Here is a 72,089-nt window from a genome sequence, read left to right as displayed (position 1 = left end):
GAGGCGGGTGCTTCCAAATCCTGCAGATGTGTTTTTGGGGAGAAGCAAAATCGGTGAGGGGTGAAGGACGCTTGCGTGAAGCCCCGGAACCGGCCAACATCTGGCAGGGGAGCCCCGTGTTTCCCCCTCATGTGGGCCCGATAGTCACGTGCCCTGCGCAGGCGGGCCGTGACATTTATGAACGTGCTTGGCCAAAGCATACATTGTTTTACAACGGGTTTTTGAATATATCCTTATGAAATGTTGTATTTTGCTATAACCGCTATTTCCTTTAAATTGCATACATATTATGCCATGATGATGATTAGATAAATATGCATGTCAGCTTCTCAAACCCTGCATAAACATGGTTACCGTTATGTTCGATCCGGTAAGATTACGTATGATTACTTACTGAGCCGTGTAGCTCATATCCGTTCATTTACTTTTTCTTTCAGATCCTCATCACTGATAGCTGCCAGAGACACGTTAATTTGGTATCAGGGCTTCTTTCTTTTGGGGTAAAGCAAGTATACTATTATGTACATAAACTACATAGAAGCTCTGTATTTGGGTACTGACCAGCAGGTTATACTAAGAATGCTTTCACATGAAAAGATTCGGTTGGTTTGACTACCCTGTTACCCAGGTATGAGGCTGCGTGCTATTATGGGCGGTAGTCGGCAATAGCACGGCCGTGTCACGGATCCGGGTCCGGGGCGTGACAAAATTAACTTATCTAAAATTAATTCAATAAAGTAATTAGGATTTTTAACACAATCCAAAGGTTCGAATGTAGAATCCATGCTAGACGGCTTCTGTCTAGATGACTATACCCCTATAAAATTAATATCACTGGATTAGGAAAGAAATAAAATATAAGAAAGGGATAAAGGACAAGGCCAAAATGGTGTGCAGCATCATAATACTGAATGGCAATCTATAAGATCAGCAATATGGGTTTGATCCGAGCGGTTCATTTTGAGCTTCATCTGATTACCATACCTCTGCTCAAAGGCTTACTGTAAGAACATTTTTACATGCGCATTGACCTCAACACAAATAAGTGCTTAGCTACCAATGAAATATCTGATATCATAGAGCAGCAGATTGAGATGTTATATTAGTCAAATGCTTGCAATACTTCATTACCTGGATGGCTGTTTGCCAACATATACAAATAGTAACCAGGCACAAGCATTTCCTTCTAGATTTCCTTTTATATTAGCACTATACGAGCACAGTTCTCTTTGCCTATGCTAGCATATTTTGTGCCACTACATTCAGAGAAGAGATGCACCATTTTATACTGCTCAAAAGTTGCTAAGGTTGGGCTGTTGGTGATGAGGACCTGGTGGTCAGTGATGGTCTCATCTTCACAATCTGTTCTTGGTCAACACCCATTTTCTTTGCGGACATTCCAGCTTCGAAGAAACGCCTGACAGCATTCTCCATGTAGGCTATCCCTTCCCTAACATTCATTTGCTTCAGTATTTTCTCTTCGAAACTGGTAAGGAGATGATCGCCATTCAGCACTGATGCAAGTTGCATAAGTTCCCCTTGAAATTCACTCAACTTGGCATCCTCATTGGCTTCACCACTCCTGATCTTCACCGGAGTTGGAAGTTGCGCTGCATCGATCACAAGTAACAACAATTAAGGTATCCACTATGGCAAAAGAAAGAAAAGAGACACATTGGAGACATACATCAAATCAGGCATTTGCCCTGATTAGATTAGATTTGAAAACCAGCAGAAGCTATACTAACGGCAAGGTTAAGAGGGATTTGGCAACCCTATGCTTATGGTTTGTTTAGACTAAGTGCATATAGTGAATATATTCAGAATTTTGGAAGTTCATCAGGTTATATGAAACATCTTACTTTGGGTAACTATAATCTTCCAAATTGTAATAGGACTTGAAGCTTATTTCAAAAATAAAGGACTTTCAAGCCCAATAGAATACGATAGTGCAAGGCATGATGTTAGAGCATATATGTGCAATAATGAAGTTAGGTGTCAGGGGACCGAGAGGAAAAACAAAAAATTATTGCAATGGATAAAATAAAAACCTATTCTTGCACCAATCACAGTGCACAAGGCATGTATTCTAATGGATAAAGACTAAGGATCATTAAAAGGAGCGCATGAACAAAATAACTGCAGTCTGTTTCCTTTTCTTTTCTTTTCTTTTTCTTTATTTTCAAGAAGAAGATGACAGGAAAGGCTCATCGATATTCATCGACATCATTAATCATGGTGGTGGTGGGACTCAAACCAAGTCACCGGTACCCTACAACCAGTGACTTGACCAACTCAGAATTGGCACCCTTGCTGCAGTCTGGATCCTCAAATGTAAAGAATTCTTATTCCATCCAGCAAAGTACCAAGTCTTAAAATGCACAGCACTTACTACATAAACTGGAGCTAAATTGCAGAGTCTGTGTAGCATATCAGGCCTACACTAGCTTGGACACCATGGTAGCTAGCCACTAAAGAGTATCACTAAAGAGTATCAAGTTAAACAGAAACTGATTAGTTTTTTCTTATCATATTGGGCTCAAAAAACTCGAGTATTTAACATAATTCGCATTCATCCAGACATGGCTTCCCCACCAGAAATTAGGTAGAGCATCAAATAATAACATTTTCAATGGTCCAATTTTGAGCTATTAAACAAAGGACAACATCAAGGTCTTTCTAGTAAAATGCAATTAAGTCTATCTGTAGAAAATAAAAACCCACTAGACTGGCTTATTTTATCATATAGGCCAACTCAGTGCATGTGCCGAGCTTTAAGTCTAGATATCACATGCATAAAACTTTCAATTTCTCAAACAATTTAGATTACAGTTTGATTTCCATGCTCCAACTAGCATTATGATTGATATGATAGGAGCTGTAAGCAAAAAGCTTACCTGGGCAGTCAGTTCTGGGTTCTGTCCTACTTAGCACGATGCCTTCAAAGGTGCCAGCCCATGCATCCCTCTTAGTCAGGTATGGAGAGGGGAGATCAAAAATTTTCTTTACAGTTGCAGGTATGGATGAATGCTCATACTCTGAAGTTGGAGATGGCACACCACTGGGACCATGAATGACTGCATCCATCGGATGAAAGGATCATTGCTCCAATAACTTAGATTCATGATATCTGTGATTGAATCAATGCTTGCCAGTATACTTACCAGTGCCCTTGTCGATCCAAGGAGAGACCATAACGGTCGGCACCCTAACTCCCAAGCGGTCAAATGTGAAGTCAAAGGGGTCAGGGCCGACGATCCCATCAGGGCTGGGGACACCCCTGACAGGCGTTGGGACATGATCAAAGAAGCCACCATGCTCATCATACGTGATGATTAAAAGAGTTTGGTTCCACTGAGGGCTGGAGCGAAGGGTCTCGTACACCTCCTTGACAAACATCTGGCCCTGGTAGACATCATGAGATGGGTGATCGTCGTTGGCAGGCTTGGACTTGGAATCCAAGTACCGCTGTTCGATGACAGCATAATTGGGGAGAGAGCCTTTGCTGGCTTGGTCCTTGAACTTGAGGTCATAGGAGTGGAAATGGGTGAGGTACTTGAGCTTCCGAAGGTTACGATAGAAGAGGGTGGCAGGAATGTTCTGGTAGTAGATGCCAAAAGACAGTCCTGCATCATAAATATTCTCGAATATTGTCCTCTGTGGGTATCCCTTCGCTAGCATACTGCAAACACATTGTTGCATCTTTAAGATTATGGCTGTCATACCAGGAAAAACAAAGCAGCATGTCCTGAAACTTTCAAGTGATCTTCAAAAATATAACTTACAAATTGCAGGAACATATGAGGAAACGCTGAGCAGAAAATTACTGTTCTATGAGGATTCTAAACACACGTAATCCTGTTTCACACGTAACAGCTTGCGAATTTTCCAAAAGAATTCTGATCAGCTTCCCAGATGGATTTTTTGTATGCAAGTTATTGCATTTCTACATTGATGCAGCAGGATGTGTATTTTCTGGTTCAAAATGTTACTTCAATTTCCCTCTCTCTCCTTTTATTTTATCTTGGAGAAAGTTTTGGGGGAGGGGGGGGAGGTCAGAATAGATTTTAACTGGCAGAGTTGCTAATAAAACCTCTATTAGCATATTTGAACCTTGTTTTTCATAAATATATTCAAATCTGATCAAGATGCCCTTCAAAAAGAAAACAATAGAATTCTGAGTATCCCAATAAGGTTATTTAAGATCAATCTAGTTAATTATAATAATCTTATTAAAGTTTGGTGGTAATTACCAATCCATCACAAGTAATCAGCCTGAGTTCAGTCCAATGTTTGTATAAGAAGGCCAGAGCAGGACTAAACTACTCAATGTGATTGTGATACTACATATTGAGTGATGCCAATAAGAATATCCCTACAGGCAAAGCCAGATGAATTTTTTACTCTCTGGTGTGGTGTCTGCTCATTGGAGTCATTTGTATGTGGTTTGCAGCTGAGTAGGTGAACGCCTGAACCTCTCTATGGATCACAGTATCTTGCCTAGGGGGAAGAACAAGGAATAATCTCTTGCGAACATTAAAAGGATATCTATAAAAACATATTGTAACACCTAATTGTGAACTGCTAATCCTACTTTTTTCGAGCAAAATATTTAACTGCTAAGTTTTCCTTAATAAATAAACAACAGACACAAGGCACGGCCAAAGCAAAACTGCCATATGAGATATTAGACTGCAAGCAGGTCAGACAAAGAAACTTCCAGATAAGACTTTGAAAGATCATAATATGTACTCTGAAAAGATAGAAATGTTTACCCAAAAATCTGATTGTATTCCATACCAACAATGAAGCAGTAGCCTATCCCAATTAAGATCAAGAAGTTAGTTATCTGATGGGTGATCACATCTCTTTTCAGTGACTTCACAGAAACAGACCTTCATAGCACATACTAAAGGTTTTCACAATAATTATTTGGGTCCGAGGAAGTTGAGGATCATTTTTTGGGTGAGAAGGGACTCCTTCAAGAGATGTGAAACTTTGAAGTCACATGCCTAGCTGTTTCCATTGTACAAGTCCACCAAAGCATGTAAGGTTTGTTTGGCTGTGAAGGAAACTGTCTTTCAAAAAAGATAATTTCAAAATTAAATTAGCTTAGAATGATCTTTTCACGGATAACCAGCAAAGTCACTCCCATCGACCAGTTCGTGATGTAGCCAAAGCCAGAGGTATATATATATATATATATATATATATATATATATATATATATATATATATATATATATATTCTTTAAGCTCCTCAATCTCTACCATATGTAACATTAGTTTTCCTCTCTTTTTAGTACAGTTACATTATACGTGGGATTCACCTCAAAATGTCTGAACAGGTTCATAGTAGATGGGCCTGACTCAAAAATTTTAGAACATTGGTAGAACTAGAACTTGAAGCATGTAATCAAAATTTGTTCTTTCTTTCATATATACTTGACGCTTTGCTGGATGTACTGTAATAAGTTCACCACTGAGATTCAAGATAACAAGCATTTGTGCACCCATGTTTAGCCCATCAAGCTCCATGTCAAAAAAAACTCCAGTTCATCTTTATGCTTGATGCATCATAGCAAATGTATTACTCAGAGATACCATATTTGCAGGGCAAGAAACCAAAACTTCACCAAGAATCTAGTCAGCAAGTATTAAGATAAGAGTTATGCCTACAATTCAACCTAGAATTATTATGGTTTCTCCAAATTGAATAAGTACTATTTTTCTAATAGTAGATACTAATGAGCCATTGTAGAAGTCCACCAAGGCATGTAAGGTTTGTTTGGCTGTCCAGCCCAACTAGTTGGCAACAGCTAGAGCAGGTGTATACACATCTATCATATAAGGGTGAAAGGTCAGCTCCAAAGCCACAGATAAAACTTAACAGTCCAAAGACTTCTTTGATTAAGCCCTCAAAAGAGCTTTAACTTTAGGACATAACATCCATGAACTGATACCCTAGTGGCTTTACATCTTGGAGACACCCTTCACATGTTTCCAAAATAAAACTTCAAAATTTTATCAAGCCTTGAGGACCTATGAGCAAGAGGGAAATTTCACTTCGAGGTAGATTTACCTCGATGCTTGCTATCAAATGCATAGTAAGTTCCAATAAATCACCTGGATCTACCCAAATAAGAACCATAAGGTGTAGTTTCAAAATATTTTTCGTTCTGCACCCGATCGCGTGATGAGCAAGCATTAAGATACAAGCAATCATGCTGCCACTCATGCAATATAACAAACTTAATGTCACATGGAATTAAGCACAATGAACATGCCACAAGGTCATAATTCGTTTAAGATGATTCGGTCATACGAAAGAACAATTCACTGTGCAACATGTCTGCTATGGATGGTTTGGTCGACTTCAACTCAAACAGATGATCTGAAATCTTGGTATGGTTTTGACGAACAGTAATATCAGCATCGAAAGAACCGATAATTTGACAAAAAAAACAAAAAACAAAATTCAAACTGTTGTTTTATAAAGACGACATGACCTCAAACAATATTAAACATAAAAATGACCAACTACTGCAAGACCACAAAAAGATATAAAAAATCCTTTAAAAAAGATACCTGACAACTTTGACTCAGCTAACACATCTCAGAGCACCCAATATCCATGTGAGAACCTATAGGAAATAAAAGAACTGATGACACACACAGTTCAGAAATTTAAGTCAAGTTTTGTAGGACCATAGCCCACCAAAGCCCTCCCATACCAAACACCGTTCAACTCCCATCATTCCCCTCAAATTTATTAAGCAAAAAGCATAGGGACAGTCACCCTTCCCAATACCCTGTATATCTGATTGACAAAGTTAACAGCTACCGTGCTGCTCCGGTTTCATCAAAACGTCTCAATAACTGCTTTATCTCATTATAACAGAGCCCCACCAAAACCGTTACAATAGTCATAACAGCTATGTGAAATTTTGAATTATTTATATTAAAATAATAATTGTTATAATTAAAATTTATCATACGGTACAGAATTTTTTTGATATACTGAGTATCGATATATCGTCTGTATCGGATACCGGCACTGAATCGATACTCGGATGGCATACCAGGTTAAAATAGTCATTATAGTGATAATAAGTAAAAATAACGGAAAAACAATGGTATTGCTATCCAAATTACTTTCACTCAAATAACTGTCATTATTTAATTATCCATTATTAATATGAACAACGTAGCGGGCTCTTCAAGAACTGTAACAGCAGCCGTTATAGCACTCTAACGACGGGGATTTCAACAAACGGAACAGAATTAATAACCCAGATAACTCCATGGAAGCCTCGGAGTCAGATCTCTCTGCCGACATCACGGGCAGTTGTCGGTTTTTCCTTTCTGTCTTTTTGTCCCATTGGAGAAAGATGGCCCCCGCATTTAGCGACAAAGAGGTCTGGACTCCTCCAGCCCATGACCACCGACGCCGAAACCGCCCGGCGCTTGGGATCGCCAAGACGCCGACTACTTGCGCTCACCACCAATTCCAATTTTTTTCCATTTTAATTAAATAAAACAAAAAATATTTTCCGAATCCTAATCTTATGTAGCCGATTGTTTTTCTATCTATTATTTCGAAAAATGGAAGCTAAAAAAAGGGGGGGAAGGAAATGGAGAGGTTGTGGGGGACGTGCCTGGCGATGTTGCTGGTGGCGCCGTGGGAGGTGGCGGAGTGGACGTAGAGCCGGTTCGGCTGGGTCGAGGACGGGACCGACGCGAACCACCGGTCGAACACGGCGAATTCCTCCACCAGTGCCTTGTAAACCGACACCATCTCCGGCCTGAACCCGTTCATCACGCTCTCCGTCATGTTGGCCGACATGGACCGGGCCTGCTGCACGAACCCGTTCATCGGCGGCGGCGCCGCTGACGTGTCGTTGGACCCGAAGATCTGCTCCCGGATCGCCTGAAACGAGTGGCCCGGGTCCGGGTCCACGAAGTGGGCCCCGTCGTCGAAGAAGACCCGGGGGGAGGCCGGGTCGGAGGTGGAGATCGGATTCCATTCTGAACCGGTTACTCCGTTGATCTCCGGGTTGAGCCGCTTCATCCACCCGAGCATGTGGTCGAAGGACCGGTTCTCCATTACGAGGACCACCACCGTCTTTATTGGACCTGCGGCCGAGGCCGGCGGCGCTCCGCCGGAGAGAAGGAGTAGGAGGAGGAGGAGGAGAGAGAGCCATGGGAGGGGGCGATGGGACCTCCTCCATTTCGATAACTCCATTCTTTTGCTGCTTATGGAAGCGCTGCGCGCGCGCGAGAGAGGGAGAAGAGAGAGAGAGGCGTATGGAGACTACGAGGAGATGTCCCGTGCCGCCTGCTTTTATTTGCGGCATCTCGCTCCTTCTTTCGCCTTATCTGTTATTGGGGCTTTAATGCTTTATGGAGTGGACAGGTCGATGTCATTAATTAATTACCTGTTAAAGAAATTTATCATAAAAAACTGCTCATGTTTGGGTTCAGACTTCAGAGTATTATATTCATATGCAGTCCTTCATTTGACTGTTATTTTACGCTCAGTCCTTAGACAGTTCACACTTTAATGGTAGTTACTTACATTAGTAATTATGTGTTTCATATGTAATTAGAAGATCAAAAACGTAAAATAAATCAAGGATCAAATGTAAATATTTTATTTAAGGTCTTGTTGTGGCTTATGATCCACAATGAACTCCTCAATGTAGATGACACTGGGGAAGGGTCAAGCATGTCTAATGTCTAACGTATGGGTGAGCTGAGACGCAATGGATTCAGCATGGATTCCATATCAAAGCATGATTTGGATCAGTGAGACCTTGGTGGAGGATCAGCCAATGGCAACGAGGGAAGAACTCTCGAATTTCTTTGTAGAAGCAATCTTCTTGCCCGAAGATCCTTCACGATTCTCGGTGAGCATTTCCAACTGAACTCTAAATTTTGGTTTGATTTCAGCTGATCATTAGTATTCTGAATCACCATTTTTTTGATATTATTTTCATGATATTTATTTGGCTCTTTTTACGCACGTGTGTGGCTTTGTATCATTTTATTTTCTTCATTAAAATGCTGAAGACCTTATCACCATTTGTTAAAAAGAAAATTAAAAATCACATAAAATAACAACCATTCAGGTGGCTAATGCTGATTATACCAGCAATAGAATTTTTTTCATGTACACCAAACAGTTTGGGTCTTAATATAATAAAATCGGCATTGGATATGCCGTGTTTATTAACTATTCTAGTTGGATGTTTCAGCCGATTTATCCGGTGGGGCCTACCGTTTGGTAGTGCGTCGAGTCTTATCAAACGGCCAAAAAGGGGAGCGTAGAGAGTGCGCTACCCCACAAGCCCAACAATGGATATTGGACCATGCAAAATATCCCAATCATTTTGAAACGTGTTCCCACTACCCAAAACTCTGTTGCATTAGAAGACCATACTTTCACATCATCAGCAAAACTAGTTTTGTATGATTGGACAGTCCGGAGCCATTAATCTACTCCACCATGCCCTGCTTCAAAATATAAGATGCATGTAGACATGCCGTTGCGTGACATTCTTCTTCTGATGATATTGACTGCAGGGAGATCCCTTGCAAGCCACAATCTGATATGAAAAAGAAATCCTACACAAATTTAGCTGAATTAATGAGACTTCAGAGAATATGCCGGCATCAATATGCATAGTAGGTTTTCGCTGTTGTTTTTATAAATATTGCACAGGCATTGGCCATATGTAAGTAGGGCCGGCCTAAGGCCCCGGCTAAAGAAGGCTCACTGCAGAAATTTTTTCAAAAATAAAGTAAAAAAAAGATTTTTCTTAATAAGTTCATTTAGGTCGGCCTACTGTAAGAAATGCCTTAAAAATAAAATAAAAGGAGAAAAAATTAGTAAGGCCGCCCTCGGCCTCTAAATGCATTGGGCCATTTCTGTACGTAAGTATGGAGAATTAAATTTTAGAGGCTGTTGGGTATCTAAGCTAGTTTACATGGCATTGGGGAATGGAGAAGAAACCAAAAGGTTAGGAAACTACCTTGGTTTCTGCTAATATGGTGCGGCGAGTTTTGGATGCGGAGACATATAAGAAGCTAGTTTACTGAAGAGTTTCAGAACTTGCAATGAAATGGAATGTGGGATGCTTGGGAATCATAAAAGTTGCTCCCTCCGACACCTGTTGCAAAAGTACAAGCGTAGGGGTGGTAATGCATAAAAAGCAGCACCATAGATTTGTTCAGATACCGCGTATCCCCGTTCACATGGGGCACCCTTTGCCCCGACGGAGACAGTCTCCGGCGGCGATTCCTTTCAGACCTTCCAGTCCATTAAAAGCATATTTGGTTCAGAAAAATTAAACTATAAAATAAAAATAAAAATAAATAATTTTATTTCAAATATTTTATTGGATATAGTTCTATTCCTATTTTAATTTCAAAAGAAATGGGGATGGCTCAATTTTTCAAAATTTAATTTTTATTCTTTTCTAATATTCAAATTTTATTTCGATTCAAATTCCAATTCCAACCACGAACTAAACATATTGAGGTATATAGCCAATTAGCTATTCTAATTTATATTCTAATTCATTCCAATTCCGAATCGGATCGTAAAGTAAATGCCCCCAAATATCTATATTATAAAAAACAAAAATCAAATCCACTATTTTGATTGATTAGAGGAGTTTCTACTTCTCGGTCTTTAATAGCATATAAGCTACGTGTCAGAAATATTGAGTATATGGCTGCATGCATCTCAAGGTAGTTTGGATAGAAATTATGGCCAATCATGATTTTAAAGTATTCATTATTTTTTATTCATAAAAAAAGGATTTTTTTTAATTATAATGCTTATATTATTAATCTCACGAAGCAATTTTTGAAATTTTAAATATTAAAATAATTATTGAAATGATGATTATCATAACATTACTATAACGAGAATAACAGATAATAACAGAAAACAAATGATATTATTTTTTCTTATTTTTTATTAGATAGAAGATATTAACTAGTGTTCTCTTCCAATGCAAATTGGCTATAAACTTACAGTGTCTATGATGAGCAAAAATAATTCCTATATGCTAAAAATTGATTGAGCAAAACTAAATGTTTATCCAAAAAGTCTCATTACTAGCTAACAATGTAATATTAATTTTAACAAGCAAATCTCCTATAATATACCACGCTAACTCCTGAGTGATTGTCTGTTGGATCCATTTCAAACATGCATGGTCATATAAGAAAACAATAACACATAAGCATAGAAAAGGGGGGGAAAAAATCTTATCTTAGAAAAACCAGTGTTTGAAAAATACGGAAAAGTAAATATAATGATCTTTTCTCAAAAAAATTCCTTTCGTCTTCTAAAGACCAACATCTTGACAATGCTACTAGCATCAAAACTATTTATGTTATTTTATTTTTTTATTTCTTTTAAAATACTTGGACTCCGAAGTCTCAACTAAATAGGAAAACGATAACTGAGGAAGAATAAAATGATACATACATATGTATGTGTGGTGCGGACACCAGTGCCAGGTCAGCCGGTCGCCACAGGATCCAACCAGCTCAGCGGGTTCCAGCCGATTCAGCCAGCCTGATTTTATTTTAGATTGATTTATTTTATGTTGATTGGGTTTATTTGCATATTGTCATTTGGGTTTATTTGCATATTGTCATTTTAGGAGCTTTTTGAAATTATTTTATTTGTAGGGGTTTATTTGTTATTTTGTGACCCTATATATATGGGTCCATCCTCATGTTTAGGTTTTTAATGAATTAATGAATGAAAAATTGGTCTTCTTCTTCCTCCTCCTCTTCTCCTCTTCCCTTCTTCTTCCCCTCTTCCTCTCCTCTTTCTCTCTGTATTTCAATCCGTACTTCCGTCCTGCATCAGCTTTGGTATCAGAGCAGGGCTGACTTTGCCTCTGTTGCTGAAGTCGAAGGATCCGGTTTATGGACGGACCCCCGCCGATTCCTTTTCGGCCTTTTCCTCACCTGTATTTTGCTAGATCATTTGCACCGCAAATGCCGGAACGCACGGAAGGTCGTCGCACGGCACGCACCCCGAAGAAGAAGGGTCACTCCATTTCTTCCTTATTCTCTTCCCTATTCATCACCTCACCCGCTGTGAAGAAAAAAAGAAGTGAAACCCTCCCGTCGGTCGGCTGCTACCCGGCGTCGATCCACAGAGCTCCTTCGCAAGACGCCGTCGCCGCCTTCATTTCCCTCCGCCGCTGCCTCCGACGCTCTCACCCTTTCTTGGCCGTCCTCCTCTGTCGGATCTCACGCAGAGAAGGAAGGCTCGGTCGCCGGAAACCCCCAAGGCAGCCCGGGAGGCAAATAAGCCGGCCTCCTATCACTGTGAAAGCATCATCCACCGCCACCGTTTCGCCGCGCCGCCGATTTACCTTTGATCGCCGCCGATTCGCCTTCGGTCGCCGCCGTGCTTCCCGGAGGTCTCGAAAGCATTTTGCTGCCACCGACCGTGGCCGGATCCAAGTGAAGGACGTCGCCGCCCCGATCACTGCTGCACCAGCACCCTCTTCCGCCGGCGCAACACCTCCCCGCAACCACCGCCGCAAAATCAGGCGAGATCCGGCGGAAGCGAGCGGACGGTTGAAGGTTGAAGATGATCTACAGAACGGGTAAGGTCTGCACCCGTTAGCCCGTTAACCCATTATCCATTAACCCGAGTCATTTCAAAAAAAAAAAAAAAAAATTGCGGGTCGGACTGTCCTAGTGGGTTGGGTCTGTTAACCCGATAACCCGACAACCCGACTTGAGGTAAAAAAAAAAAAAAAACTGGTTGACGCACGTGACGCGTAAGTCGCGCACGTGCGGGAGGTTTCCTCCTTCCTTTTTTATTTTCCCGATTCCCTGGTTTCGTTTTCTTCTTCTCTTCCGACCACCGTCCCCCGTCAACCCCACACTGTTTCCTCTCCGCCGTCAACACCTCCGCCCACCGCCACCGCTGCCGCCGTCAATTCTTCCGCGTCACCACATCTCCCGTCTCTTTCCTCTACCATAGTTGTGTCACTCCGCCGGCATTCATCGGCCCGGCCGAGTCCACCACCACCACCGTTTTCCGCCCTCCCACCACCGTCAACTTCGGCCTTCCACTGCTGTCAGCGCTCCCCGCTCGCTCACCACCGCCGCTGCCACGCCTGCTGCTGCACCCCTGCGCTGCGCGCTGCCCCTGCACCTCTTTACTGCCGCTCGCCGCTGCTAAGTTGCTGCTGCACCGCCGCGCCGCCGGGTTGCTCTCACCGCCGCGCCGCCGCGTTGCCGTCGCCGCCGTCGACTGCTGCACCACCACTGTCGGCTCTGACAGTCATCACCGCAGACCGCTCCAACCGTCCTGCATCAGCTCCTCCCTGCCAACAGTTGCTCCGACCACCACCACCGGACCCTGCAACGCCGTGACCTTCTTCCCAGCATCACCTCAGCTGGAACATCTTCGGCAAGCACAGGCCTCAATCAGCTCTGGCCCCCAAGTTGCTGATATCAAGTCCACCGAGTTGCTGTGCTCAGACCCGATTCGCGCTATTTGCATCTGATCGTCGCCCCAACCCAGGTCAGGTTTCTTCCTTACTGCAAATTTTATTTGCTTGTCTAAATTTAGAATTAATTAACTCTTAAGTGCTCTATTGATATTGCTTCCTGAAAATTCAACACATCCACTCCAAACAACACCAAAATCCTAGTAGTAGCCTATCTTTGTTATTAATTGTAGGGCTACCTAATCTTTGGGAGTTCTTTGAGGCTCTGTGCAACCCTGCAACACACTGAATACTAGTACTATTTGACTGCAACTACTTATCTGAATTTGTTACGTAATTCAAAGCCAATTTCAATTGCTTGAGTTAGCTTCCGATTATATTGAGTATCTACTTTGCAATTTTGAATTCATTTCGTGCATTAGGTCTACTTGGGAACATTTATAGTTGGTCGGATCATACATTTTGACATTCATTTTATGCATCTACGTAGTGGTCGTGACGCATCTCATCCTGAGTCCCAATTAGGCATGGATTCCAAAATCAAAGCCCTATTAAAAGCTATCCAAGACACTAATGCTCAAGTCCAAAACACTAATGCCCAAGTCCAAAAAACTAATGCTCAAGTCCAAAATACCAATGCCCAAGTCCAAGCAAACAACTTTGTTAATAGGCATGTTCCAGGTCACCATTATGCCTACCCTCGCCCTAGAGGACCTGGTCCCATTCCTCATATTGATAGAGGTCACCGACCTCGTGACCCTGATGAAGATGTAATGCGAGGCATTAGGGTTGAAGCCCCCACTTTTGACGGTCGTCTTGACCCGAAAGTCTTCTCCGATTGGTTACACGAAATGGACCACTTCTTTGAGTGATACAATTTGTCTGAGGATAAAAAAGTTCGATTCGCCAGAATGAAGCTCATTGGTCGAGCTAAACTTTTCTGGCAAAGTACCGAACATCTGTTAGCTAGGAGACATCAACATGAAGTAACTGATTGGGTAGAGATGAAAGAGAGACTTAAAGAAAAATACCTGCCCCTTAACTACCAAGACGATCTCCTAAACCGATGGAACACTAAGTCCACATTTGTAAGGCGCCCTGACACACAGAGCACTCCCACCGGCCTTACTTTCTTAGGGTCCAAACCTTCTGTAGGGTCCACTACTCATAGGCCCCCTCCTATTGCCCATGTCACAGGCCGAGACACTAATGGCAAGGGAATGCTTGGTGAGCCTCCCAAACCACATTCCAAAATTCGGTGTTACAAATGCCAAGGTTTTGGTCACGTTACCTCCCAGTGTGCGAACAAATTTTTCGTTATTGCTCGGCAAGAGCAGGGAGGTGACATAGATGACTTAGAGGAGCAAATCTATGAACCAAACCTCGATGACATTCAGGACATTGAGGACGAGTGTGATGACAAACCTGAAACCCTAGGATGCACCCACACTCCACCTAGCTCGCTTGCACAGTCAGATAACGAGTTTGACCAGTCTACCATGAGTGTAGTTGGTTATGCCCCCGCACAACCCATCGAAACTGATGTTAGGATTTCTGAGCCTGCATATGCATTTACACAACACATTCATAAGTTGTATCAGGAAATCCATAAGGGCATTCATGCATGTACTGCTCAGTATACGATGCAAGCTGATTTCCGTGCTAAAGAATTTCAAACTTGGGGTTACGTAATGATCCATCTTAAGGAATTGCAGTCTCTTAGTATTGGACCATTCAGGGTGTTGCACAAGGATGGCACTGACGCCTATGCCATTGACTTTCCATTTGATTTCGGTCATAGCCTTACTATTAATATTAAAGATTTGGTTGCAATCCCTGATGACTCTTTTGCTGCACACTCTCCTGCGCCTGATGTTTATCCTATTATTGATTCCATGCCATCTTCGTTTCCTTTTACCCTCCATCGAGCACAAAAAGAGTATATTGATTCTATTTTAGCCGAGCAAATAGTTTTTACCAGTGATGGAGGCATCCAACATTTCCTGGTTCGTTGGCGAGGACGACCAAGGTCCGGCTACACTTGGATCCAGCGCGAGGAGATACCGCCGATTGACCCGGACTTGTTGGAGTACTACCGGGGCTTTACCGAGCCGCTTTCGTCGAGGTCGACTTCTTTCCACCCGAGGAGAGTTGGTGCGGACACCAGTGCCAGGTCAGCCGGTCGCCACAGGATCCAACCAGCTCAGCGGGTTCCAGCCGATTCAGCCAGCCTGATTTTATTTTAGATTGATTTATTTTATGTTGATTGGGTTTATTTGCATATTGTCATTTGGGTTTATTTGCATATTGTCATTTTAGGAGCTTTTTGGAATTATTTTATTTGTAGGGGTTTATTTGTTATTTTGTGATCCTATATATATGGGTCCATCCTCATGTTTAGGTTTTTAATGAATTAATGAATGAAAAATTGGTCTTCTTCTTCCTCCTCCTCTTCTCCTCTTCCCTTCTTCTTCCCCTCTTCCTCTCCTCTTTCTCTCTGTATTTCAATCCGTACTTCCGTCCTGCATCAATGTGTTGGGGGGAAAATGAACCGCTCAAAGCACATGGATAAATCGCCGGCACCTGATGACGAACGTAACGACAGCGACCATACTTTTCGAGCGCCCGACCACAGCGCGCTCAACATCAGGGCGCTCGACCTCGGAACACTCGGTCCCGACATCGACGACCTCAGGGCACTCGGTCCCGGCACCAGCACCAGCAGCCCCAAGGCTCACAACCTCGATCTCGACTAAGTTAAGCCTGATCGACCTCAAGACCAAGGAAGACCCAATCAAAGAGAAAAGCAGACCTCCCCACTCCACCGAAAACCTAGTCCTCCTTCTCCGTATCCAGGATCAAATCTCGCGATCTCCGCCTCAACGACTGTCAATATTTAAATGCATACGATCTCAATGGACCGCTAGCCAGCCCAAAATCTCGAGCTGTCTACGGTAACTCATTAATTCATACGATCACGTTCAATCACTACGGTAACTCATTAAAAATGAGGCTTCTTCTTCTTCTTCCTCCAGACATTCTTACATGATCTCTCTCCATTACTTTTCTCCACAAAAAATCTTCTCTGACTTAAGTATCGGAGGGTCGGCGTCGAAATCCTTGGCTTCTTGCAGGTCCGCCGAAAACAGCCAACAGCCGCTGCACCACCACAGCCGGAGCTTTTCCTCCTCGGTCCGTGGTTGCTTTCGGGTCCAATTTCCAGCAATAGTATGTATGCATGTCAAACAAGCATTGCCATCATTTTTAAAGCAAACAACACCTCCATTTTTAATGAGATAGGCAGGTCATAGCCTTTCATATTTTTTTCTATAATATGCATTGCATGTATCAAGATCTAGTAGTTAACATGTTTTGTACTCTCTCTATTCTCGGTCCTAACCCTGGTTTATGGATGCATGGTAAGATGACTAGGCCAAGCAAAGGTTGTCTGTGGAGTAGTTTGTGTTAAAGCCATTGCCCAAGCTCAACCTAGTCCATCTAAAATACATTATGCCAAATTTTGGTACGATTCTTATAAGCTAAAGTTGGTCCATAACCAAGTTTAATGCAAAGTTCACTAAACAATTTTATTCCAATATGTAGCTAATTTAAGCACAATAGGTTATGCTCAATCTCAGAATTTGTTCAAACTCTAGGATCTTCACCCCCACCCCCATTCATATTCCTCTCCTCTTCACAAGTTCTAGTTTCTCCACTCCTCTCTATCTACATGGGACCTACATTGCTTAACTCATCTTTTATATATATATATATATATATATCTTCTCTCTCATTGCCGCTTCACCTTCACTCCATATACATAATATATGCAAAATACTAGTGCTTGGTTAGAGAGAACATAAATTTAAGAAAAATATCAAAAAAAAAAGGGTTAGTTTTATTGTTAGAGAAAATGAGGGATTTCTTGTTTGTGGCTAATAACTGGTAGTGTTCCATTAAATTTTTTGGAGGTTCCTTACATTATTGATGGAAATTAATCATTTAGAAAGAAAATGTACCAACAATAAAAAAATATTAGTATTTTTTAGATAACCAACAGATTCTTACACAGATCTTCTTATTTCTGCAAAATTCTTATTCCTGGAATGCATAAACTCATGTTTGCTAACTTGGTTAAATTCTTACATGGAGCATGGTTTACTATCGGTTGTCACCTTGAGAGGTTTTGGTGAAAGCAAGGAGCCTTCCATATTTTTGATTAAAGTAATCATTTTTGTATACACACACACACACACACACACACACACACACACACACACACACACACACACATATATATATATATATATATTGTCGAATGATCTCTTCTCATGAAGTTTTTTTTATTGGATTCCACTTGTTAGGGTTATTTTCTTGAAAGTGGTTTAATAATTTTTTTATTACCCAAGGGTTAGCAGTGCCCTATAGAATGGATAAGGAGAGCCTGGCATTCATTTCTTCATTCATAGCTGAGTCTACTAAAAAAGGGACCAACCTCATCGTGGTGATTAGAAGATACCTCTGATCGTTCACCTCTAATGTGACATGTTCCCAGACAGAATCATAAATTATCTAAGTTACACAAGGAAAATACTTTTAATAAAAAGAATTAGATATTATCGAATGATTTGATAGACCAAATCTCAAAACCAACTTAACTCATAGAACGAAGAAGAAAAAAATTGATACATTTAGGGGCCATGCCGGATCTCATAATCCTAAAGAAAAAGAAATAGCAATTACCCTAAAATAAAGTCTACTTGGAGGCATGCTCCAAATTACCACACAACCCTAAGCATGACCACTTCTTTCAAAGCTACAACCTGTGTAAAATATATCCAATCTAATGATAAACTAAAGCTTAGTAGTATCATGTTCTCTTGATCAATACTTTAGTGCTTGCGTTCCTGGTAGGGCTGCAGAGTTGGATATATAAAGTATTGAAAATTATGATGTATATATAGAGTTGGATATATAGAAAGTCAGAAAGGTCATTATCAAAATGATGTGCAAGAGTGGTATAACAATCACATTAAATTAACACTCTAAAAGAGAGGAAAACTATAATAATAAATCATTAGGGAAGAATTTAACAAACACATCAGGGTGTGAGCACATTAAAAAGCCGACTCTCCACGATGGCAATCGTACAAACGTGAGATACAGTAGCAAGTAGTGAAAATGGCTAAACTCAAATACTAGGCTTAAATTTAGATCTCAAGCCACTCCCAACTCTGCCATTCATCCATCTATATAGATCTCAATATAAACAGTGCATCTCCAATGGTGGATTTATACTTGCAATTGACTTGAAATTTTAGTAATCAGTTCATTAGATCTCTCTTGTATTAAGGAATGCTAGCCCTTATGATGGAGCATCTTATATTCAGTTCAAAAAAAGCTAAACTCTCTAACGAGCTTGCGTATGTTCCGAAGAAGTGGGTGCCGATCATCACATATTTGTTGGCCCCGAATCCACTCCATATGTATTATCATAATGGGAAAAACGAATGAAGGCTTCAAATAACTATAAAAAAATAGTAAAAAAAACACATCTGGAAATCAGATATAAATTTCTATTTTTGGTATAATAAAGCAGATAAGGTAGAATCCATCTATCAGTATGGTTTGACTTTACACGGGCCAGAAATTGCACCGCTGTTTAGCCAGAAAGACCACGATTCACTTCTTTTGTGCCAGCATCAATCATAACCGTTAGTTCCCATAGTAGTATATAAAATTCGTGCTTGATGACGGAGCTTATATAAACGAGTGGCTGTGATTGGTGGTTTATCCCGCCGTATACGGAATAATTTTTCCAAAATCTCTTGCCCGCTCCCTTTCAGCAACGCGTCACCAAAGCCACCTCATTCGCTTGTACCAAAAAAAGAAAAACAAAAAAAGGCGTCTCATTCGGGACTTTCGACATGAACATTTGGCGCGCTGCTGTAGCCTGTAGTCGAGTCAAGCCAGCTCGAGGTCGCTTCTGTTGTGCCGTCGGTATGTTTTAAGACTGGGAAGTCAGAAATCAGAATGGGATCGCCTTTTGTTTACGAGCTGCCTTCTTTTGTTCTTTGTTTTATTTCCCTTCTGATAGATGCGATTTCCAGAATATAACTATTAAATCAATGATAGATATCAATATATCCGCCGTAACAGACATAATCAAAAAATTTATATGCTCGGATTATCGTTCAGCCAACAAAGAATCATTGCATCTTCTTAGTTGGAGTAAGGATTAGGGTGTCGAAGGTATTAAAACAAATATTGAAATTTTGGAGGTCTTTAATATCATTATAATATGCGTTATATCATTGTGAGCTATTAGTTTAGGCTTTTTTGAGAACTGTAAATGGGATCTGATGATGGACATGCCAGTAGACTACCAAGTTCCAAATTTAATCACATAGATTTAGTTTGGTTGGCAAAAATTCTTTGAGTTATAGTCTTTTGGAGTACAGATAATGAATGGTGTAGTCCGGTCTTTCAATCGGGTGGATGGTTCTCATCTGAGTATTGAAAGTCTAGTGTATTGGAAGATCTCATCTGTATTACTGAGCTATGGGTGTGAATAGTTATATTTAATCATGAGCTCTATAGAGCAAGTCAGATAAAAATGAAATAAAATCTAGAGAACTCTGACTCATATTTTAGGTTGAATCATTTATCTAAAATAGGAAATCGTTCCTGTAGTATTTTTTTTTTTTCACTCAGAAAACTAGCACTCAAATGGAAACTATAATGTGGTGGGTGGAGTAGCTCAGAGGGGCTGAAGGTGCTCCTTCCTCTAGCGAGAGATATGCAGGTATGTACCCATTGCCTTAGCGAACACCAGATGGCTTATTGATGATGAGTGCAGTATCGATGTGGTGGAAGATCTCTGGATGGACTCTCTTTTGGTAAAACTCTAGTCGGCCATGGTCAATGTTGAGGTTGTGGGCGAACTTTGGATTTGTGATCTTCTCCGCCCTTAGGGGGCAGGATGAGATTCTAGCTAGATCGACTACCTGTTTGGGGAGCACCTCGCAGAGACAGTCCGATCGCCGCCTGTTCCAGGGAGTGCTTGTCCAGATTTAGAGTTTGGAGTTCGTCTAGCAGCTCTAGAGTTAGAGTGGGAGACGTCTATCGCATTCTTCGGAGTGAGCAACACCCGAGACTAGACTACGCTTGGATTTGGAGGTTCGGCCTCCACCCGCAGGTAGCCATGTTACTCTGGAAGGTGGTTTGGGGCCGGTTGCCGACGAGAGGAGTACTGTGCGGGCGAGGACTAGGTATCTAACCTCAGCACCCTATGTGCTAGTTAGATGAGATCGTTGACCACATTTTGTTTCAATGCGAACATGCTAAGAGGGTTTGGGGGCTTGTCAACATTCCGCACGCTCAGAGTCATTCGGGCCCCTTCTTACAGACACTCAAACAATAGGCTTTTGCCCTTCAAACTTGGCAAGTGGCCATTATAGCGATTTACATTGCTTATCACATTTGGCTAGCTAGGAATGTTTGGATTTTTAGAGAGAGTTGCCCTACACCCAGGTTGTCACGGAGCAAGCCCGAGTTTAGGCGGCGGAGATCATCTATACAGGTCCATTGGATGGGTTTTTGATAGCTCGGGGCACATAGGGCTCTACTTCTGCTCGTGTAGTATGCTCTTCACTTAGGTGCTCGACCCCCAAGCTTCCTCAAGGCCAACTTCGATGGGTGCGTGCTTGACAGCGATAAAAGGAATGATGCATGCTTTGTCATCAGAGGCCCAGATTCTATGGTGGTTGCTGCTGGAGGGTGTCATATCTTTGACACCTTCGTTTTAAGGGCGGAGTCGAGGGGCGGCGTGAGTTGGTCTGGGCTATGTACGGGTGTGTTCTGCGGGCCAGAGTAATCATTCTTGAAGGAGATCCGATTATGGTGATTGACTGAATCTAGAAGGCACCGATGGCGCGGGTGGGTGCCAACCCTTGCTTCGAGACATTCGGGTCATGGTGAGTGGCGATGTTGCTTTTCCGGCCAAGCATGTTTACAAAAAGACTAATGGGGCCGTTGATTGGGTGGCTTCATATGTAGCCGACTACTCTGGAAGGCCTGTAAGTTGGGAAAAGAAAGCTGCCTAGAATATTCTAAGATTTATTATTTTTTAATTTTTTTTTGAATATATTCATGCTAAATATGTACGCTTCATCCATATTAGCAAAGAAAAAAAAAAATTGGAATCTAAGAGTCAAGCTCTCCTACAGTCCAAGGCACACCACACCCAAAACTCCAATAAGCCATCCCAGTCCCGGGGTCAGCTTACCTCAATACTGTCGTTTCTTCCTCTCTCTCTCTCGTCCCTGAAGGTAGACGCGAGCGGCAGCGGGCGTTTCCTCTTCCTCTCTCTCACGCGTACATTTATCCTCATCTTATTCCCTCCTCCACACGATTTTTCCGTTTCCTATCCTCCTTATTCTTGGCCTTCTTCCCAGTATTATTATTATTATTATTGTTGTTGTTGTTGTTATTATTATTATTCTCGCTATCCTCGCCTTTCGCCCAGCGATCAGGGAATGGCGGCTCTCCCGCACCCGATCCCCGCCCCCAATATCCTCGTCCGCTCCTCCCCCTCCAACCCCGCATTCCTCGCTTCCCACCGGACCACCCTCCTCGGCGATCTCTCCGCTCTTTCTCTCAGGCCACGAAGGTCGAGGAGACTCGACCGGAGGAGCTGGTCTTCGGCGTCCGTGAGGGCCGTCCTCGACTTCGACGTCTCCAGCGCCGCCCTCAAGACATCATCGAACGTCTCCTCGCGGCAGCGGCGACAGCAGGATGATGATCATCAGTCAAAGGTACTCTGTTCGATATGTTTGCTGGTTCTTCCGGTGATCTGGTCCTGGTCTGGTTCATGGATTATTTAAATTCAAACGTTGAACTTTTTGATCATATATGCGTTTTGAAGCCTTTTAGGTTATTTGGCTGTAGGTGATCCGAAATGCTTTTAAAGTTATAATTGTTTCCCTTCAGTTATATAATGGAAATTTGCGTACTTTTTACCTGGAGTTGCCACTTTTTTGATTAATTTTACTCGTAGAAAAAAAATACTACTGGACTTGTCGGATCAGTGACCAGAACTGTTTGATGTGGATTTCTTGTCTGATGGATTGCATAGTGCAGTGCAATCATGCTAGATTGGCTTTCTAGACTTATGGTGTTTCTGGTATTGTTATTGAGAACGGACGATGTGAATTAGGTAGACTGCTTACAAGCAGGGCAACCTTTTGCTGGCTATAGAGATTATTATTTCATGAGTATTGTGAGTAGAGTTAAAGTAAGGGCCTGTTTGAATTGCTGCTAGTTGAGCTGTGGTAAGTACACTTTACTGCAATTAGAGACTTTCAGATATTCGGTTGAATATAGGTGGAGTTTGGTGATGTGCATAGAGTTGACAAAGTCCCTCACTTGCTATAGCCTGCATCATGACATGATGATTTTCAGCTTATGCTAGGGCTGCAGGCAACATCGCGAAGGATTGAAGCTATTCATGGCGGAGACCGTGTAGGGACTGGTTCAATTTTTGGTGAGTGAATTTGTTTCAGTGACATCCTTCAGGGAGAATGAGCTAGACAACATGATGATTCTCTAGTTACAACCTTAAATTTTAGTATTCTAGCACTCTGAAGATCATCTCTTTCATTAAAAAAATTGTGGTATACTGAGATCATGAGGCGCTTTGATGTTTTAGTGCAAGGAGAAAACTTAGTGCCAAATACCAAGCATAAGACTTTTTCTTTTTGCAATTCACCTTCTTGGTGATGTATAATTTAGGAGATCGTAGTAGGGTCATTTGTGCCCTGATTGTGAAGCTTATTATGATGCAAAATAAGTTCATGCAGTTTGAGGAGACGAAGACATGTTACTTATCTTTACAGAGTACTCTAGGATCGTCCTTGTCCTTTTTCTCTATTCATTGTAGTTATATGTTGGAAATTTAACTCGCATATCTCCAGTGCTTTTGTTAGGGGAAAATAATTATTGCAAAAATCGCATTGTTGAGAGCTTGGCCATTACCTAAAATCATGATGAAACTCTTGTGATGGTGCTTTGCAGGTAGTATCCGCTAAATGATGACCGGGGGCCTGGAGAGTTTGGTTCAAAGCCATATGGAACACAGGCCTCTAGAGTCCGATTTAGCCCTTTGTACTCTATAGGTGAACACCAGCATGAACTTTGTCCTAGATCTTGCTAAGATTATGAAGAATATTAATTCTATCTTTGTGGTGGTGGATTGATCCTTTCAGAATCAATCAGCTGTCCATGCAATTATGACATATTTGCATGAGAAAAGGAAAAAAAAGGGTACATCATGCGATCACAACCAAAAAAATTGGCATGACAAGCACTACAAAAAATCTGCAACGAATCTGAATTAGGCTTGTCTTTTGACACAATTAGGGAGAAACATGTTTGGGGCTCATCACTTGTTTTCTCAACCAAACTGCACCAAATTTGCCTTGAATCATGAATGGTTATTGTTCTGTCAGTAAAACTCTCTGTTCTTTCTTTACATTTTATGATATATATTAAAAATTCTTAAGAAATAACCTGATTGGTATTCCTTCACATTCGACTTTGTTACAAAGTAACAGATTAGCTTGACTTTACAAGAAGACTAAACAAGTTCAGTAGGTCGAGAATATGACTTCTCAAATCTACATTCTACTGTAGTAGGTATATGAGCTAGAGAACAGGACATGCAATTAATTCAGTCATTTGGCCGTTTATATCAACTTATCAAATAGATTATAGCTCCCCGCTTTGGTTATAAACATTTGAATTACTTTGGAACAACACCAAACAAGCCTTGAAACCTTTAACAATAATAGCTAATGATCATTATTGAGTATTAGTGGGAAAGATGAGCATGAATATTAGGACAATTACATACTATTATCAATTTAATCTTGAAGAATCAATGCATACTATTTCATTGACATGAACTTTATCCTATGCAAGCGTGTTCTTCCATCTTACCATGAATAAATCCTTGATAATCCACACAATCAATTAACTTTCGTGCTAAACTTGTGTGATTTTGTAATATAAGATAAAAAATGATAGGCTCAAGCAAGGTCCGCTGTACTAACCATACCGACGTACCGGTGGGCACCGGTACCGGTATACCGAACCGAACCGGTACTGTACCGGTTCGGCTGGTTCGGGCCAAAAGCCAAAAAAAATTTGAGGTTAGTACGAGCCGGTCGGTACGGATCGGTACCGGTTCGGTACGGGGCGGTACCGGATCGGTACCGACCGGTACGAGTTGCGAATAGTCAGAACCGAAAAATATAGCTGTACCGTACTGGTTCCGTTCGGTACCGGTAAGGCTGCAAATGGGTCGGGTCGACCCGTGACCCGACCCGACCCGACCCGCGTAGACCCGACCCGACCCGAATTTTAGGACCCGCGGGTCCGGGTCGGGTCCTAAAATTGGACCCGAATCATTTTCTGGGTCGGGTCTGGGTTTACCAAACGGACCCGACTCGACCCGAATGGACCCGAAGAGAGAGAGAGGAAAAGCAAAAAAAAGTCTTTTCTTTTTCTTTTTCTTTTTTTTTTGGCGTGGGTTGTGGTACTGTTGGTCAGTGTGGGAGGATAGCAAGTTAGCAACAAGCATAGGTTCACAGAATCCAAAGGAACGTCGGCCCGTCAGGATTCTCTCTCGATCTATTACACTGTTGAGACCTCTGGTGTCTCGGTAGCTGCCTTTTTTTTTTCCTTCTGTTTTTTGGTTTTTGTTTCTTTTAACTTTTGAAGGGAGAAAGCGAGGGAACACTGCAACTGAATATGGGTCATGTGCCAGTTTTCTGTAATGGAATTGGATTTTGGAAGAAGGTCTGGGATTTTTTTTGTCCTCGTGAGAGGGGAGCTGGGAGACACCGAGTTCCGTCCAATCAGTCATATAGATTAAATATAGTGTGTCATGGGTCATTTGTTCTGATTGGAGCTCAATTGCAAAGTCTTTCAAGTCATGGGTCACCCAGCACCTCATAATTATGATATGACCAAATTAGATTTACCCAAATTTTTTTCCAAAAATACAAAAAAATTGGACCCGATCGGACCCGGACCCGACCCGAATCAGACCCGGACCCGACCCGAACCCGACTCGGACCCGACCCGACCCAACCCGATCTTCAACCGGGTCGGATCCGGGTCCAAAATTGGGACCCGAACAAAAAACCGGGTCGGATCGGGGTCACCTAGGACCCGACCCGACCCGACCCATTTGCACCCCTAGGTACCGGTATGTACCGGCCTGTACCGATCGGTACGGCAGATCATGCTCAAGACAATGTTCATAAATCCCTTGCCTGTTTTAGATAATTAATGCAATAATTTGGCTCTCAATTTAGAAGAAAATACCAGTCTTTGCTACATATAAGCTAATAACATTTGACTCCTGGAGATTTGGAGTTTGTGTTTTTATAATGCTATGTTCTTGATAATTGTTCTTGATCTTAATCTCTTCTTGTTTTGTTTTCTTGATATAATTATTTGTTATATATATACATATCTACATACATATATATACATATACACACACACATATATTTGTACATATATATGCACATTATATGCATTTTCATACATATATATGTATATATGTAGAGTTGGACTATACACTTTACATTAACTCTTTAAAAAAGGAGTTCAAGATTCAAAATCAATGATGAACTACCTAAATTCAAAGTCTAAATTGTTCAACATGATCTATACTACAAAAAAACCTAGAAATCAAAATTCATATATTTTGGTGGTCTCAACCTAATTATCAAGTAGGTATGAAGATGAACGGTTTTAATAGCATGATGCTATGTTTTAGTATGATCTAATTATCAAAATCTAATAAATTTTAAACTAAACATATTTTAAGATGCATAGATCATGATCCATAAAGTAGATTTTCAATTTATGTACTCTATCATGTGTTTTAATAGACTAATATAGTTGATATTGTTCATTTTTGTAGCAACTTGATGCATAGGTTAGTGACAATGAAAATATGTAAATTTCGGTTTCTAGGCATTTTTTGTAGTGCAGATCATGTTTAATAATTTGGATATTAAATTTGGATAGCCTATCAGTCAAGGTCGGCAAAATTGGTAGTGAGAACCATACCAGTACATTATCGATTTGGAATGGTAAAATTAGTATGATACGGTACAATTGGCATTATACGGTGTGCATCTTGTATCAATATAGGTTTCCAAAACTTTTTCTCACTCCTAGCCATGGTACTGCCCAAAACGTGGTGGTTCCACTCAGTTGTGACCAATACGGCTTGGTTTAGCTAATATACCAAACCGAACCTTGGTACTATATTGGTACTACTATTACAGTATAATATGGTCAGTATGGGGTGGTACTGGTCAATAATGTTAAAACCATTAGCTCCTTTTCAAGGAGTTAATATAAAATGTATAGCCCAACTCATATCTATTTATTTATATATGGAAAAGCAATGATATAATCTATATCTTCTTGTGTGCCAAAAATGTAAATTGTGAATTCCATGCTGTAAAGTCACAATAGTTGAGTTGATACCCACATTGAGCTTATTACCTGGGTTGGTTCCATTTTATTTTTGTTGAGCCGATATGCTTATACATATGACAAGCATCAAATATGAAATTTCAGGAATTTTGGCCCAGTTGGGTTCATCAAATGCATCTTTTAAGAAAATATAAATCACTCTCAAATGATAATTCTAATGTAAATTTGTCAATTGTGAATCAAAGAAATTTTATTCTATTCTATCTTGAATCATATAATCAATAAATTAACAGGTTGCAAATTTGAGTGATATCATATCAGAGCGGGGAGCTTGTGGAGTTGGATTCATTGCAAATTTGAAAAATGAACCTTACCATAAGATTATTCAAGATGCTCTTGCAGCTCTTGGCTGCATGGAACATCGTGGAGGTTGTGCTGCAGATAATAACTCTGGTGATGGGGCTGGACTAATGACTTCAGTTCCATGGGATTTGTATAATGACTGGGCCAGCAAACAAGGTCTTGCTTCATTGGGCAGGTTTAATACTGGTGTTGGCATGATTTTTCTTCCCCGAGATGAAAAGTTTATGAATGAAGCAAAATCAGGTAATTCTTGAGGAATAAATTGCTTTTATTTTCTTTGAAAATTTCGTCTTCTCAAGCTTATAGATTTCCTTATTTCCATTCTTTGTGCCTCCAGTGATATCTGTTTCTTTCATTCTTATAGATTTTTTTTCTATGTTTTTTAATTAGCGTAAAGAAATATTCTGAATCAAATGTTTTGGTGGTGAAATGTCACATGCCAGTATGTATTATAATCATGGATACCAAATTTTTAAAGAAATTTTGTCATCTGTTGAATGATTCCTGCAATCATTTTCACTTGGATGGTATTACCTGCTTTTCTAGCTCCTTTTCAGATTAGGCTTCTATTTGTATTCCTAATATTTTCTGTTTGTCTTCTTTCATTAATAAATATCTTTAGCAATTGTAATCATTGTTTTCCCCAGCTTAAGATTCAGGTTCTGTAAACATATTTGCATACACTGAAGGTATCGATATGTTTTCTACAGTTATCATGAAGACATTTTCAGAAGAAGGTTTGGAGGTGCTTGGATGGAGACCAGTTCCTGTAAATACATCGGTAGTTGGTTACTATGCGAAAGAAACAATGCCTAACATACAGCAAATATTTGTCAAAGTTTCAAAAGAGGAGAACATTGATGACATTGAAAGAGAACTATATATTTGCCGAAAGCTGATTGAGCGAGCAGTAAAATCTGAAGAATGGAAAGATGAGCTCTATTTTTGTTCTTTGTCAAATCAAACAATTGTATACAAGGGCATGCTTCGCTCAGAGGCTTTGGGGCAATTTTATTTGGACCTCCAGAATGAACTTTACAAATCATCTTTTGCTATTTACCATCGAAGATACAGCACAAATACTAGTCCTAGATGGCCTCTTGCACAACCAATGAGGTTACTTGGTCATAATGGAGAGATCAATACAATACAGGTTTAGATTTTTGTTTTGATTGTGTTGGAAATTTAACACTCTATGAAATATTTTCAGTTACAATTTTTGACTAACTCTATATGTGTGTGTCTTTTTAGTATGAACAGATTATGTTATTCATAGGAAAATTTATGATAAAAGTTTTTTTGTAGGGCAACCTGAACTGGATGCAATCTAGAGAAGCAACAATAAAATCTCCTGTCTGGCGTGGTCGTGAAAATGAAATTCGCCCGTATGGAGATACAAAGGCATCTGATTCAGCAAATCTTGATAGTGCTGCAGAGGTATGAGTTCACCACTCTTTAGGTCACTTACCACTTTCAAACTTCCATTGTAACTTATTGATCTGAAGGTTTTAATAGTATTTATACTACCTTGATCTAATCATTTGAAAGTGTAATTAAGAAAAGAGAAGATCTGAATAGTTGAAAGATTGTTAAAGGGTCATATTAGTTATAGGGCCTGAACATGATCTTTGGCTACTAAACCTATCCAGAAGCTTCACTTAATGATGTTTTCAACTAGATAGCCTGGCATGAAGGTGCCAGTCTACCTTGTAGGTAAAGTCTCTTGGTGTCGTACCTAAGGCATGCGTTTGAGTCCTACCTTCCCCAAGGTTTTGGGTATTAGTGGCATTTGTGGGAGGCTGTCCCATTGTGGAGCCCATTACCTACAGGCCTCTCCTACAGACCCCTCGTGCCAACACGTACACATGTGAGAGAGAGAGAGAGAGAGAGAGAGAGAGAGATTCGCTATCTCGGTACTGGATCTCGTACCGATACCATCCTATTACAGTATTGGTATATGGTACGATACGAGACGATGAGACATACCGAGTACGATACGAGACTGCATACCAGTTTGATATCGGCATGGTACGGTATTGACCGGTATGGAGAACTTTGGAGAGGATAAAACACATAGGTAATATCTAGGGAATTCAATTCTTGTTAATGTTGTGACAATGTCGAGTTTAATCAGTTGGGAGTCTGTCATCTAGTTAGGAAAATGAACTTCCATAAGTGGAGATATTTGGATTCTCCTTATTTGCATATGAGGAAACTTCATTTTAGAAGTTGCAGAGAATTGGGCCTTAGGCTTTAGGCATAAATATTGAGTTTTGAGTAACACACTTGTGTTTTTCATGGATAATGTACCATGCTTCATGTTACGATGCTTGCATGCATTAACATCTGAAGACAAGCCATTCTTTGAACACTTTGTTGGAGGTAAAGCTAAAACTATGATCAGGTGACCTAACTTTGTAGCCTTGGTTAAGTTTTTCTTTCAAGCTAACTAAGAAAATCATCTATTGAACACAAATTGTAGTTATTTCATAAATGGGCTACCTCCTGGGACAAACATTCTACAATTACTGTAAAAGACATGCTGCATGATGGCTACTTTAGACAAATATATAAGTTTATAAAAGAACAGTATTATGGAGGGTGAAAATTAACAAGAGATATGTTTCAAAAATATTTAGTTTTATATGTACTAGCTGTCTCAAGACGAAGAAAAATCTTGTAAACTATAGATGAAGGAGAAAGTTGCTCTAATTTATCGTCTTGAGGGTTATTGAGTTTAAATTGTGCTTTTCAATTTTCACCAGAGTATCAGATTTTTATTCTGATTTTGTAATACCTTTATGCTCCATATTTTTGGCTAGCACATATGGTGAGGCTATTTGATAATTGATCATAATCTCGTTAACATGATCAACTGGTATGAAACAGGGCATGTTTATGATGGAATGTGCATTCAGTGAAATTAAAAGTTTATTTAAATAGATCCATGGCTTCAGTAGCTGGTCGTCAAGCACTAGAAAACTCAAAAGCATTCGAAGCTGGTAGTTTGAGAGGTAGCAAGTTTTGATATTAAGAGCAGCACCCATATAGAAGCTTCATGCAGCTAATAATTCTTTTTCTATGATCTTTGATGTATGAGTTTCAAATCAAAACTATTTTTTGAATCGATATAGCTATTTGTTTCCTTCCTGGCAAGGTTCGCACCGGTACAATGCGGTACCGGACTTGTACCGGTGTGAACCACTCCGGTTCGCACTGGTACGCCTCTTTTTTTCTCGGTTCTGACCCCAAAGGGGCTGGATCCATATTCCACTGCTATATCGGACCGGTTAGGAACCAAACCGGTCTGGTACGGGCTGAATCGGCCGGTACGGGCCGAATTGGCATACCATGCTTCTTGGTGTGAGTTATGTTTCAACAATGATCTGCCGTACCGGTCGGTACGGGTCGGTATCGGCCGGTACATACCGGTACCGGACCCTACCGGTACGGTATAGCTACATATTTCGGTAACGAACCGTACCGACCGGTACCGATGCGTACCGGCCTGTACCGACCGGTACTGATGCGTACCGATCTGGTACCGGCCCGTACCGATCCGGTACCGGCCCGTACCGACCCGGTCCGTACCGGCTCCAAATTTATTTTTGGCTTTTAGCCCCATCGGTATAGTACCGGTTCAGCTCGGTTTGGTTCGGTACCGTACCGGTACCGATGCCCACCGGTACGTCGGTACAGTCGGTACCGCGTACTACTTTCAACAATTCTTAAATGTTCAGTCCTTGAGATCCAGAACGTGCTTCCCTTAGGTTTTTAGTTCAATTAAACTGATAGTCTCTTTTTCATGCTTTTGGCTTAAATGAGTGTCATATATGGAGAAAAAGCACAAGTAACATACTCTGGTAACTAGAGGAATTTGAGGTGCAAGTGTTGGAAATGAATGCTAGAGTCAATAATTATTGAAGAAGCAAATGGTTTGATATGAGCAGTTATTAAATGGTCCTGCATGAGAAGTATTGCATTATGAGACAATTAGCCACCGGCTCTCCCATCTCTCCTAGTAATGGTTGTTGAATTTGTGATGACGGTCTGCCTAATTATTGAAGTGCATGGTAATATGTGTTATAAGCAACTTGGTAGATCAGATATAAAGATGTAATACAGATCTAAGGTAATAGAATCGATTGCATTGATAATGAATTTGAATATGTTTGTCCTATTCATGAGAATGACATATTTTCCACAATCTAAACTGCTATTATCTATCATGATAAAGAAGAATAGTAAATATGGCATCTGTAGGTAGTAATGCTAAATAACCTTATGTCAGTATGGGAGAGTGCATGAAACTTGACCTTTACATTGGAATGAGGAAGAATGTTTAGTGTATTTCTCCTCTAGGAGATGAGGGATCATCAAGAAAGAGTCACAGGCTGATAGTAGATCATCAATTATTAGGATCAGCCATTGATTATTGACATAGCAATCAGGATATTCCTCTATATGAAGTTATGAACAGATACTTAAGATAGGGATAAACATTATCTGATCTTAAACAACTTAACTGCATAAAAGTCTGAACATGGAGAAATACCTCTGTCTTTTAAGTTTCTAAGTGTTCAAATTTGCATGAAATTTTGAAGCGCTCATTTGTAACATCAGAAACTGTTATGTAAATTTCTAGTGTTTCAGTTTTCATTCTGTTAAGAGTTTTGTAGTTTCATGTCTTGGATGGGTTAGTTATATACTTGTCTCTTTGTGGCCAGTTGTTGCTAAGAAGTGGTCGAAGCCCAGCAGAAGCTTTGATGATTCTTGTACCTGAGGCATATAAGAATCATCCAACATTGATGATAAAATATCCTGAGGTAAGATTTGCCAATATGATCTAGGGTTTGTGTATTATTTTTAATGTGCTTGGACAAAAGGTTGCTTATATGTTTCTTTCTTTCTTTTCTTTCTTTTTCTTTCCAGTTAGATGTATATATGTCTCTTTACTGTTTCCTTCTTCTCTTGCTTTATGTCAACAGAGTTTATATGATTAAAAGTTTGTCTAGAGAATACATTCTATTCCATGTTTCCATTTGTACCATTAAACTTTTGTAACAGGTATTTGTTTATACTCTTTTGCAATGTTAGGTTGTTGATTTTTATGACTATTATAAAGGACAAATGGAAGCTTGGGATGGACCTGCCTTACTTTTATTCAGGTATTTTGTATTTTATAACTTAGAGATCTATTGTGTTTGTCATATCTGTTGTAAGTTTACAAGTTGTTTTAGTCATTAGTTGAGATTTATGGGTTGATTGTGGTTTTTGTAATATAATTTTATAATTGTTATAAGCAGTGGTTTTTGTTCTATCCTTTGCTTGTGTATCTGGCTCTTTTCGTGCCCATATGTTTACAATAATAAACATAAAGTAGGTACAAGAGGGAGTGGCTGCTCTAGGCGATATTCTGGTTATTCTACTATAGTGGTTGTTGTAAACAGAAAGAATCATGGCTATAGTGCACATGTACTTCTATTCCCTTATTCAATCTTGCCTTCCTTCTTCTAATTGTTATTTCTTATGTTTTGTTTGCTTCTTGCTATCCATTTTGCAATACATTTCTCTTTGCCGTGGTAGTATATTTGTGTTGCCCCTGGGAAGAGTTTTTGCAGAGAATGTTGGTATTGTACCCCTCCATACTGTGGTCATATGTATTCAAGTTTGTTGTATTTAAGGAAAACAAGTAGAAATCATTTTTATATCGATCTACTTTTAATGTAAATTTTATTTAGAAACATGCAACTATACTTTTTTTCTTGAGCGTTCAAGTGATAATTAGTGACTGGATGCTGGTAAGAGTATGATTTATGTCGATTCCACTTGCTACTGCATTTATCCCTCTTGACATAAAATCAATTGCAGTTAACACAAAATGTATAGTTGGGTAATGGCATGCAATTAAGTGGAAGACCCTGCCCATCTACCCACCCACCCACTCCCTCCATGCCCTGTATGCATGTATACGAACTAGAGCTGTAAACTTAGGAGTTCCCTAGAGGGCAAGGTTGTCAAAACAATTTAATTTTTCTCTCTGGTCCTTAAGCATTTAAATGGTTTCATGCAAATAAATCATATAGGGCCTTACTAAGTGGTTAAAAAATGTACTTTTAAATTCAAGCTACTTTGTACAAAATTATAATTATAGATAATAAACCATTAAAGGATGACTTTGTAGCTGAAAGATATTTCCTTAGTCAATATTAACATACCATTGTAAGTTAGAAGTATTTGGCAAGAAAGTAAATTTCTAGCCATAAAGTTCGGAACACAAATAAAGAAAGCAGTTTGTACTCTGTTAGTATAAGATTTATTTAGTTATTGATAGAACATGCTTTTTAGCAACTAAAGATAGACAACTAATTACTATCTTTTGATGGATCTAGTGATGGAAAAACAGTAGGGGCCTGTCTTGATCGAAATGGTCTTCGTCCTGCTCGATATTGGCGAACAATAGATGATGTAGTTTATGTTGCATCTGAGGTAAACAATATATTCACTCATTTTATAGGTACTTGGTTATACTTTTCATTTACTATTCAATTTCTATTTTAAGAGTGTGTTCTTAGAATTTCATTAATTTCAAACATGTCCAGAACATTGTTATCTTCATTTCATAAAGGATACTGCCAGCAGATGTTTCTAAGCTTTATTCAGTGAACATCTACCCAATTTCTCCAAAGAAAATATTCTGTATTACATGCTGTGTTTTATTAGTGACATTACAGTGGTCCCTTCTATATGAAAGTAAAGATGGAAGAAATATGAACCATGCTATAAATATCAGCAAACATTTAGCACTGAGATTAAAAGAAGTGTTCAAGGAATGCAGTCTCTTGTGCTGCTTCATTCGGTGTAACGAATGTTAGCTTAGGGTTGATAATTTTTGACTCAACTTTTTTTACCCGACCTGGACCCCTCCACCCGCCTAATCTGACCTGCTGGGTTTGTGGGTCAGGTAAAGATCAGCCAAACATGATCTCTGAGCAGTCGGGTCAGGTTCGGGTCAGGGCTCCTCGACCCCATGGTTCAAGCCTTCAGGGGGTATATATTATATTATATTAGTTTCAGTATATATCTTTAAGTGGTGGATTTGTGGGGTGGATTTGAGCCATTGGATGTAATATTTGTTTAGAGATTTGTGATTTATATTATTATCTTATTTACTTTGTAAAGTGTTTTTGGCCAAAATAGCCTGCCCATACAATACGAAGGGTTGGGCCAAGTAAAATGGGTCCGTGGTTTTTCTGCAGGTCGGGTTCGACCGTTCGAGCCAGGCCCCATGGGCCTTGATATATGTATCTCAACCCGACTGGAACCCAGCCATACTCGCAGATTGCACACTTATGTTAGCTTAATGTGCATGCGAAACTGCAGAGATTAAGTAGGTCATATATGACTCCAATTGGGTGCGCTTCACAAACCAATCATGATACAACATCAAGCAAACCTTTCTGGACTTCAGTGTTAAATGTGAGCATGACTTATCTTGCAAGCGTTTTCCTGGTTTATGGGAAAAGTGAATGAGTTACTTCCCTTCACTTTTGACATGTCCACTTTGATGCTCCACGATGGTTCATTTGCTTGCAATATTTCTTTACCCAAAAAAAATTGCTTTGAAATTTATCTAGCTCATCACGCTGCCCGCCTCATAATTGCTTCTTTATTCTATGCTTTCTTAAGAGATTCACTTCCCTATATCAGCACCCGAATCAGCTTATGCACCCACTCTTGCTTCAGGTAACTAAATCTGCACTGGTGCAGGTCAATACATGCTGGCATGGGTTGGAAGCATGCCTGATAAGCAATCGTAGCCTATAATGGGCTGGCAGTTGAAATCATGGATTGCTATATATTTGCTTCACAATGTTGAATGTTTACTCCTGATGCTATTTGAATACTTGTTGATTTTCCACTATTATTGTGAAAATGTGCATATCAGACCCACTAGCTCTTGGTATAAGGATCAATGATGCATTGCATGATTTTTGCTGTTTATGTGTTAAATTGCAGGTCGGTGTCTTGCCAATGGATGAGACAAAGGTAATAATGAAAGGTCGATTAGGTCCGGGAATGATGATTACTGTTGATCTGCAGAGTGGTCAGGTTTGCATTTACATCCATATCTATGATTGCACAGAAGCATAATTTAGCATTCAGTATTCTTTGAAGTGGTAAAGATATTCCTGTATGTATACATGTATATACATACGTATACACAAACAAATATATATGGTCTCTGAAAAATTTAAAATATGTTGGCTAATTGCTGTTCTTTTTCCTTTCATTGGGAAATCATCAATCTAGATTTTGGTAATTATTAGTATTGCTAGTGATTCTTCTTAAGCTTTTTTTTTGAGGTGTTAATTTGACTGATACAAGAGACGTGAAGTATTTAATAGCCCAGTTCAGATAATGGACTTAATGATGACTATTTTTGAAGTATTTAATAGCTCAACTTGTTGGCAATTAGTGATGACATATGGAGCTGCATCAAGTATATATGTAACATATACTGTTCTCAAGTAAGTCAGTTTAAAGATCGTATACAATAGCATGCTGAACTAGGCAATGAATTCGCAGAAATTGACAGAGAAACTTGAGCCTATGATTTAGTTAAAATATGCGAAAAACTACAACAGTTAGTGACTTGTATGTACCTTATTGCTACTAACAAGTACCTTTATGAGTTTGAATCTTTGGACCATGGAGATATCATTCTGCTGCATTAATTATAAATAATCCTCTTAAGTTTGCTCAATGCTGATGATAAAAATTTTAGGATATGATTCCACATATTTACAAATTGATCCACCAACTTACCTATAATTATTACAAAGTAAGAGTAAATGAGCTAAACTTGAACAACTATTACATGACATTAAACCTAATATGCACACTATGCTGTACTTTTTTTTCCACAATAAGTGGACAAGAACATATACTTCGACCACATATACACACCCAAGAAAAGGAGCATATACACATACATGCATATGGTTATACATGTATATATTAATGCACATATTTGTACCGCATGTACATGTATATAGACATATATTTATACCAAATGTACATGTATATGCTTATATGTATATGTGTGTGTGTGTTTGCGTGGGTCTGTTGAATGTGTTCTTTTGATATATGAGATTTTGCATGTTGTTAATCATGAACTACTAATATGTAAAATTTTGTGCTATCATGACAACTCTATTTGTAAGTTTTGTCATCTATTCTCCTATAGATTTTTAGATGGGATGCATGCGATGTGCTTTTTATGCATGTCTCCTTTTGTAGTTCTTTCCTAAAATCCTTAAACTTGTTCTAATATAGTAATTTTGTTATTCTTATTGTTTAGGTTTATGAAAATACAGATGTTAAAAAGAGAGTAGCTGCAGCGAAGCCCTATGCAAAGTGGTTGAGTGAAAATATGCGTACCGTGAAGCCCGTCAACTTTCTCACGTCTGTTGCTATGGACAATGAAATGGCTTTAAGACACCAACAGTTAAGGATCACTATTCTTTAGTTTGCATTGTTTGCCCCAACTTGGACATTTGTCCTTTACATATCTTTCTTCCACTGCCAACCTGATAGAAGCAGGGTATGCCGAACCGGTGGCGACCTAGATCGAGTTGGTACCGGTTCAGGCTGTATTGAACCGGTATTGACCCGGTCCGCCGTAGGATCCCCGCGCGGGACACGTTACCACATGTTTTCCCCGCGCGGGACGCGCGCGGCCGCATTCCTTTTTTTTTTCTTTTTTTTTCCTTCTCTTCTTCCTTCTTCCGGAATCTTCTCCTTCTCCTTTCTTCTCCTCTCTCCTCTCTTCTCTCTTTCCCCCTTCTCCCGCGAGCAAGGAAGGGCGTTTCCCCGCGCGAGGATTGGTACTGATACATCTTCTTCTCCTCTTTCTCTTCTTCTTCCTCTTCTTTCTTTCTCTTTCTTCCTCTTCTTCTTCCCCACACGTGTGGGCGTGCTGCCCTGCGCATACCGGTGCGAATCGGTCCGGTTCTTACTAGTACGCAGCGGAAACCGGTCGGTTCCAACCCCTATAGGGTCGGAACCGTTTTTCACGGCTAAACCGTACCGGTTGGCCCCGGTACGGGTACGGTACGTGCAGAATCGGTTGATACGTGCCGGTTCAACATACCATGGATAGGGGGGCGTGCTGGCCGGCAACTTGGGCTCAGCCTCACGCATTCAACCTTTAAATATCAATTGTGTGCTTTGAGATTTGCCATTACATGAGGGCATTGTCTTAGCTCTAAATAGCATCACAGGTTAACCCAGACAGGAATTGTTATTTTTGTTGTTGGTATCATTTTAGCTGTTTTATTGACTATTGCCTTTTCATTTTCTTGTATCTTCTGTGAATTTTAATTAGCATGGAGACATTTGTAGTTGGTACTACATTTTATCTACCTAAAGATGTCGTTGTGCGCGTCATCATCATCATCATCATATCATATATTGTAGTTAGAGAATTTGTTAGTTGTATATGAGCTCTTCATTATTAAATGCATATCTGTACTATTGTCTATATTTTTATTGTTCTATTGGTTTTGCAAGTATAACACTTTACTAACAACTCCACTATTGAATTGTATTTGAATAGGACATCGGTTAGTCCCTTCCTTTTTTGCCTTTTTTTTTTGAACATGGTATCACAACCACCTTGTCTTCCTACATAAATTGGACCGGCCTTCCTAATATGACTATGTTATGATTTTTGCTGTATCTTTTTTATTTTTGACGTGCATCTACGAAGGTTCAAAAACTGATAATTGTTTTTGATTTTATCAAAACAAAATGAATTTTCGTTTCAATGCTTTTCCACTAGTTTCAGTTTAATTTTGGTACTTTTTATTGCAAAATATTAAATACATCAAATGGACTTTTATTTCATAACCTCTGCCACAGACAGTTGAAAAGCTATCACATGATCTCGTTGCGTCATCATATTATCTTTCTTACAGAAAGAAATTTGTAACATTATCTATCGCCTAGAAGTGAAATATGTGCGTCAGTCATGGATTCGTTGAGAATGATTCTGATCTAGTTCATGGCCTATTAGAAGTAGAAAGCGCTCTTGTTGGTTAAAATTTACGAAGAATATACACAAAATAAATAAAAAAGAGGATAAAAATTAGAGAACATTCTTAAAGCATATTTATTATTTTTTGGGATTATGGGGGCATCATGTCTCCGCTACAAAAAAAATCACGACAAGGACCACCGAACTGGTACCGGGACCCGTATCAATCGACGGTCGGTCTAGTTCGGTACCAAACAGGAACCGATACGGCTAGGGCTAGGGCGTGCTGGTTCCGTACCGGCACACCCTTTTTTTGCTTTTCAAGAATATTTAATTGGTAATTAATCTTTTTGAAGTTTTTCAATAATTTTAAGTGCAATTTGATTTTTTTTGGTATTTTATTGATTTTTTTGATGTTTCTATGATTTTAGTTTAACCTAATGATGCATTTTATTATTTTACAATTATACAAATCATAAAATGATTAGTGAGATGTTGCATGCTACAAGGAACAACATAAAATTTTCTCAATTAAGTAATGATGTAAAAAATATAAAATAATACAATCACTTATATACATTTAAAGTACAACATACGTACCGATATCTAAAATCGGATCTACTGGCGATGACTCGTAGATTTTGAGATCATAAGCATAGTTAGGAGGCACATCAACCTACCTATCTTACCAAGCGACGTAGTTTTGTACGTTCATCCCATAAGGAACGTCGCCGGGTTATAAGCACTCTCGGATTTCTCGCTGAAGTTCTGGCTTTGACAGGTCCTCTGGCTGATAATATGTCTGCTGCCGGTAGCAAAATCTGACCTGTGAGATGCTCTGGGCTGCGTAGGGTAGTAGCTACCGGAAGATTTCTCATATGTATTATATTCATATCCGTATCCGTATGAGTCATTGGTTACTTGTGGCTGCGGATAATAGGATTCAGTATACGACTCGGAACCTGATACGTCTGTGGATCCTACTCCACGTGCGAGGTCATCTGCAATTGCATCGTGTCCTCCTGAATGATCTTGAAGAGTCCGTCTCCTATATGCAATCGTATCCTCGCGGGCTCTACCAGATTGTGCACCGTGGTTTCTATTTTGTGTAGCATGCGTAAACTGGGACTCACCGGTCTATCGAAGGCTACCCTACGAGTGTCTCATAAACAATGGTCTTCTATCCTCTATTCTCTTTATGGCCAGCAAATCAATGAGCATCAGAACTGTCATTACTGCTGCTCTAGGACTCGTCGACACTCTTCATCGGGGTTGCAGGTGCTTTTTAGTTTTGATGTGTTGGATAGTTGCCTTCTTATCCTTCGTGTCTTTCTGCCCAGCTTTGTTACTCTCCTGACTGAGTCAACCGGATGGCGTGGTAACCTTGTCTAAGCATCTCTCGATCATATCTCTGAGAGGATATCTCGAACAAGGAGTCATGTGGTGATTGGCTCTTTTGTGACTGTTGCTGATCAGTTGTAGGAATGCGTGGTATATTGCGCTCAACCCATTCATCAAGCTCCGGCTTTTGCTGCTGGCCCACAGGCTATCCGATCATAGGATCATCCTCATCATCAGCGAAAGCACTATGGATTGGATCTGTATACTTGAGCTCTACTTCTGAATGCACTAAAGCCTCAACCTCATATTATAGTGGATATATACAAAGTCATGGAGGCACTTTTGTGTCAAACAATTTCTCTGCTTGCTGTGGATGAGAGCAAAAGTGAACCAGTTGCGCTCATAGCTACTCGAGAAAACTGTCTGGAAGAGGATCTAGACAGCTATCCGCTTAAGATTTTTCGCGAACAGCCCAAAATAATCCATTATTCAGCTGCAAAAATATTGAAAAAAATAGATATAAGATAGTACCATATTAGTAACCATCTAATGCCAGATAAATGTCATGATGTATAACATACGTAGATTCATACATTTCTTACTTACGACAATTGCTTGCTTTCCAAAGCTGTCGCTGCCTTCTCCAAATAATTTGGTATGTGAAAAAGAACCGTGTTGTAGTATGTTCATAATAGAAGGTACCGGTTAACTTGCACATGTCACTTAAGTTATCTCTTTTAGATATAGGGTCGCGACTTCTGGATCAGGCTCCGTCTTGTAAATGACATTATACAGAGTGGTCAGAAGTTCGTCATCCATACCAATTCCAGTTATGCTGTACTGGAACCGAGGATTCAGGTAGCATGCTGCACATAGAGGAGACCGTTTTAGTAAAATTATACAAGTACATGAGTAATCTAATTTTCAATGTTCTTGCTTACCTACTAAATCTAAGTTTCTATCCATTTGGTAGTCTCACCGCCGCTCAATGATGCCGATGTACTCCTGGGCATGGGCTGGATCTATCTCCATGATCTGGGCCTTTGCCCTCTTCATCATGTGATACAGAAAGCCCATCTAGGAGTACCTCTCGCTATCCACAGTTCGAAGCATTTCATACAATGGTCTGATAGCCTTCACTATCGCAGCGGCCTGCCAGAATGTTTGCCTTACCACCAAGTCTTCGACACTGCTCTCTTCAGCGTCGTACTAGGCATATCTACTTTCATGCCACTCGGGACTGACAAATATCTGACATGGCTGCTTGCTTCTCAAGAAGGCTATCAAGTGCAACGTAGTTGGTAGCAAATCGTGTGGCTCTTGGTCTCAAAATCTCTTTTCATGCATACCTCCTTATCAGTGAAAGGACCCAAGTATGCTTATAAATATACCTGGTGATGGTTTGGGCTGTCTTCACTATCTACTGCATCCTAAAATCTTCATAATGTCCATCAATATGAGGCTGTATAATGTGCAGCACATGGGGTCCAGAAAATGTGGCCATCGCTCCAAAAATCTCTCCGGCGGCTTTATATTGTGGCCCATTATCAGTGATGACCTGCACGACATTCTCCTCTCCTATATGATTAATCATCTTCTCCATAAGTTTGAGGATGTACGTGGCATTGTGCATTTGATCAGAAGCATCAACCGACTTGTGGAAGAAAGTCTTCATATCACCGTATGTTAGAAAGTTGATGCTCTGCCTAATAGGACCGGTCCAGCCATCACACATCATAGTCAATTCATATGCGGGCTACTTGCTCTTGTAGGAGTTAATCATTTCTCTAACTCCTTATTACTGTCAAGAAGCTCACCGTATATGTCCTTCGGGCCTGGAGAATCTACACTGGGACTGGCAACCCATATGGTGGAAATGACAAACCTGTATTACGTATTGTCTGCCACATTCGCTGGAATGTGGCTAAAGTAGAATTAGGATCCAATAGCTCACCACATATCCTTCTTATCCTTCTTTAGCATTGAGTCAACCTTTTGCTGTTTCGAATCTCTGATGGAAAAGGCACGTGGATCTAAATCGTAGATTGGTGCTTCTTGTGGAATTTCTCTGGATGACTTTTTTTTGCTACTAAAAGCCTCCAGCATATATGCAATCTAGCCACCGTCTTTGCTAACGGCTTTTCTGACTGAGGAGGTCCTTCTGAAGTCTAGATTTGCCCTGCTACTCGCAGAATCGGAGCCCGACTCGTAGTACTATGCTTGGCCACCTCATCCAGCTGCTACTGATCATCCAGGCTCGCCTGTATGGCAGCCTAGATCTGTGCCTCGTCATTTGGAGCGGATGCCTCTGACTTTCTGGAGTGAAAGGAAGGTGGCTCTGCTGCTCGGCGGTCCACCTCCATCTTTTTCTTGGCAACCATTTTCTTCGTTGCTCTGAAATCAGTGAAGTGCTTCATCAGTTGCCGAACCTTCTGTGGGCGTTTTCGGCATATAGATATATTGAGATAACCACCAGCCAAGTGCTGCTTCAACCTGGTGACCCCTCATTTCTTGAACTTTGTGTTGCACCAGTTGCACTGCCGTGCCGGCCTAAGAATATTTGCGTATTCTTCCAGCTAATATCACGCTTTGGGTCTTTTTTTTCTTGATGGCTCCATTTCTGCAGGTTTATCAAATACGTCAGTTTATCAATTGTTCAAAATTAACAAAATATTAATACGATGATAATTTTTTTACTTCAGAAAATATATATGATTTATCTAATCTATAACCCTAATTTTTTATATTTATTTATATATTTTTAATAATTTTTAATTTTTAAAAATATTTATATATCATAAATTAAAAAAATATGATCTCTACCTTAAAAATTATTTTTTAATTATATAATACGTACTACTAATTTTTTTATTTTTGGTATTAATTATATATTTTAAATTATTTTTTAATTTAAAATTAATTTTTAATATTTAAAAAATTAATTTCAGCTCAGATCCATGTAGAATCCAATAATGGATGCTACATATATTTTTCTAGGCCCTTGGACACGCATAAAAGATTATTTAATTTTTTTTAAGTTTAGGCCTAGGCTACTGTGCTTATGATTGCATCAAAACTTGAATAGATGGATACCAAATTATTATATAGAGTAGCTTGCATGCTTCTAAATACGTTTCTGATTTTACAGTTTTTTTTTTAAAAAATTATCCTCTCTTAGTCCGAAATATATTTTTAATTTTTAATAATTATATATAATTCGAAATATAAAATTTTTTATGTCAACGTGTACATCGTCTATAGATTTACAACATATAAAAAAATCAAATCCAAATTTAAAAAATTGGCATGATCTTCTCTTATTTTGCAATTTTTAAGCTATTTTTTCAAGCCCTCCAAAAGAAAGGAGATAGGAGAGAAGAAGCATACCTTATTTAGCCTTGGCTCTTCCTTTTGATAGCCTGAATTGGTGTTATTTGTGAATTTTTTGGAAAGTGGAAGCTCTGGCTCTGTCAAATTCCGTTGGGAAGGCCTTCTCGAGCTTTTCCAATGCCACTGAAGGGGCTTTTAAAGCCTCCAGCAGGCCATTGTAGCATTATTGCCACAATGCTTCTTGACTCGGTGCGAACTGGCCGATTCCGACCCCTATGGGCTAGAACCGATTTCAAATAGCAAATCGACCTGGTTTCGCACCGGGTCGGTTTGGTATTGCTTGAATTGGGCGGTTCGGCTCGGTTTGGCAGACCTTGAATCACGGTAAGAGGATAATTTATCATTTTTCTAATTTCTAGCAATATAGTATATGTCAATGTTTGCCGAACTGGTATTGTATCTTGTACCGACCGGCCACCGGTTTTATATAGAATAGGTCCATATCATGCTGTTTTGGGGCGTACCGAAGTGGGGAAAGGGAGGAGGCAAAGAGGGGGAGAGGGACGAAGGAAGGAAGAGAGGGAGAGAAAAGGGTGTTGCTGGAGAGGGGGGAAAGGGAGGACCTTTTCTTGATGCCCTTCGATCGCCAACCCCGCTTTGCAGTCAAGAGAGAGAGAAGGGGCATTGCTAGAGAGAGGGAAGAGGAAGCACCTCTGCCTGGAGCCCTTCGATTGCTGGCTCCGACATGGTCGAGAGAGAAAGAGAGAGGACCTACCTTCAAGGCAGTAGCTAGCGTCAAAAGAGAGAGCGGTGGAGCTAGGGCATAGGAGATTTTCATCTTTGAGAGAGGTTTAAGTAGGGGTGGCAAAATATGACCCGACCCGCCAACCCGACCCGTGTTCGACCCGCCATAAACAGGTTTGGGTTTGGCCTAAACAGGTTTGGGTCGTAAACAGGTCGACCCGTTTAACCTGTTTATTAATTGGGTCGGATACGGGTTTTAGATGTCTGACTCGTTTAAACCGTTTAACCCGTTTAACTGTTGGGCAGGTTAAACAGGTCTAAACAGGTTAAACGGGTTAAACAGGTTAAACAGGTCTAAACAGGTTAAACGGGTCTAAACAGGTCTAAACAGGTTAAACGGGTCTAAACAGGTCTAAACAAGTCGGGTTGGGCAGGTTAAACAGGTTGGGTTGGGCAGGTTAAACAGGTCTAAACAGGTTAAACGGGTCAGGTTGGGCAAACAGGTTAAACAGGTCGGGTCGGGTTGGGTAAACAGGTTACCTGTTTATTAAACAGGTTAAACGGGTCAGGTTGGGTTACCTGTTTAATAAACAGGTCAGGTTCAGGTTGTAATTTCTGACCTGTTTAATAAACAGGTCAGGTTCAGGTTCATGATTTTCTGACCCGACCTGCATGTGACCCGACCCGTTTATGACCTGATCCGACCCGATTGCCACCCCTAGGTTTAAGGGAGGTCATTTGGGGGGGGAGGGGGGAGGTCCCCAATTTGCTGAACCATTCCAATTCTGCATTGGTTCAATTCAGTATGGGCCAAACTTCCTGGTTTGGATCGGTTTGACAATTGTTGGTATCTATGGATCTAAATTTTCACGAGTCATAAGACTTGAGTTCTAGGATAGGAACTTTGTAATCAATTTACTTCTCTCCAATTTTCTCTAAAATTTAATGTTGAAATGCTTCGTTATCTTCTTAAACAGTTTATGTTTGAGGAAAAATGCTTCCTGACATTTAGAGAAGTGAAGAAATGGAATGCATAAATAGGCATATAAACTGTAGGATTGGCCTGATATGTTTCTTTCGCTTAAAACTCCAAAACCAAACCTAGTTTTATTGGTTCCATTCAAAGTTTGACCATTCACATTTTGGTCTTAGTTTCGGAGCTTAGAGCATAACTTCAAGCCCCGATTTTTACATTGTCTTATATCGTTATTAACTCTTAATATGACCGAATTATCAATTTTTATCAAAATATGATTCTGTTTTATATTTGTACTGCACATCAATCTTACTTGAGACAAATAAAACTATACTACTCTGACAACTAATACGATCTATATTTTGTCAGTTTTTCTTTTCATTATGTGTATAGGATTTAATTTTCTCCATTAGTTGTTACAACTTTTTTCTCAAAATATATGCTAGAATGGCTCGAAAAGTAATTTCTTGGGCATTGAAGAAAACTTTCTGCATAGATATTAAACCAAGAGTGTTGAGGACATTTATGCTATGGAAATGAAATGCATTTGAAGTCAAGGTTTGCCGTCTCGATATCGAACCCTGTACTGGTGGCACACTAGCATTGTGTCGGTATAGTACGGGATCTTTTTGATGTACCGAGTATCGATATGCCACTCATACTAGGTACTGGTATCGAACCGGTATGGTACACCCCATATCGTCCGGTTTGAGTTGGTATGGCGAACCATATTTAAAGTAGTTGTATTAAGGCTAGAAGTTAGTAAGCTTACAATAAGAGTCAACATTGAGCCATATCTTTTTAGATCAGTCATTATAGGCTTATTGCTAGTATTTAGGAAACGTTCTATGATATCTATTCTTGGCAGATGACATGATGTTGATTGATAAGATGAGGACAAACTTGCTTATTTAGAATTAGGAAGGAAATCTAGAGGCTAATGGCCTTAAAATCAATATGATGAAAGCAAACCATCTGTATAATGAGAATAGAGTAAATTGCTGTAGCTTTAATGAAAATAGAAATGAACATGGAGCCCTAGTTGAAAAGTACTGTACCGTACCGATTCGGTACCGGTACTTGGTACGAATGATGTACCGAGTATCGGTATGCCCAAAAAATCTCATACCATACGGTACCAACACTGTGCTAGTATGACACCGGTACGGGGTCCGGTACCGAGACGACGAACCTTGGATGGAAGTTGCAAGAAATGATTTAAAAGAACTTATTGTGGTACCAAAGTTAGATTTTGGCAGGAATGATTGGTAAATAAAATATAGGTGATCTTAAATAGTGCGATAAAGTTTTATCATCATAAATATGATTATTTGATAGAATGACAATTTTTCCTGTCCTACCCTTATTAAGCTTGGTGCTTTAGTCACATGATGGTGAGCCCTGCATAAGCTGACCTGAACTAGCTGGCCACCCGGTCTTTCTGTCTTTCTTGCTTTCATGTCGTTGATTGTGGTGTCAGTTTGTTGCTGCACCACAGACTCTACTTCCAATGCTGATGCCTTTTCGTTCTCTTCTATTATGCCTACCATTTCATAGGCACTGTTGTGATCTTTGTTTTTGCATCAGCTTCAAACGATTACTTTTTCGGTTTTGGTCTTCTCTGGCATTCCAGTAAGATGTATTTTCACGCTTAACTGTTGAGATGTACCATATCTTGGTGTATAAATTCTACAGTGCACATTTGGTTTTGGCACCTGCATTATGACAGTATTTATGGACATTCGTACTCCCTCTACTGCAGTGATTGAAGTATTTCTCAAATTTCCAAGAATCCAGTGCTACACATGTTAGCGATTAGGATTAAATGTCATCATTTGACATCCTTATGCCCTCGTCACATTATATTGGATCCATTGCTTGTGCTTCTTAGTGAACTTGCGCCCTACTTGGGAATGCATGTTTGAGCATGCCCTTGCATGTGTGCCTGCTTGTGTGCATCCATTAATAAGATGTGTTGATGTTACATAACATCAGCTTTTAGATAGTTTGATTTATTTTGAGATTTTGTATTCTCATGAAAATGCTCTTCCATCTCATATGCATGTTTGCATCAACCTAAAGAGATGTTTTTACCCCAAAGCAATGTCTAAGAGCTAGGTTACTATAATTCTTTAATGATAAAACTAGAATTTACTTTTCTTCCTAAGTCATCTACTTTTCTTTTTTGAATATATGATCCTTTTCTTGAACTACTTGCTTTGGTAAAACCAGGGCATTTGGCTACTCAAGTGAAGATGTTCAGATGGTCATTGAGACAATGGCCTCCCAAGGGAAGGAGCCGACATTTTGCATGGGTGATGATATTCCATTAGCTGTCGTATCTCGGAAACCACATATGATTTACGACTATTTCAAGCAGCGCTTTGCCCAGGTCAGTTTGATATGCCTAAAATGAATTAACTACTAATCCAGCATGATCTTTTCTGCCCACTAGGTACAAGAGATGTTTACCAATGAGTTTGATATTTATTTGTTAAAATAAATATTGCTTTAACATACGATAACACCTGTTTGCAGTTGTTATACTCAAAATGCTAAACTTGCTAATGTCAGGGGTCATCTAAATGCTGTAAATATTTGCACTTCTGCTACTTTGCAGTGAACTTCTTGCTTCCTTGATTGTAAATTTTAACATCGATATCACTGGGAAACAATTAATTTTGTTGTGAATTTATCCAATATTACTTTACAAGTTCCTGCGCACATGGAGCTCACTTAGAAAACGTAAAAAGGATGTTTTTCCAATCTTCAAAAAAACATTAATTTTAAATAATCCATTACTATATCCATATATAACTTTGTAAGATAGCCTGAATGAATGGAGAAAGTAAGGGAGCACATTGATGATAAGTAGTGATTAAGGTGAATAATGGCACATATGCACAATAATATGAGGCGTACATCATTATTACTACACAGAAGCAAAATGTCCTTGTTTTCGTCTCTTCCTCCTATTTCTCATTGATATTGCATTCAAACTACATTCGCATTGTTATTGTTCTTGGGGTTATTCTCATACTAGTGCTAAGCAAACAAGATGCATGTGGTTGAACATGAAGGAGCGCTTGATAAATGGTTGTTATCCCATCAATAATATTGTTTGCAATAAATTTAATAAATAGACTCTTTTGTTTATATGCTTCTTGCCAAGGTTTGTCGTCTCGGTACTAGACCCTATACCAGTACCATCCTATTACAATGTCGGTACGCAATATAGTATGAGACGGCAAGGCATACGGAGTATCAGTATGGTACAATTGCATACCAGTTCAATATCGGTATGGTACGGTACCGACCAGTACGGAAAACCTTGCTTCTCTCTTTCTTAGTCATTTATTGGAAAGTGAGTGTACTTATAGAAGTAAACTGAGATGCATAGTGTCATGCACGATAACTAACCATTGTGGGCCATAAGCACAACCATTGAACCTTGTTGTAATTATTTGGGTTGGCATTGCTACTCTTATATGAAGGACTTGTGTGCTCATAGTTGGTGCTGGCATGATAAATACTGTAATGTGCTTTCTTATGCCAGTGCTTGGTCAGCTTTGGCAGGGCTTTGTGCCAAGCATTGACATGCAACAAAACCATGCATGTAATGCTGGAATAACGTCGGCACAGTGCATATTATGCCTCCATGTGTCTACTAGTCAAGATGGTAGTTTGCATTGTATATAGCAGTGATGGTACTTGCATATCTTACATTATTAAATAAATGTTCACATTCTAGTTAGTTTCTTGGTCTTATCTAGATTTCTGCAAATTTTCTAATTGATCTTACTAAACACTTTTGGTGAGTATTATTATTATTACTATTTCATTTTTTTTCAAAAAAAAAAAGAACAGAATGATTTGTTGAGTATTTCGAGAGGCCATGACCAAAATTTTCTCAATTTTCTCACTATTTATCATTTGTCAAGTTTAATATCCACCAATATGAAGTGAATATATATAGTGATATAGAAGTTTGATAGGATGCTTGAAACCATTTGACTTTCTGCATGAGCCAGTAAGTATCTCTACGTTAGCCTAGTGGCATGCCTTCCAAAATTGAGTTTTTGTGGCATCAGTAATTAAGTTGCATTTTTTACTCATGCATATATTAACCTATTAGCATGCCTCAAGTCTTATTGCAGTATCAGTTGTATCCAGCCTTGGTATTTCCATCTCCTTTGGATAGATGATTTTGTAATTATCTCTTTATTGTAATATATATTATTCAAATATCATAAAATGTTATTGTCTATTTGTTCCTTGTACTCATGTTCTTATACATGGTCATCATTTTAGGTTACAAATCCTGCGATTGACCCCCTCCGAGAAGGCTTAGTTATGGCTCTTGAGGTCAATATTGGAAAACGTCGAAATATTTTAGAGGTTGGACCTGAGAATGCTGCTCAGGTATGTAACTCTTTGTTGACATAATAACTTAATTTGTATCCTGGAAATTATTCCTTATTTATTTGAATCCTGTTCTAGATAACATGTTATTGTGTTTTTGCATCTTATTATGATATTATTGTATTGTTCAGGTTATTTTGCCGAGTCCTGTGCTGAATGAAGGGGAACTTGATTTGTTGATGAAGGATTCAAATTTAAAGCCTCAAGTATTGCCAACATATTTTGATATTCAGAGGGGCTTAGATGGTTCACTGGAAAGAACATTAGTGGAACTCTGTGAAGCAGCTGATGAAGCTGTTCGAAATGGTTCCCAACTTCTTGTACTTTCTGATCGTACTGAGGAGCTGGTGAGTATTATTTACCATATATATGACTATTTTCTTAATTTATTTTTCCATTTATCTTTCAGTTATAGTCCTATTTAAATTGCATGTAATCCTTTCATAATTTCTGCAAATTTTCAAACAATGTTTAGACTTTCTGCCTTCTCATCATGTGGATTGAGGTTTCTGCCATCTGTTACTGGGTTAACAGAGAAAGAGCTTCTTTAGTTCTTTATGTCAATATCATGACAAGGTCGGCGGAACTGTCCTGAACTGGGCGGTTCCGGCCAATCCAAGTCGTACCAGCGGCTCAGCGGTATGGTTCCGGTAACAAAAACGAGATCCGTTGCCAGAGCCAGAAAAGGAGAAAAAAAGAGCGAGCAGGGGACGGAGGGAGAGGTCGAGAGGGCCGGCGGAGGCTGCGGGGGGCTGAAGGAGGCCATGGCCGGTTCCCCTGTTTCGAATGGAATAGGGGTCCGGCTGCGGCTTAAAAAATTTTAAAATTTTTAAGCGAAGTCGGTAAGTGATTTGCCGACTTCACTTAACAATCGCAAAATTTTTTAAGCCGTAGCTGGACCCCTGTTTCGTTTGAAATAGGAGAACCGGCCGCGGCCTCTGTCGGCGTCCGCCACCCTCTGCCGGCATCCGCCTTCCTCCCTCTCTCCCCCTTCTCTCTCTCTTTTCCTCTCTTCCACAGTATCGTGCCCTCGCTCATCGGTACGGGCCGACTCTCTCCCACAGTACCGTGCCCTCGCTTATCGGTACGGGCCGTGCTAGGCCCATACCGACTTGCTGCTGGAGAACAGGTACGGTGCTCGGTACCGGTTCCTCCGGCCTTGTATCATGATAATACAGGATCTGTACCGAGTCGGTGCCGACAGGCACCGATACGGTACCGGTGCGAACCGGGCCGGTTCGCACCGGCCCAAACGTATTTTCCCCACGCGCAGGGAAGAGCGCCCTCGCGCTGGGAAGAGCGCCCACGCGGGCTCCAGCCCGCATGAGCCACTCAATGCCACAGAGTGGCATTTGTGGCATTCAACGTGTCCGCGCGCGGACGTTGAGTGTTTTTTTTGGGAATCGCGCTTGGACGTGCTAGAGGAGAATGCGCGCCTGTGCGCGATTCCCCGCGCAGGAATCGTGCCCGAGCGCGATTCACCGTGGGCTGCCAGCTCGCGTGGGCCATTTAATGCCACAGAGTGGCATTTAACACATCCACGCGCATTTGTTTATGTATTTATTTTTTTTTGACGTCCGCGCATGTCTCCGATTCGGTACCGGTTCCAACCGGTTCTGTACCGATACCGGTGCTTACCGGTACGTCGGTACCATCGGTCCGGCGAACCTTGAGAGAGAGGCTTTAAGGCCTCGTAAGGGCCTGCAAGAAGCCAAGAATTGAGCTTGGTGGCCCATCCAGCCTGCATCTTTTGAGGGCTTGCCAAAGTCCCGGCCTAAACCCAGCCTGTGGATCTGGTGGTCTGTAGGAAGAAGAAAAAGCTCCATGGTGTTCTTTTTCTTCTTTCTGTAGGGTTGGGCTGCAGGGTGTTGGGTTGGTATGGGCCATGCTCAATCAGCTTCCCAATCCACAAATCCAGCAGGAAATTGAGCCCAAATCCTGCTGGATTACCCAAACGGGCGCTAATTAGTGTCCATGCTTGAAGTATGTAAGTACTTGTTGAATTGTAGTACAATTTCTGTTGTAAAAGGCATAGGTAATTAGGTATAAAGCTAGGTTTTTAATCCCCTGATCAGTGAGAGGCACAAGTTTTTGGGACTTTCTATATAGAAAATTCTAGATACGAAGACTCATACAAAAAAGCAAGGTAAAGCTGTAAAGGATGTAAGTGTTATTTTTCAGCTTAGTTAAATCAACAAAGTGTGATATGGGTCTAACACCGTGGACTAAATTTGCATAAATCTTAGATGAAGCATATCAGAAAGTGGCTTATATTGGTCTCATTTCACTGTAATTTTTGTCTAGAGCTGAAAGTATATATCGCATACCCTAGCCATCAGTGAGTGGTAATTTTTGCAGTACTCTCTGTACTGACTCGAACTAGTAGCAAATCAGTACTTTGTATGCCCCCTCATACCAAATGTCAGTCCCAAGAACCAGACCATACTAACAATATATTTGTTGGGTGCTGGTATGGCTACTGAAATTGGTACTGCAAACATTGATCCCACCATACAAGATTTTGCCTTTAATCCATTTGCAAACATAATGCAATTGCAGATCAAAGGCTGTTCTCCCTCTGTTGATAGTCGAAATGATTGAAGCCTGGTATGCTCTCTCTGAAAACCATAAGATACGGTGCAAAGATGTTGACTTATATAAGCATCTTTGTGCATTGCGTACTCCATGCTATGTATAGCCCTCTCGTCATCATCATTATCACCACATTCTGTAATCAAAATGGATCTAGTATGGAGCTAAGCTCTAAGTTTGGAGAACTCCATAGAGGTGACCATCTTTCAACACTTGAAGTTGACATTGAATTTTTGGCCAAGGCAACTTTGGGCAATACAGGTGCTTGCCCTCAAACCTAAAGGCCAGTTTTTGAGTAGGTTGACTTATGTTATTGCTCACAGTTTAAGCCCATGCAACTATGCAAGGACCCTCTTGTTTTGCTAGACTTGGAAAGTATTCAGTTGACAAGGTTTAATAATAGTGCAGATGGAAATGGTATGATATAAGGCAGATGTCAAGGATTAACCTGATGGCGCATACCTTACAGTATCCTATGATACATACTGAGCTAGCAGGCTATAGATATGGTATGAAGATCTCACACCTTTGTACCATCTGTAATTGACCCATATTGCTAATTAGTGGTCCATATGGTTCAACATGTTTGATATGCTTATATAAGCTAATATGTATTGGCAAGGTATGTACCTTCCTTTCCCCTGCCAAACTCATCCTCAACCATCTCGATTTGTTGAACATTCTTGTTTTGTTTCCAGATGATCCAGAGATAACTTTTTTTTTGGCTTTTTTGATGATCAAAATGATCGATTAATGGATTGAATGTGGTAACAACAAAAAATTATCATTCTACATCTGATTAGAGGCTAGAAATTAATGTAACCAGGAGTATATAAATGCCCTCCAATACTTGTACTATCCATACATGTACCTATAGCATGTTAACCTGTAAATTTAAAGATTGTTTAAGTTATATTATGTGTGAAAATAGTTGCTTGCTGTTATATCCTGTAATGAGTTGAAGTCATGCCATGCTCATCTTAAATAGAAACAAATATTTATGATGACATGTTGCTAGATTTCTAGGAATTTGTTAAAACTATGCTAAATTATTCACAACATAACTACAACAACTATATGTTAAAATTGGCATGTGATAAGATGAAAATGAACAAAGTAGTGCATCCAAAGTTGGTCTCTTTCCATTAAGTGTCATCTTGATACAACATGGTAGAATTAATATGCAAGCCTCAGACGGGTACCAAAATGATATGTGCGCCATGTGTTGAAGAAATATTTGTATATTTATTTGATTTTTAAATTTTTTTCATTAATTCATGTAGAATTCTTCTCATTGACACATGTTATTATAATTCATGTATGACATGTTTACTGTGATATGTTTGAGTGTCATGCACATTATTGACTAATGTTTCCTATGGACATATCATATCTATTCCTTTCCCCGCTGACAAATCTTGTTTCATGTCTCCATGGAAAAAGGTGCATAGGGATCTTTCCTATTATATATTTGTTAGAGTTATTCAATTTATGCTCTCTGAATGATTGTGCAATCAATTTCTCATTTTAAATCACTGCATGTGTATGATTGTCAGGAACCAACTCGTCCTGCTATCCCAATACTTCTTGCTGTTGGTGCTGTCCACCAGCATCTGATTCAAAATGGATTGCGGATGTCAGCTTCTATTGTTGCCGATACTGCTCAGTGTTTCAGCACCCACCAATTTGCATGTTTAATTGGATATGGGGCCAGGTCTTATCTTCTATATTTGGAATTTTTTTACGTTATTTAATTGTAAAATTTGTTCTTTTTATCTGTTAATCACTCTTCTATCAGCTTCATGCAGCCTGTAACATCTAGTAGAAGGATTTGGTTTATGATAGAGTTTTACTTGTACTTCTATGTGCTATAGTGCAGAGACTTTGTGAATCTTTTATAAGATTATATAAGAACCTAAATGTTGTTGATATTTCAATAATTGTCATATCTCATATGTTCATTTATCTTGGACATTTTGTCATCTTGCCTCCTGAAATTAGTTTGATCGTAACTCGTGACATGTGTTAGGTTATTGGGTCAATGATTTTGCAATAGGAAGGATTAGGTGCCTTCAAAAGAAGATTGAGATCATATTAACATATGATGTGTGTGCATATGAATGTCAAACTATATTTGTTTATTTTCTCTTTATCAAGCTGAACTCGAGCAAGCTGTGCCTAGCGTATGTTCTGTTCGTTTGCTAGTTTATCGAGCCAATGTTAAGCTGAATTTCAAGCCAAACACAAGCTGCTTGCAAGCAGCTCCTTTGCTTGACAGCCCTAAACTCAAGCTGTGTTCCTGTATATCATTGAAGTATTTTGACATGACAAAGTTCTGTTTTTCTCTTACGATCTTATATATATCCTTTTATCATTTACCTCCGAGCTTGTCATAGATCTCATTAGTTTTTTATATATTCATAGGTTCTTAATGTTAGTTGAGTCCTTGGTTCCTCAATTGATTGACCCGCAATAATACCTAGCTGGCCATGTGGGCTCGCAGACGTAAATAAGAAAGTCCTTAGAAGTTCTGTGGTTAGCCAGCAGGTGTCAATATTTTGTTGTTTCCTAGTGCCGCATAACATGATAATGGTCCAAATTTTGTATAAACTGTTATTGACCAGCCATTAGCAGTTTAGCACTGCTTGTGATTCCCAGCAACCTTCAATCTCACTTTATCAAGTCCTTGAATAACCCTGTCCAGCAAATGTAACTGGTACACTGGACATGAATTGCTAAAAATCTAAATAAATTGTTGGGCATTGTTGAACCTCATCATCTTGAAGAAACTTTTCACCTAAGAATTTATCATCCGTGTATAATATTTCTTTCAAAACTTGCAAAACTAGACACAAGCTAGCCACTATGTTGTCAAATCAGCCTTTCGGAAATCTTGAAATCCCCATTAATTTATTTCCTTCTAAATGTAATAGAATGTCTTCCTTACATTTGAAACTTCCTAAATTTTTTAGCTAATGCACCCTGCTGCCAATTGCGAATCCATCTTAAATCAGTCTGCCATAGTACCATTATTGTGAAATCAGCCCTAATAAGGTGAACGATCCAGTTTTAATTCTGTAACAATAAGCTTTGAGAAGTATTTTTTCCTCATATATTAAGTGTTGATCAAACAACCTAAGCTCAGAAATTTTGGTATATTTTTTTCAATATTAATCACCTCTAATGTATGCTTAAATTTTCATGTATGTTCTGTTCTATATTTGCAGAACATTTCACATATGATTTGCTATGGAGTTCCTTTTGTCTTAAAATGTCAATCCCTTCTCTTTCCTAGATGCTCATATGTTTGATAATTCAGTTTGCAATTAGTTGATAAGTCATTGATTCCATGAATGATAAATGATCACCAGTCACCAGAAGAGCCAACACCTTTATAATGGTTGATGTGCATGTCATGGACCTAGCAAATGCATACTTGAACCGCTGTGTCAAAGGCTGGCCAAACATGTTGAGTCTTGTGGTTGGCCATCTGATAAGTCATTCTCCTCACTGTGTCTTACTCTTCTCAGTTCCTTGTATGCCAATATTGTGCATTTGGCTACACTGCCAAAAGGTTAGCCATTGAAATCCATGTTAGACCACAAGGTGAAAACTAGGCTGATAATTCTACACTTCCAATTGACTGACCAACTATCCACATAGCTTTAAATCTCACTTGCTACACTTCAACAGGCCTGCAAAAATGCCATGAATAAAAACTAACCTATTTGTTATAGGGCTCTTCTATGTTTGGTCTAAAGACTCCAAATATTAAATAAGTCAATACTAATTCTATACCTATCAAGCAAACCTGGCTATTATGACTCAAAACTCCTACTCCAGGAAGGAAAACCAACACTGATCCTACCCATCTGGTGACAGTGCTTGTATTGTCAATGACTGACTCCACACTACAGAACTATGCTCTTGACATTCAACTTTAGGTGGCAGATCTCACACAACAATGGACCAACTTTTATGCTGTTATTGCTGCATGAGGGACATTATTTCCTCTCAGTGACATAAATTGAAAAATCTGATGCTTTGATCCATTATGTGGTGGTTCATGCTGCCGCTTCTTCATTTGTTTCCTTTTGTTTATTATTGAACTTTTATTATATATGACAGAGGAGTGAGTTATTAGTTTGTAATATATCCCATGCTAACATGTGACAACTTCAGTTAACACCATCTTGTTTCACGTACTTCTCAGTGCGGTATGCCCATACTTGGCATTAGAAACATGCCGCCAGTGGAGGCTGAGCACAAAAACTACTAATATGATGCGGAACGGAAAGATGCCTACTGTATCAATCGAGCAGGCTCAAAGGAACTTTTGCAAGGTTTGTATATTTGTTACAAGTGAAAATATTATATTCTTTCATCACTATTGCATTAAGCCAGTTCAGAAGGGCACATTCCAAAAGCACAGCATGGTTTCATTGTGATAGTTCAAGTATCCTTTGCATATATGATTCATGATTTTCTTATTCCAGTGAAATCTACAAGCTGTCTAAAGGGTTTTGTTTTCAATATCTTGTTTGTGGATCTTTTAGTTTGGTACATAAAGTAGTTATTAGCAATGGATCAATAATTTGATGCATCTGCCTTCATCTTCAATGTTTTTCCTGTTCTTCAAACATGCCTACAATTTCTTGCAGCATAAAGTTTTTAAACATTGTTGCTATCATGGAATCTGTTTTTTCTTCTTTTTTTTTCTTAAATGATTTCTGTTTATATGTTTTGGGCAAGTTTTTCTTTATCTCTTGTTTCTGTTCTAATGCTGTTGAAATGCTATGTTTTTTCAGGCTGTAAAATCTGGTCTTCTTAAGATTCTTTCAAAGATGGGCATCTCATTGCTTTCAAGGTTTTTAAAAAGATAGAATGAAGTCACTTTTGAATTTAATTTCATTATTATAACATCATCCTTCTGTTCATCAATAGTCTCCTCAATGCTGTTTTATCTGTTTTATTTCCTCCAGTTATTGTGGGGCACAAATATTTGAAATATATGGCCTTGGACAAGAAATTGTTGATATCGCTTTTCGTGGAAGTGTATCTAAAATAGGTGGTCTAACTCTTGATGAGGTAACTTACACTCTTGAGTAGACCCCTAAGCTCTTATGTCTACATGATAAAGCTGCTGCTTTTACATTTCAAAATTCCATTATATATGATTAAAATGGTAACTGCATGGATTTATATATTGTTCAAAATAACCTTTGTCCTTGCTCTGTTTTCTGTAAAAAACAAAAGTAATTCTGTAGGGGACATCCAATCAAAGTAAATTAGAATATATGAACATGATCAAGTGTGAGGTCACTTTTCTTGGAACAGTGCATCGACAAAAGATATAGCACATTAATCATGTTATTTATGATACATATTTGCATACATATATATAGCCACGAAGACATTCCTATGTCTCTTTTAGTGCACTTAGTGCATGAAAGAAATGACAAGTAATCCTTGCATGATCGAGAAATAGAACAATACTTGAGGGATGAGAGGGATCCTTGTAGCATCACGATCATATATGATATGTTTGTTTCAATTGTAAATCATACTTCTAGAACTTATATTGGTTCTTTTTTCCCCTCTGTTTGAAGGGGGGAGGTGGGTGGGATGTTGTTTTTTCAGTGGTATATCTCTTGTCCGAGAAACCTCTCATGGAAAAGTTAATCCAATCTTGTTGGAGACTTTGTATGATGAGGCATTTTATAAGCATATTTTGTAATGTGTTCACAGAGGGCAGACCTTGGCGCAATTGTAAGGTTGCTCCTCCATTGTAAATTGGGTATCACTGGTTCGAAATGTGGAAGTAGCCCCTCTACATGTGGGGGTAATGCTGCATGTATGAGACTTTTGACCCTCCCAAGACCCCACAGTGGCGGGAGCCTTGTGCACTAGGATGCCCTTTTTTATCACTAGTATGTTCATATGATATATAAGGGTGAAGTACCATTCTAGGTGTCTATATTTAAAAATTGATGGGAACAGAGGGACACTGCATTTTCGTGAATCCTGATGCATCTTTCATTCACATATATGAGAACTAATGCTTTGAGAACTTGTGATCTGATTCGTGTTTATTTAAAGCAGAATTTCTGGTGTAGCATGTTTAGCTCCGACCAGGTCACAATAAAAAGCAGTCCTAACAGTACTTGTCAACGCAAATTTATGAAAAGAACTCAGCTATATGGAAATTGGTGAATTCTCACGAAAGCAATAAGGCTTTCTAGGATAACTCAACAATGCAAAATGATCATACAAGTTTTTGTCAACACAAATTAGGGCTAGAGGGTATGGAAAGAAAATTTTAGAAAGTCATCAAAAACATCCAAGAATACTAAAACTGAAATCTCCCAAGTATTGACTACACTTTGTTTCAGCAAACTAAGATTTCATGCAATGTGCTGATGTCTGTGGGGCATCAATATTTAATAATGCAAAGAGAAGCTTGACAAAAATCATTTGTCATTCCCTTAGTTTAATGTATTTTTATGTAAAAAGGATTTATAATTTTAGGTTCAGGCTCATAACCTTTTTTTGAGGCCAAAAGATAACATAATCAGTGTAAATGAAATAAATATAATATGGTGGGTATTATTTTTTAAGAGTACAGTATATTGCTTATTATTTGTTTGTTTTGCGAGTCTATTAATATCTATAATATTTTTTTCATTCTCAAAAACAAATTTTATTGATTATTCGAATGCTTATTATTCATGTTGTTTCTTATGAATGTCCTTTTATTTGTTGAAGTTGGCACGGGAAACCTTGTCATTTTGGGTGAAGGCTTTCTCAGAGGATACAGCTAAGAGGCTAGAAAACTTTGGGTTCATTCAATTCCGACCAGGAGGTAGTATTTGTTTTACTGTATGTTTGACATAAGAACATTTTAGTTAGTTTTTCCAAATGTTTTTCATTTATCAATGTCAAGTTGGTATTTGTTGCTGTAAAATTCAGATCATTTTTTTTTTCTGATTTAAGTAGAAACATTGGGTTAGCATTTCGTTACTACAGACTGAAAATGTAGAAGATGATGGTATATGGATTCTATTCCATACAAGGTGAAGCTTGAATCTGTGAATTGTACCCACAAAATCCACACTGTGTGGTCGGCATCCTACTTGTTTGGTGTGGATAAAAGGACTCCTTTTCGTCATCTCTCTCTTGTGTCATTGTATATTTTCTTATGTATCTATCATGTATGAAGGAGAATCAACTTTAAAATAGAAGCATATTGTCTTGATCTTTGCTATAATATTAAATCTAACCAAAAGAGTGACTTGATTCACTTTAAGCTTAGTCCAATAGTGGAGGATTTTACGCTAAGTTCTATCTTTTTTGGTTATTCATAAACAATAAGTAATGCCATAATGCTCAACATATTTTTCTTCAGATAGAAAGTCAAAGAGAAAATACATAGGAAAAGACAATCATCAAAGGGAATAGTAAATTAAAACATGATATTCATACTTAGTTATTTTCCTGAAGTTCTATAATCTTGTGAAAATTGTCATGAAAGGAATCATTGTTAATCTTTTTTATCATTATCTTTCGAACTAGAATCATAAACAAAACATCTGAAAATAAAATGCTTAATGGATTTTTAGCTGACTTCATCGATGTAATTTGCTCTAATTAAGGGCCACATCATTCAATAACTCAACCTTTTGCAAATCATCTTTTTTTTCAAAACTCTCATTCATGTTCTCGTAGGCCTTACCCTTTATTCTTACTCCAATCCAAGATGTTAAACGTGAACCTGCTCTGAATCACATAATTTAATCAATCCCCATTGTCATGTTGGGCAAGATCATACTATGCCATCAATCTGTCGTAAACATTCTGACTCCTTTCAGTCAGACTACATAAGTGTTCCAATTCCTGATGATTTCTCTCAAAAGTGAGAGTGCCTAGGAAGCATCTATATACCATGTTAAATGATTAAGTTGATAATTTGTGGTCAAAGAGGGGGCTGGAAGTGTCATTAAGCAGGCATGTAAGTTGGTTTGGTACTAAGTAGGGTGGAAACGAGCCAAACGCGAGCTGAGCCAGGCCTAGCTTTGGCTCGACTCATTTTATGTGTAACCAAAGTTTGAGTTAGCTTATTTAATTTTGAGCCCAGCATGATTTGTTCATGAACAGCTTGTTTAAGAAATATAGTCCAAATTTAAGAATATTTGAGGCTTTCATTTATGTAGTTTGGAATGATAATTCTGATTATGTTTTATTCTTATAGTTATAATTCCTTTTATTCTACATAATCTATATTAATGTATAATGAATAATTATAAAAATAATTATATTATCTGTCATTTGTATGGATAATGATAATTAAAATACTATATAAATATGTAACTTATATATATCTTAGTATTTTGAGCTAACTCAACCTTAGCTCAAGTAAGCTAAGCCTAGCTCTAGCTTGGCTTATTTCTTAACTGAGCGAGTGGAACTCGAGCTAGCATGCAAACAGCTTGCTTGTTTGCCAGCCTAATACTAAGTAATGGTTGTTGCTTTCCAAGCTGTTCCCATAACTTAGATCTATTTAACTCAGTGTATAATTAGTACTGATCATGAGCATTAGAATTGAATGTGATCTTTAGATGTTAAGTCAGCATTAAATTTTTCTTAGAACAAAAAAGATATGGTGATGAATCCTGCCTTTGGAGAATAATGTATAAATATTCCAAATGTATTTCTTCTTTGTTCTTATATTATTTAAGTGGTTTACATGAAACAATCAACGAGCCTGTCAGATGTTTTAATTGGTTAAACAAAATTATGCAAAACTTTAGCTGTTAGACTGCATTTCCATTGAACCACGAATTTTTTAGGGAATTGTGTAGCTCTCTTGGCCAAAAGGGATATTCAACTTACCTCTCAACCCAAGTAAGTGGAACAAAGGACTATTTATTTTGTCCTTTTTTTTTCAATGCCGATTCATTTCCCACTTCTTAAATTGACGTTGCTGGCTAGCAGTATGGCTTTTAAGGCATTGTTCTTTTTATAATAATATGCATGTTTGGCCTCTGATTTTCTCATTTCACATTATATGTGCTAGTCCAAAACCGAAAATAGGTTTGAGAAAGCTTGTTAGTGGTTTTTGTTATTCATGTATTCAGGGATTGGACTGAATATGGTACACTTGTGCTTCAGTTGTTTGCTGACACATGTTATTCATGTTCTCACTTAATTCAGGAGAATATCATGGAAATAACCCAGAAATGTCAAAACTACTTCATAAGGCAGTTCGTCAAAAAAGTGAAAATGCATTTGCTATTTATCAACAGCACCTTGCAAATCGACCTGTTAATGTGAGTTTGTGATTTTCAACTCCATCCATCAGATGCTAATTTCTTTTTCTAAGTCATCTAGGATCTATGCAGCCAACTTTGTTGATTTTTCCATTAATAGGTTCTCCGAGACCTTCTTGAATTTAAAAGTGACCGACCACCGATACCTATTGGCAAAGTTGAATCTGCATCCTCCATTGTCCAACGCTTCTGCACTGGTGGGATGTCTCTTGGAGCTATATCAAGGGAAACACATGAAGCAATCGCGATAGCAATGAACAGATTAGGTGGAAAATCCAACTCCGGGGAAGGTGGTGAGGTAGGTCCAATTTTCTTTTTATATTTAAGCATTTTATAAAAAATGTGCTACATTTTATATTAGTTCTTTTTACAGGCTTATGAAAAATTGTGAGTTTTATGCAGGATCCGATTCGTTGGCGTCCACTAACAGACGTTGTTGATGGCTATTCTGCAACACTTCCTCACCTTAAGGGTCTTCAGAATGGAGATACTGCCACCAGTGCAATCAAACAGGTGATAAATAGATCTTCTCTAGAGGGTCTCCTTTTATCATGAGGATCATGTTCCATTTGTATCCATTATGCTTTTAATTTGACAACATTTTCATGGTAAATCTTTATTATAGTTTTTGTAATCATGTTTTCCTGTATGTGCTTCCAGGTTGCTTCAGGACGTTTTGGTGTCACTCCAACATTTTTAGTCAATGCTGACCAGTTGGAAATTAAAATTGCACAAGGTGCAAAACCTGGGGAGGGGGGTCAACTTCCTGGTAAAAAAGTTAGTGCTTATATTGCCAGGCTAAGAAATTCGAAACCTGGGGTTCCACTTATATCTCCACCACCGCATCATGACATTTATTCAATCGAGGATCTTGCACAATTAATTTTTGACCTTCATCAGGTAGAGTATGCATTTTCTATGGCTATTTACACTCATGAGTCATGACTTTTGTTACCTCAGAACCAGTGTTACTCCTATAGAAGGAACAGCAATAATAAAATTTATTAATATGTTCTCAAGCTTTACTCATGCTTATACTTATCTGCATATGGAATCTAATCTACATGTGAGTAGGTCAATCCTAAGGCAAAGGTATCTGTAAAGCTTGTGGCAGAAGCTGGAATTGGCACTGTGGCTTCTGGAGTAGCTAAGGGCAATGCTGATATAATACAGGTGCCAAGTTAGAGCCATTCTTTGGCATTATGTTCCAAAATTTATCTATTCCTTATTCTTCTTGCCCTATATAGTGTTTCGATTTATTAATACCACAATAATAACCAACAGTTCTTATCCCATCTATCATATATCACAGCTTCCTGGTTCTCATTTCCTCATTAATATTAATTTCTTACAATGCATCAGCATTCAGTCACTTGGTGGGCTCTCAATTTATTATCTTTTCCTTTTTTTTCCCCATTATCCTTAGGAATTAACCGGAATTCATCTATACAATTTTCTTAAGCCTCCAAAAGCAGGATTTTTGTTCCAGATGAAAATTGTTTACTGCTCAGATAACTGGAATTTTGCATACTTGACAATACCTTGTGCTGGTGTATGCTGCTAATATTGTGAACATCATGTTATTTTACAGATTGAGATTATCTATTGATTTAATGATATCTATCAATTGACCACATAATCAATGAAGTTAAGCTTGGATGTAATGGAAGCAGAGCAGAAAGGATACATAAGCATTTAGCGTTAGAAAATAATCATTTTCTTTAGGTAAGGCATGCAAATATAGTCAAAATAAGATGATATTGGAAAATAATTTGCAGAATTTCACTTCCGTGCTGTAACTCCTTGGAAACATGACTAACCTAAGAATGCTAATTATGAATTCACTCTATGTTGGTGTGTAAAATTGTCCATATCTTGTGGGGTTGCGGTAAGGAAACTTTGGCATAGATTTTATTTTCCATTCATCCATTGTGAAGGGAGCATGACAGCTGACTGCATTGTGTTATTGCACATAGTCTTCAGTTGCTTTTCCATGTCGATCATGTATGAGAAATGTATTTTTATTACCAAAAGATGTGCCTCAGACATCTATTTTGCGGAGAAGTGCTGGAATGCTACACAATTACTAAAAGGTAAAGAAATCCGGGGTAAAGTTCCTAAAGTGGGTTAACTTGAAACACTCATGTAATAGGATGATGGTCAATACACCTACTTCTCAAATACTCTTTTGCAAACACTATGGTCCTGCTCTCTGTGGTCCTCATATATTGCATATAATTCCAGTTTCAGTTAGGCACTGGAACTGCATACTGTGTGACTTATGATGCCAGCACGTGGAACACACTGTCAAACAGTAGTTCAGAGGCCAGTTTATTCATACAAAATTGTCATGTCGAAATATATATAGCGTTTTCTTTCTTTTTGATTTAAACCAATTTAAACTTCTTAGGCACTGAAGTACTGTTTTCTGCAAAATAAAGGAAAACAACAACTGAAAGCACATGATATCCTTCAATAAGAAAACTATGATGCATACCGATAACTAGCTAGGTAATACAGCATGTAGTACTATCATAGTGATGCACTGGTATCAAATATAGGACTTAGGGTGATCAAAATAAGGTAAGTGATACTTGAGTATTAATATATCATATGATAAAATTCTGGGTGGTACGACATAATACTAATTACTAACAATATGATGCCTAAAGATATATGTACAATTTTGAAGTCCTCAGCCCCACATAAAATGTCTTGCATGCTTGTAGATGTCCTTGTTGGGTTAATGTTGCGTTATGTATGGGTGATGTAAACGTACTGTCAACGTTATGGAAAACTCATATACTGGCTGCATCAATCATTGTACTGTCTCATGTACTCTGTATGCTGCACCAAAGTATGACATATATGGACCTCAATAAGGTCGGCGGAACCGTCCCAAACCGGGCAGTTCCGGCCGATCCAAACCGTACTCGTGGCTTACCAAGACGGTTCTGGCAAAAGAAACGAGACCCGTTGCCAGAGAAGGAAAGAGAGAGTGAGCGGGGGAGGAAGGGAGAGGGAGGGGGGGGGCTGCGACAGGCAAGGCCGCGGCCGGTTTTTCTGTTTCAAACGAAATAGGGGTTTGGCCGTAGCCGTAAAAAATTTCGCGATTTTTAAGTGAAGTCGGCAAATCGTTTGCCGACTTCGATTTGCCGACTTCACTTAAAAATCTCAACTTTTTTAACGTCGTGCCTGTTTCAAACGAAACGGGGGAAGCGGCCGCAACCTAACTTTCCGCGGACTCGGCCGGCCTCCGCCGGCATCTGCCACCCTCCTCCAACCTCCCTCCCTCACTTCCCTTCTCTCTCTCTCTCTCTCTCTCTCTTTTTTGTCTCCCATGGTACCGTCCCTCTCTTGATACAGGCTCAGCAGGGCCCATACCGAGTCATGCCGCCGGAGAATCGGTATGGTGCTCGGCACCAGTTCCTCTGATTTTGGACCTAAATAATATGGGCAGGCATAGTAGCACTAGAGCACTGGTTATGTGAGACTAGTGTATAGGCGCTAATAATGCTGCACATATGTAGGCTATAGATCTCTTATATGTCAAGCAAATGTAATACACGATAATATGATTTTACAAGACAAGATTATATTAGTAAATTAATAATGACCAAGTAACCACCGAAAAAGTCTTCTTAGTTTTTATTTTTATTTTTGTTTATTTTTCATGCTACATCTGCAGTTTCTGCTATAGTCTGAAAATGTCATGTTTTAATATCTACAAGTCACTTCACTAAGATTGTATAACATGAACGGCTTCTTGAATATCATTTTAACTATAGACCACATAATTAAGGCAAGTTCGGATAAATATGATATGTAAAATTGATAACTTCCCCTGAATAATGTGCAGTTTGCCAACAGGGCAACATGCTATGCCATATACTTACTGATATTTCAGTCAGTATTCTTGTACAAGCAGCGTTGCAGCAACATGGGCACGACAATTGGATTCAGACATGCATCTGAATAGGGGAGAGGAAAGGAGACAGAGAGTACATAAAAATTTAATTAAAATATATAATTAAGGTCTTTGCATATTCATGTTTCTCTTCCAAACTTTTCAATTTGCTAAACGATTTCAGAAGAATGACATTATTGAATTATTTTAATGCTTATGTTCTTATACTAATCTCTAGAATGAACAAAATCTCGCTTTTAACATCATTATAGTGGGTCAAACTCATTATCGGTGGAGTCCAGCACTCTTAACAAATTTTAAGAGCTGCAATTGAAAAAAAATGATGGGCATTAACGTGTCATATAGACATCTGATTCAGACATGTCTGACATAGATTCTAGGAGCTGGACATGATTGTCTATGTTACACAAGGTGCAAGACCAGCTTTTAAAAAATTAATTCATAGCGAGTATGTCTAATATCATGAAGAGGTCTTCCGCCAATGCTTGTCCTGCTGAATTACTCAGAGAAAGAAAGGGGCCACACCTTTGATGTGCTATTGTTGAGTTGTGATACTCACTTATATTCTGCATATATTCATCTCAATCTGCTTATCTAGTTGAATGAAAACATGTGTTGGATTTCATCTAGTAAGGAAGTAATTTTGAAAAAGATGGAGCTGTTTTGTCTGTGTTACAGATATCAGGGCATGATGGGGGAACTGGAGCAAGCCCTATAAGCTCCATTAAACATGCTGGTGGGCCATGGGAGCTTGGTTTAACTGAGACACATCAGGTTTGTCTTGCGTATTTTAAATCAATATAGCTAATCAATTTGATGTTCTCTGTGTAGAATTTATATGTCCAGGTAATGAACCTAATAATTTTTGTAGATGCTTATTGAAAATGGATTGAGGGAAAGGGTGATTTTGAGAGTTGATGGTGGATTCAAGAGTGGTGTTGATGTCCTTATGGCTGCAGCCATGGGTGCTGATGAGTATGGTTTTGGTTCTGTCGCTATGATAGCTACAGGATGTGTTATGGCACGCATCTGCCACACAAATAACTGCCCAGTCGGTGTTGCCAGTCAGGTAGCAGAAAAAATGTTTTGCTTTTCTTTCTCCTTTTTTTTTTTTGTAAATATCCTGCTAGACAGCTTTTTTAACTTTGGTGCAGAGAGAAGAACTTCGTGCTCGTTTTCCTGGTGTTCCTGGGGATTTGGTTAACTACTTTTATTATGTTGCTGAAGAGGTAATCCATCATCCGTTGGTCTTTTTTGATAAAGGGAGTATATCTACTTTAGCAAATAATTTAGCTTCCTTGTTTTTCTACTTACGAATACTTTACCTAAGGATTTTTTCTTTGGTGACTGTGCCTGATCTTATCTTGGAGATTTATATTACAAGTTATCATAGTAGTTAATGAGCTTTAAATGTTTGGTCAGGTAAGAGGCATTTTGGCTCAACTGGGTTTTGAGAAGATGGATGACATAATTGGCCGAACATATCTGTTGAAACCAAAGCACATCTCTTTGATGAAGACCCAGCACCTTGATCTCAGCTATATTTTATCGGTAGGCATTTTAAAACTGGCATAAAATTAAATTTCTTAACCTTTTGTTTATATGGCCTCCAGATTTCTCATGGATCTAATGTTTAATTTTCAGAATGTTGGACTGCCAAAATGTAGCAGCACCGAAATAAGGATTCAGGATGTTCATACAAATGGTCCTGTTCTTGATGACATTATACTTTCTGACCCTGAGGTAGGTACAATTTCTGAGTTTCTCTTTTTCCAAAACACACGGATTATTTTCATATGAAATATGTTTATTAAAATAACATTTGAAGTCATGGTAATGTGTAAGTATCAAGTTCTATCATTTTTTTGCCTCTGTATCCGTCTATAACAATGAAGAATTGAAATCATTTGGGTTGTTCTCATGAATCCTTATTTGCCCAAAATTCCTATCAAGCAACACCTTAATGTTTCAACTCTCTTTTGCAAGCAACTTTTACAACTTCCATCATACTACCTTAGGTCTTCCCTTGCTATTTCCAATCCCTTCGATACAACTTTTAGCATTTCTCCTTATTGGGACCTTCTTGGGTCTTTGTTGCGCATGTCCATACTAATAAAATGAGTTCTCTATCCTATATCCAACACCAGTGCAAAAATTCTTGTGTCTCGTGTAATATTCTTGTTCCCTGCTTGTTGGTTCTACCACAAATACTACATAGGATCATCGTGGTTATCACAGTCATATTGCTAGCTTAGTTCTTCTTCTATACATTTGATCCAAAATTGCCCATAACATTGAGGCTTTATTGTTGTTTGAGTGAATATATGGCTAAATCACTAGGACATGTGTTTGTCACATGACATTGCTGCGAGAATTCTCCACTTTATCCACACAATTCAAATTCTATTAGATATCATCATCCATCAAAGGATAATATTCCTATCATTCTTTTCTATAGGTTTTTATAGAGACAAGATCTAGGAATTTTGGTTGGGATCCCTGGCCTTACATGGCCAAGGAACCTCTTCCACCTCCCCTACCCCTCCCCTCTCCTCTCCCTTTCTCCCCTTCTATCCTTTCTTCCCAACTTTTTTCCTTTTTCCTTATTTGGCTGGTGGATCCTCTCTAGGGTCCTTGTATGACCAGCAAAGTGGGGTCAACATGGGGATGGTGTAATGCCCCAACTTATATTTTTCAAAAATACATATTTATTAAGGCATAAGAATATCTAAAAATGGACTAGTCAATGGAAATGCTAAGTTCTATTAAGCATCATTTTGGGTGTCATGCTTTGGAGATTAAGATTTGAGAAACTTTAAGATTTGAGAAATCCCATAGCATTTGAAAGTTGGAAATTTGATTTGAGCTAAAAATCAGGGTTTTGGACTAAAATTGGGACATCAAATTTTTATTCTTGAGTTAATTGGAATTTTGAAGTATTTTTACTGGATGGAGGGGTACTCATTTACATGTAATGTCAAGCAAATAAAATTGAAACGAGAACATTTACTTAAATGATATTCCATGTAAACAGGTCTTGTTATAGCTTGTCTGTGTATGTCTTAATTGGCTTTCCACGTAGTTATTGAGCTGTATAATACCCCAAGCAACATTATTACTCGAGCAGAGGAACCAACCTACTTAGGCCCACCCAACATTTCGTTATGGGCTTTGCAGGGCTTGCGCTTTTTGTTTGTGGGTTGGCCTATCTCTGAACTAGGTTTGCATGCTTGGATAGTTGGATTGTTTGGGCTTCTCTACCTTTTCCCCTTTGCTTTGTTCTTTGTTTTTCTGTCACTCTTTTCTTGTTCTCTCTGATCCTATCTCATTTCATCCATCAATGAAATATGAAGTGGCTTGTAACCATTTTGCTTAAAAAAAACTTCCATTCTTTTGTCTATGAGATGCACATTTGTTTAACTGATTGCATTATGGGTTCTCATCTAGTTGTTTTCACTGAGGCCTTATGCTTATTTTCAATTTCATCGAAATTACATTCCACATTGTCTATCTTTTTTCACTAATTTTGAGACCTTTACCCATAAGGGCTTTCTACCTTAGTTCCAATCTGGTTGGCGTTGCACTCTTCCCACAAATCAAAATCATCTTCAAATAACATGTACCATAACTCATCCTTCCTAGTATCAAATAGTAAGCTAACTTGTTGAGATAAAGTCATAATTCTAACCCTTGGTATTAACTACTATGACTAGAAATTTATCTTGCCTCTAATACTAAAACTTGTCACTAATCTGACATGCATGTCCTCAATATTTTCAAATCAAAATTTATGTCGAAATATATTCCTTGATACCCATGAAATTGCCTCTTGTGGCATTCTACTTATTTTTGCTACAAATTGAGACTATATGTGGATTCTCTGGCCCTTCTCTGAATTATTCTTTGAATAATAACAAAATTTTCTCCTCTTCTGACTTTTTTTGCATGTCCAAAATGTTTTATTGAAGATTGTTCTCATTTACTTTATCCTTGTTATATGATGTTTCGCATAATTTTATATTGTGGGTGTAAGTTTGATGGTGACTCTCTCTTAACAAATGGGATAAACATTATTTTAATTTAATTTGTTAAGTATCCCACGTGCTATTTCTACTTGCAAATACAAACTCTGAGCTAAAGAAGAATCAGTCCCTTTAGTTGCATTTTGTAACTTCTGTTTTAATACAAGGGTTTTCATCTCATACGATCTTTAATGTCAGTTGTAGATTGCTTTGGAACTCTATTGCATTGGTAGCTTAACTTCTTAATTTTCACAAGCTATTCTCCTCTTATAGAAAACTTCATCTCTTAAAATTATTTGACACTGTCCATTTAGGTGTTAACATTGGACTTGGCCCAACCTTTCTCCATAAAACTCTTCCTTGATGCAGATATCTGAGGCAATTGAACATGAAAAAGAGGTCAGCAAATCCATAAAAATCTATAATGTTGATCGTTCTGTTTGTGGCCGCATAGCTGGTGTTATTGCGAAGAAATATGGAGATACAGGTTTTGCAGGGCAGCTTAATATAGCGTACGTTAAGCCTTTTACATTGCTCTAGACTTTATGGCTTGCAGCCTATGAAAGTTTAAATAATACATTCTGTTGTACGTTTCTCTAGTTTTACTGGAAGTGCTGGACAATCCTTTGCTTGTTTCCTGACTCCTGGAATGAACATTCGAATGGTGGGAGAAGCTAATGATTATGTTGGAAAGGTACAAGTGAATCATTTTCTCTTTCTTACGTCTGCTTTCCTTGTGTAGACTAACACTAGGCAAGAACCTTTTCTTCTAGGGTATGGCTGGTGGAGAGCTGGTAGTAACTCCTGTTGAGAGTACTGGCTTTTGCCCAGAGGATGCTACTATAGTAGGAAACACCTGCTTATATGGTGCAACAGGTGGTCAAGTATTTGTTCGAGGCAAAGCAGGAGAACGATTTGCTGTTAGGAATTCTCTTGCCGAAGCTGTGGTTGAGGGTACTGGAGATCATTGTTGTGAGTACATGACAGGCGGTTGTGTGGTGGTACTTGGAAAGTAGGTATCTCTTTACCCCATATTTCTGTTACTTGAAATTTAATAAATTTGTTAACAGATATTTTTATTTCCTCTTTCTTCTTCTTCTTCTTCTTCTTCTTTATTCCAATAGAGTGGGCAGAAATGTTGCTGCAGGCATGACAGGTGGTCTGGCATATATCCTTGATGAGGATGACACTCTCATTCCTAAGGTATTTGTCAGAAACTTTCTCATTCTTTTTATCTGATCAGTATAGAATAGCAAACTCATAAAGGATAATCAGACAGATCCTAGTGGTAAAATAATTCAGTTGTTTACAGTCTCTCTCTCTCTCTCTCTCTCTCCACTAACAGACACAAAACTAAGCCAAAATTCCTATTTTGTGCAAGTATATTAGTTATAGTATTTTGACATTCCTCAGTCATTTACGATTTTAATTTTCAACTTCATCTTTGCTTGTAATCACAGGATTATGCATGTCATATTTTTTGCAATAAACAGCATTGATCTTTGCATGGATGTGTCCCTATGTCAGGTCTTTGTTGAGGATGTCATGACAGATATTTGAGACAATACATTTAATGTCAATTGCCATAAGCAGTTGTCTCTTTGTTCACCTATCATTAGTAACCAAAATTTTTTGAAATTAATGAATGGATAAAAGGATAAAATGTCAACCTTTGAAATCAACCCTTGACGGCTTCAACCGTATGGTCAGGACCTATTCCCTAAAGGGTAATACAGGTAGACATATGAACTTACAAAATCCTTTTCAAGGTTAAGTAGGCTTACTGTTTGTGTCTGTTCTGTGTTTAATGGGCCATTTTTAAGCTTATATTATAACCTTGTATATGATAAAATGCTAAAGAGTTGCACACTTCCCATTTGTTATAACAGATCAACAAGGAGATTGTGAAGATTCAGAGAGTGGTTGCTCCAGCTGGACAGATGCAGCTGAAAAGCCTGATAGAAGCCCATGTTGTAAGATGACCTAACATCTTGCTATATGTTGGTGCTGTAAATTTTGCAGGCAATGCTGTAACTTGATCCTTTTTGTTTACTTCCTGAAGGAAAAAACTGGGAGCAATAAAGGTGCTGCAATCTTGAGGGAGTGGGAGGCATATCTGCCTCTATTTTGGCAACTTGTGCCACCTAGTGAAGAAGACACACCAGAGGCTTGTGCAGACTTTGAGAAAGTAGCAGCTAAGAAGGGGATGACACTACAATCAGCATAAGATTAGAAACATATGAATCTATAAACTGCCAATTACTTGTGCATTAAGCAGCAGAGTGACAACTCATCAGCTGCCACAAATGGGAGTCAATCAGCATTGTGGATGGCTGATGCAACTACACTGAAGGATGAATACAGAGTTAGGAGAAAGTTCAAGATCTTATACACTGGACAGTTCCAATTCGTCATGTTTATGGAATGAAAGCAATTGCAAGCTTCAATGATGCATGCGTCCTAATTTTCTTGTTGCTTGCTAATGATTTCAACCAGGACGGCTAGACTTCTGTACAGTTGGCTGTGGTTTTGTGCTTTTGTAAATAAAACCTTGGTATTTTAATTCTAAGTTTGCAATTTCAGCCAGACTGCTTTTGTCATGTGTATTACCTTTGCTGTAGCTGTTGGGCCTATGGATAATAAGTGGTAAAGTTAATAGCTCAATGTTTGCATTATCATTTGCATTCAGGTTACAATCTAATAAGAGCTATATTATAGTTGTTTTTTGGAAGCTGAAGATATTTTGTTCTTCATCGACTGCCTGAAACCAGAGTGAGTGAATAGGTGGGTTAAAGGAAATCAGCATTTGACACAATGGTTGCCTTTATGTTGTTATAGAGTCATAATGCTTGCTATTGTTGGATAAAAGAGAATATTTAGTTCTTGTTAGATCCTATTATCTTTTGCATCCAAATTGCACATCATCATTTTTTTTTATTTCATTGTCAATATGGTTAACAATATGGAAACCAAATATGTTGAAA

General features: G+C 38.9%; 2 protein-coding genes across 3 annotated transcripts; one reads left to right on the top strand and one right to left on the bottom strand.

Moving 5' to 3' along the window:
• Positions 1-1,102: 1,102 nt before the first annotated feature.
• On the bottom strand, positions 1,103-8,372 carry NPC2 (non-specific phospholipase C2). Its single transcript, XM_008783800.6, has 4 exons — positions 7,659-8,372; positions 3,165-3,682; positions 2,898-3,077; positions 1,103-1,610 (listed from the first exon to the last, which is right to left on the bottom strand). Exons 1-4 carry the CDS (start codon positions 8,243-8,245, stop codon positions 1,303-1,305), a joined length of 1,593 nt encoding a protein of 530 aa, XP_008782022.2. The 5' UTR covers positions 8,246-8,372; the 3' UTR covers positions 1,103-1,302.
• A 13,407-nt stretch (positions 8,373-21,779) lies between these two features.
• Positions 21,780-71,780, top strand: LOC103701654 (ferredoxin-dependent glutamate synthase, chloroplastic). Of its 2 annotated transcripts, XM_008783801.6 has the most exons (33): positions 21,780-22,315; positions 27,314-27,626; positions 28,094-28,536; positions 28,689-28,820; positions 32,111-32,209; positions 32,481-32,551; positions 33,776-33,872; positions 35,403-35,495; positions 36,748-36,893; positions 47,048-47,207; positions 49,127-49,237; positions 49,369-49,584; positions 53,386-53,543; positions 56,043-56,172; positions 56,638-56,696; positions 56,812-56,917; positions 58,595-58,691; positions 61,040-61,155; positions 61,256-61,453; positions 61,558-61,668; positions 61,816-62,055; positions 62,230-62,328; positions 65,762-65,857; positions 65,955-66,152; positions 66,238-66,312; positions 66,506-66,634; positions 66,728-66,826; positions 69,475-69,617; positions 69,706-69,799; positions 69,879-70,117; positions 70,230-70,308; positions 70,995-71,078; positions 71,168-71,780. In XM_008783801.6, the coding sequence occupies exons 1-33, from the start codon at positions 22,037-22,039 to the stop codon at positions 71,330-71,332; spliced, it is 4,875 nt and encodes a 1,624-aa protein (XP_008782023.2). In that variant the 5' UTR covers positions 21,780-22,036; the 3' UTR covers positions 71,333-71,780. The 2 variants fall into 2 exon arrangements, with proteins under 2 accessions (XP_008782023.2, XP_088569544.2); XM_088713418.2 differs by lacking the exons at positions 70,995-71,078; positions 71,168-71,780 and adding an exon at positions 70,762-70,809 and having other exon boundaries at positions 21,791-22,315.
• The last annotated feature ends 309 nt before the right edge of the window (positions 71,781-72,089 follow it).

This window comes from Phoenix dactylifera, chromosome 17, assembly GCF_051530095.1.
Source record: "Phoenix dactylifera cultivar Ajwa chromosome 17, Ajwa_hap1_PhDact_Kaust_v1.1, whole genome shotgun sequence".
NCBI lineage: Eukaryota > Viridiplantae > Streptophyta > Magnoliopsida > Arecales > Arecaceae > Phoenix > Phoenix dactylifera.
Note: the sequence above shows the minus strand (reverse complement) of the source record. Positions and strands in the feature narration are given on the sequence as shown.

Excerpts from the sequence above, each read along its gene's own strand:
- NPC2 (XM_008783800.6), bottom strand. The coding sequence starts at position 8,245 with ATGGAGTTATCGAAATGGAGGAGGTCCCATCGCCCCCTCCCATGGCTC. Across the intron at positions 3,078-3,164 it reads TTGGATCGACAAGGGCACTG|TCATTCATGGTCCCAGTGGT; the intron begins GTAAGTATACTG and ends CGATGGATGCAG. Across the intron at positions 1,611-2,897 it reads ACCCAGAACTGACTGCCCAG|CGCAACTTCCAACTCCGGTG; the intron begins GTAAGCTTTTTG and ends TGATCGATGCAG.
- LOC103701654 (XM_008783801.6), top strand. The coding sequence starts at position 22,037 with ATGGCGGCTCTCCCGCACCCGATCCCCGCCCCCAATATCCTCGTCCGC. Across the intron at positions 56,173-56,637 it reads CTCAAAGGAACTTTTGCAAG|GCTGTAAAATCTGGTCTTCT; the intron begins GTTTGTATATTT and ends ATGTTTTTTCAG. Across the intron at positions 69,800-69,878 it reads CTAATGATTATGTTGGAAAG|GGTATGGCTGGTGGAGAGCT; the intron begins GTACAAGTGAAT and ends CTTTTCTTCTAG.